Source organism: Morus notabilis, unplaced genomic scaffold (genome assembly GCF_000414095.1).
Source record: "Morus notabilis unplaced genomic scaffold, ASM41409v2 Scaffold612, whole genome shotgun sequence".
Classification (NCBI taxonomy): domain Eukaryota; kingdom Viridiplantae; phylum Streptophyta; class Magnoliopsida; order Rosales; family Moraceae; genus Morus; species Morus notabilis.
In genome coordinates this window covers 2,463-62,984 of record NW_010361301.1, presented here as the reverse complement: position 1 = coordinate 62,984, position 60,522 = coordinate 2,463, and the positions used below count along the sequence as shown (strand labels likewise).

Genomic DNA, 60,522 nt, shown 5'->3' with positions numbered 1-60,522 from the left:
TTTTTTTTGTGTTTTTTTCTTTTTTTTAGGATTCTCTTTGATCTCTTTATTCTTAGTGTGAGTTTGTAATCGTTAGATATGATCAAAATAAAAAGAGTCTTTTCTATCTAATCTAATATAATCTAACAAGAATAATGCTAAGGACAACAACTTAAAACCTAAATTTTGAATACCAACCTACATAACATGTGATCGTGTCATTCTACCTTATAGGACAATGACCACTTTTAATTTAACTGTTATTTTGCTAATTAATCCCTAAATTAAATATGACTTTGCAAATTCAAACAAATTAATTTACATTCTCTTCCCAACACGACCTTTCAATTCTACTATATTTCTAAACAGAGACGCAACAAATAAATGAGAAAAACCTGTCTCTAAATGCTAATGATGCGTTCGTCTCTACATGATGATTGTGATGCAGCGCACCAGAACTTGATTGTTGTTCTCTCGTGAATTCCAACAATTGAAACATATTGGAACTGTCTGATATAGTCTTTATTTTGATTATTTTGAGGATTTGATAGTTAATCACTTTCTTATTGCCTATTTTATGTTGGTTTTGTTTGGCAAGCTTCAAGTTGAATAGTTTTATCGTCAGTTTGAATTAAGGTTTAGAAACATCTCTTTATTTCATTGAAACATCTGATGTCTTGTATTTTTAATTGATAAATTTCAATTTGTTATTCCTTATTTTTTATTGAGGCTTAGAAACATTTAAGTGGATTTTCTGAGTTGACCATCCATTTGAGTTGCTATTGCCGCATACACTTTCTCAGAGTTGCCACTGTTCACGGGATTTTTTTAAAAAAAAAAAAGAAAAAAAGAATGAAAAGAAAATATAAATACATGTGACTTCCATAAAGAAGATTGGATAAAGACAAAAACTAAAAAAAAAAAAAAATTGATGCACATAGATTCAACAAATACATATGCACATCGTCTTCGTTCATTGTAACTCGTGTCCAGAAAGAGTAGAATTGAAAGGTCATGTTTTGTTTGAATTTAAAAAGTCATGTTTGGTTTAGGGACTAATTAGCAAAATAAGAGTTAAATAAACAATTAATTACAAAAATTTGTCTCAATTATATTCCTTATACACTTTGTCCACCAATCTTTAAAATGTAACATCCACTCATTTGAATAATGAAATGTTAACAAAAAACTCTATCTATTAGATTTTTAATTGAAATTGACATTTAATTTACTATTTTGAGGGTATTTTAAAAATTTCATGGTTTAAAATTTAATTTGTATTTTAACTAACTTAAATATTAAAAAAAACATCATAATTTTTTTTGACTCTACCAAAAAAGATTAAATTTTTTTTAACTTATATTCAATCAATAATGAATGTTTATAACTAAAAGTTTAAATTTAAATTAGTTTTAATTTCAAAGTCAATTTTAAACCATATAGTTACTAAAACACTCCAAAATAATAAATTAAATGTAAATTTTTGTTAAAAAAAACCTAACGAATGGGACTTTTTCGTGAACATTTCATTGTTCAGGGGAAAATGTTACGTTTTAAAGATTGAGAGACAAAGTGTTACAATGGCTATAGTTCAGGAGGATTTTTTGTAATTAATCCTTAAATAAAAGCGATGAGTTGACATATAAGGTGGAATAACACATCACATGTCATGTAGGTTGGTACTCAAAAATTGAGTTTTGAGTTAATGTCCCTAGCATTATTCAATCTAACAAACATAAAAGAACTTATCTTCTCTTATGTTATCACGTGGCGGTATGCGATAATAGCACCTTTGGCATTCTTTTTTGTGTTTTCCTTTTCTTAAGGGTTTGTTTGTTTGCCGTGTTTAAACTCATGGTTTTGATTCTACTACAGTGTTTTTTTTTTCACAAAAAATTTAAATTTCAAATATCAAAATCAACCAAACGGGCCTTAAGACTTTCTCTAGTAGGACCTCTTTATCTTTGGGCCAGTGTCAATTTCTAACTGCTGGATATACTCCTTTTTTTATTTCTTTTTTGCTTCTTATTTTTTTAAATCTTTATTTGGCTTTTTGTTATGTTTCTTTTTTTTTTTAAAAACTTTTTCTGATAAGACCTCTTTATCGTTAGGACCATTTTTTAACCGTTAAATATGGTTAAAATAAAGAGGACATTTTCTATCTAATATAATATAATCTAACAAACATAAAATGACAAAGTTCTTATCTATATGACAGCCCCTCCTTTTATCTCTCTTTTTCTTTTTTTTAAAAAACTTTTTTATCTTTATTTTTATTAAATTGTTTTTTATTTTTTGAATTTTTTTTTACATTTTATTTTGTGTGTGTTTTTTATCATTGGTTAAAATAATTTTCTTCAACTGTGTTCTTACTTAATTGTTTTTATTGTAATTTCTATCATTTTAAAAGTAATCTTTACACGTATTCTTCTTTTTAAAAAAATCTAAAAAAATTCTTAAATGATTTTGTAAATGAATTTTTCATTATTTAATAAATAATAAAATTTTTAGGTGTTTCTAACACGACAATATATGCAGAGCATATTAAAAAATAATAATCATATAAAATTTAAGAGAAATTGACGGTTATAATTTGGGACCATGTGGTGAATGGTTATAGGAGAATTCATCCTATTCCCGCTTAACAGATTGAATAGATGATGTTGTTGTATTTTGTTTTTATTCTTCTTTTCATGGGGCTTTTTGTGATGTAGTCCCTTACTTTTTTAGACGACATATCTGTATGTAAATCTATTCATTTTCTATACTTTTTAATCTGATGTGATTTTGATTAGATTCAATAATAAAACAATTAAGGAGACATTTGGTTCATGAATTATAATAATGAGATTAAAATCATTTTCGATTTACGTGTATTTTTTTGAGAGAAAACACTGTAGCGAACCATGAACCATAATTCAAATCATGGTATGAATCCCCTTACCAAACGTCTCCTAAGACTACTAGTAGGGCAGATTACCAAATAAACTCAGCTTTAAAAGAAATAAAACACTTAAACAAGAAAATTAGAAACGGCAGCTAGATAGCTTAGTTAGAGTAAGAAACGACATCTAATTTCGGTTAGTTGACATAATTATGTAGCTTTGTAGTATGCTTCTACTCTACTAAGTACGAAGAGATGTTGTTCCAAGATATTTACTCATCCTGCAATATATCACAATACACTAAGGGTGCGTTTGGAACCCATTCTAAAATGATTTTGGTTTTTTTTATAAAAATAGAAATGAAAACGTTTTCAATCTCAAGCAGAAATCATTTCTGAAAATGCGTTTGGTAGTTTTATTCTGAGATTGTTTTCAATATAAGAAAAAATAGAAATACCGTTCGGTACTTCATTTATACTGATCTCAACTATTCATAAATTATAACAACAATGTAAAGATCTAACATAAACAGAATTCAATCAATTCCTAAAAAAAAAAGATTTGGATGGTTGCTTAAATCTCTCCTTGTTTCCCACTTTGTTCTATCACTGTCAAATTACTGCAAAAAGCTCTGATGACGATCTTCATACTCATATTTGGCAATTCTCAGTGCAAGAACAATACCCAGGACAAGAAGACTCGCAAACCCAAAATTGACCACGATCATGAATTTGTTTTAGGCTATGGTGATCAAAATACCACCACCAGAAGGATTTTTCTTAACAAAATAATAAAAAAATAAAACTAAAAACTAGAACCTAGATCTGCACCACTATTTTCCTCTGTCAGATCCGTGCTACCCATACTAGATCCGCACCCAACGAAGTCCATAGATAGCCGCCGCATTGGGCCCAGAAATCGCGACCGTCACTATTGTCGTCGGTTGCAACCGTCCTATCGAGCCCATAACTTTGGCTATAAAATTCACTCCTCAATTTTCCAGAACAAAGCGAAAGAAATCAAAATCAAATTAGCTGAACATGAAATTCATTGTAGAGTTTCTGGTTGTTCTTGAACAAGATCAACAAGATCTTAGGGAGAGAGATCAGGGGGTCCAGATCGAGTATAGGAAAGGGAAAACGGAGAAGCGGGCGAGAAGAGAACAGAGAAGAGAAAGAGAAGAGAACGACGAAAGAAGTGAAGGTAAGAAAAAATTTCAGAGACCGGAGACGGAGAGAAAATGGAAACGGAGAAAATGAAAATGACTTTAATTCGATTTCATAAATGCATCAATTTTTGGGAAAAATAATAAAACATTTTTATTTTTAATTTTGGTACAGTGCTGCCCCAAACACGTTATTCCTTCCATTTTCATTTCTTTCTCCTCAGAAAACATGAAAAATGTTTTCAAAAACGGAAACAAACACGCCCTAAAACTTCTCTTGACTTTCATTTTCATTTTCTTGCATTTTCTTGCAGATCATTTTCTTTCCTGCATAGCCTTGCAAACCAAGATGCAATTGATCTCCCAGAGCGAGATCGGAGATCACTAATCGAACACCTAAAAATAAAGGGGAAAGACATTTGAGTTTCTTCAATAAGGATAAAAAAGGAAAAGAAGCAAATAGTAACATTTAGAATCCCAACTTCTTAATACCAATGGACGTAGAAGGTAAATTGTAATTTTGTGCCGCATCAATTAATATTAAGTGATTATATCTACTAGTAAAAATATGACAATTACCCGTTATAAAGATTGAAATAGAAATGAGAATCTCTCAGATAAATTCACTTTTGACTCAAATTCTCAATTCAAATCAACAAAACGAACATGAAGATTCTTTTGCGCAACAGAAGCTCTTCAAATCTTTTGTCAGCATCGGACTTGGCTAAAGAGAGGCAGCTCTGAAGCTGTTCCACTTCCAAGAGGACTTTGTCACGCTCAAGCTCGAGGCTTCTGTTCCTCTGCTGAAGTTTAAAAGTTGATTAGTGGAGATTGTGACCGTGGGTACTGTTTAATCAGTCAATTTCTTTAGCAATTCATCTAAAAGTGTAGGCCAGAAAGAACTAAATTCTTGGCGAACTGCAAAGTGAACCCAATAAAAAATGCCGAGGTAAAATAAGAAAGCCAATTGATACCGAAACAAATATTGCTGCAACAAATCAGCTGGGATATATTTCCAGCACTTCAGCACTTCCAAATGTTAGTTTACTGCACATAATTGGGTCATGAAAAAAAAAATTTGAAACCCACATAGAAATAAAGGCTTTGGGTTTACTATAAATGCGTTTATTCATAACCAGGTTGACACGATTAATATGATTAATAAACGGGTCAAGTTAGTTTGGTTGTTTAATATGAAGTGACGCGATTATGTTCGTTTACAACCCATGCATGATATAATATATAAGTTTATAAGATTTATCAAATAGACACAATATGAATTTTAAATTTAGTGATTAATTTAAAAAAAAAGATAAATTGGTCAATACATTTGTTAAACGTGTCATAATCATGTCAAAACATGTCTTAATCATGTCAAAATGTACCAATTATGTTTAGCATACTAATTTAAATAAGTTATGTAGGTTGTCGTGGCATACTAATTTAAATAAGTTATGAAGGTTGTCGTGTCAACCTGTGTAATATTTGTCGTGTTCACATGTTTTGACACGTTTAATAAGTGTTTAGGTTGATGTTTTCTTGTACTATTATTAAATGAGTTGACAAGAATGCAACTTGTGCATATGAATTGTTTGCTAGATTTAAAATGATCTAAACAAGATCATAATAACTAATCTAGCCCAAAATCTGAAAATGCCACAAAATTCTTATTTGGGATTTAGACATACCTCATATTCCGGTGGGCAGCAGAAAAGCGTCGTCAACAGTCGCTGGAATCCGCCAATGGCCGGCCGAAACCCATAGAGAACCTGCAAAAGGAAGAAGAAGTTGGCAAGAGGAGCCATTGAGCTCCTCTCTGTCTCTCCCTCTCTGTCCCTTTCACGTTGGTAGCACACACCCCAAAATACCCCACAAGCTCAAGCCCCCTTCTCTAAAGAAAGGACAGTGCCTATATAAACCAAATAGGCCTAAGGGCTTTTAGCAATATTCATTCAGCGAGAGTATTTGGTCTAATGGGCTGACAAAATGTAATGAAATAGAGGGAGTTTAAATGCCTCAAGCGAGTTAATAAAATAAGTGTCCATCCCATTATGGACCGATATTTAACATACACACACGTGTTAATTCACATTAACACTGTTGTCCATAAGATGCTTTAATTAATTACAGAGTGAATTATTATGATTATGGAAGTCCACATAAAAATATTCCAACAGTCTTCCACTTGGACAACATAATCATACAACAAACATTCACTCATCACAGCTTAAGCATCAACTAAGAATCTCACATAATAAACACAAGCCCAAAACAATCATGCATAATAACGTATTGACAGGATACAATCATTATACATAATCAGGCGCTAGAGATTCATCCAAGCATGACAACAACTTTAATATATGGATAAAAAAAATGATAGAGACTAACAACCAGATGTCTCTTTTCAACTTGTCACTTTGTCAACTAAAAAAGTGTGTCAACACAACATCACACATAAAGTGATAGATCCATGAATATATATGTATTATTTGAGGCATAAGCAATCCTTATCAATAACAACATGTCACACATAAATGGCAGTAAACTCTCACTAACTTAATACAACGACATGCTCCTTACAGTCCCGAGTGGGATGCGTGTTCTTAAAACACCTAATATGTAAGTCTTTAGTGGAACTGCCAACATGTTGTTTATAGGCGTGTTTTCAATAATGATGAGGCATTTTACAATTTCTCTTTAGAAAATAGAACACACCATCATTATGCTTGAGCGAACAATGCTCCTCGTGTTCTAAGAGAAATATACTATTATGGAACTTTTACAACACAGTTTCAGCAAGTCCAGAAATGAAGTGAACTACTACCAGTGCTAAAACAAGGTTTCACAATCACATCACACAAATAGCCTCACGATACGCCACATACTCCACATCACATTCAAGGACGCTACAAGTGTCTATTTGACACTTTTCAACAAAGTAGCTCTTCCTTTTGTCATTTATGCAGCCTGCATAATCGGCATCATGAGATCCAACCACAATAAAAGTGTTGGTTCACCGACACACAACTTTCTGGTATTTCATTCCCAGTTAATTTAGTAATAATAACAACAATCACTTAAGTACCGAATCTACACGTGAACAACAAATACAATAATGAGACGTGTGCATACTTGAGCATACATCAGGCTGCTAAACACATAAGCATAAGAGACAAACAATGCTTACTAGGAGAACAAGAATGCATACTGAACCTGTTCAAAACAAGAATAATATAGGTTCTCTGAGACGATCAGAAAATGCACTTATCCTTGTCACGGAGAATCTACATGCCTAGAACACAAGAGGCTTTTTCAAGATTATCAAACCAAAGTGACTAGGTGACATGCTATTCGTCTTAACCAGCAGGTCAGAATCATTAGGCGTGAGCAAGTTGTCACCGACATAAAAACATAAACATGCAACTGCTCCCACTGACCTTACGCATATGCATTTATCAACAACGTTCTCCATAAAGCTAATTTTAGTGACTGTCTCATCCTAAAATTGAGACGCTACTACCTCGGTGTTATCCATACAATCCCACTCATCATTCAGTTTCTCAACACATTAGTGGAGCTAGAAAACACATCCACTCTCAAGGCTATGTCCATTTCATCATTAACAGATCCATAGAGAGATTCATACCATATATAATGACTTGTCCCATTTAACGTCAAGATAGCAGAGATGCAATGATTGCTCAAGGCTAAAGAAAATAACATAGGCAACCAACAATAGGCATGTAAAACTAGATCATGCAATTTGTCCTTTACTTAGCCTTCCCAATGATCCAAGCCAATATGATCATTGCGTCCTAGAATCCGTTGACCAAGAATAGAACTCTTTCGCAGGTAAGGACAATTCATCAAATATCACAACTAAATGCATCAATCTACCACCGATAGGGTAGTAAAGATCATGCGGTTCATGACATCCAACAAACTTCCTTCACCGGTCTAAGCATCCTACCAAACAATTAATTATCGATAGGATACTTTAATTGCCTGTATGGATCTTAGCAATATGGTAAATACATACCTTTATCCTTAACACTCCAATATATTATTTGACCATAATATGAGTTTAGAGATTATGCAAGTCTATATATAATCATTCACAATATTCTCCCACTTAGACTGCATAATCAATGACGACAATACTCATATAATACAAAATGTCAACTAATAATATGTAAATAAAAACATGGATAAAGATAACAAGCTTAAGCTCTAACAAGACTCAAGCGTCCTACCAAGCAATAAAACTATCGATAGGATAATTCCATTACCCGTATGGACTTTCAGAACATAATCAACAAATTAATTTTATCCATATAATCCCACAATTTATTATTTGATAATAGTATGTGAGTTAGTGATTATGCTAATCCACAAAAAAATATTTTTAATTTTCTTCCACTTGGATAGCATAATCAAAAAACATGATACTCACATAAAATAAGATATCAAATAATAATGATAGCAATAATAAATAAATTATGGATAAACTTATAGCTTAAGCTTTATAATATCACATGAGCTTCTAATTAAAATTTTAATTCTCACTTTAACACAAAAGAGACTATGTATGCCTATACAAATAATTAGGCATTAAAACGTTGAACACAAAATGGGCATTTCAAAATTTGAACAAACATTTATATTATATGTTTAAATTTTATTTACCAAAATATCAAATTATGAGGGAGAACAAATCAAATATGACCATATAATATGGAGTAACAAACATGCCCTAAAATTTTAGGTCTCAAAATAGTGATAATTAAAACTACTCAAAAAATATATGAAAATTATTAAAATAAACAAATATTTAAATAAAAATATTTTCTAGTAGCTCATGTGCATCCTTGCATCCATGTAAGGAGTGTGTATCCCAATACCTTTTTTTTTAAAAAGAAATGTTAAATTTTATGGGAGAGCTCCGTAACATACGCAGACAATTTGACATGTTTAGACTCACGACATGCGAGTACATAAACATTCATTATTGTCGAATTCTCATAATTACATATGCCATATAATAATAACAACATAATATAAATTTTATGGCTTCAATCATCAAACAAATTATATGCGAAATGCCCAGAAAAAATTTGTTTGAAACTTGTGAGAATTAGCCACCCATAAAAATATACAATCAATAATATAAAAATATTAAAAATATAATTTTATGGTGGCCCAAACCCAAAATAAATCATTAATTGGGGAGAAAATGAAAAATGGAGCACAACGGTGAAAACGACGGTCAAAACGGACTTCAGATGTGTTCGTACGGACCGGTCAAACTTTGGTCAAAACCTTTTTTTTTATTTTAAAAACGACATGTAGTTTTGGGGGCATAACTAAAAATGACAAGTCGTTTAGAAAAATGACTGCAAACTCTAAAACTCAAAACGACACGTCATTTTTGGTACAAAATTAAACAGCATGTCGTTTATGTCGTCTTCAACCTCTAGCTGGGTCAAAAGGACCCGGTTCGTGCCCGTAATCCGACCCGGTAGAATCTTGGCCTCTGTAACTCCGTTTTTGACGATTCAAAAGGAGTTTTTCTCCAAATTTCACCCTATTTTGATCCATAAAAAATGACGTAAAATCCTCAAAATCATGGCAAAAATTAAAACCCAAAATCGACCATTTTCAAACTTTGAAACATAATGAATCTGGCCAAATCGACCCACGAAACTCAAGGAAATCATCACCCATAAGCTATACTCGAAGTGGGTAACCTCAAAACAACGTTTCCTTGAGCTAAAATATGGATTTAAATTTTGGTTTTTTCTTCCACCAAAAATGGAAAAATCAGAAAAAAAAAAACATAGCTCTAAACCCAAATAAGTTGGCTCTGATACCAATTGCTAGATTTAAAATGATCTAAAGATAATCTAAATAAGATCATAATAACTAATCTAGCCTAAAATCTGAAAATGCCACAAAATTCTTATTTGGGATTTAGGCATACCTCATATTCCAGTGAGCAGCGGAAAAATGTCGTCAACAGTCGCCGGAATCCGCCAATGGCCAGCCGGAATTCATGGAGAACCTGCAAAAGGAAGAAGAAGTTGGCAAGATGAGCCATTGAGCTCCTCCCTATCTGTCCCTCTCTGTCCCTTTCACGTTGGCAGCACACACCCCAAAATACCCCACAAGCTCAATCCTCCATTCTCTAAAGAAATGGTGGTGCCTATATAAACCAAATAGGCCTAAGGACTTTTAACCAGTATTCATTCAGAGAGGGGGTATTTTGTCTAATAAGCTGACCAAATATTATGAGATAGAGAGAATTTAAAGGCCTCAAACGAGTTAATAAAATAAGTGTCCATCCTATTATGGACTGATATTTAACATGCATGCATGTGTTAATTCACATTAACACAGTTGTCCATAAGATGCTTTAATTAATTACAGAGTGAATTATTATAATTATGGAAGTCCACATAAAAATATTCCAACATTGTTACCCCATAGATTTACAAGAGGCCGGACGTTCACTGATTGGAATCCATGGATTAGGGGTCAAGCTACAATTTTTTTTTAAAACCTTCAGATTAGAAAAATCTCAATCTGTGTCCGATCTAAAAATCCAAAATTTAACCTTTTTGGATCCGATCTAATCCAATCCAAAACCTATCGGATTTTGCAGATTGGATTCCCGAACTCTACGGATTACAACCTTTAAAATTAATAAATTATTAAACATCCATACACAATAAAACAAACAAGAAATCTTCATCATTTATCAATAACATTTTAAAGTTCAAAATTTTCAACATCCAACCCAAATAAAGATAGCATAACATAGAATCCTTCAACAAATTCTAAAATGTTACAACCCAAATTAATTGCTATAAAATATGAATAATCAAATAATATTACATTTACATATAAAAACAAATTTTTTTTCAAAAAAAAAAATGTATTATATATATAATATATTTCGGACTCGTGAATTTTGCAGATTGAAAAAACCATTCTAAAACCTTTAGATGGACAAAATCTCAATCTATATTTAATTCAAATCTTTTTTTAATTCAATTCAAAATCTCGTATTAAATTAGATTTGACCGATCAATCCGATTGACGGATTTTGTGAACACCCCAGCATACCCAAAAGATTTTATTCAGCAAACAAACTTTCCAATAATAAGAAAGGCAAAAGAATTAAAACGTCGAAGAATGGAATATCCAACACACGACAACCTTTATTTCAAGATATTTCTTAATCTTCAGTTTTTCATTGAAGAAAATTGGCATATATATTATCCCAATTATTTGATAATTTAATTGCCAATGGAGGAGGAGGAGAAATTTGTTTCTTCTATCTATGAGTGTATCTCCAAATCCAATTGGTCTGTTTAGTTTAATTGCAATATCACACCATTTATTCCTGAAGCAATACGTAATTGCTATTGGAGAGAGGATTAAAAAAAAAAAAAAGGAGAAGAATTGTAAAGTGATAGCGAATTGTATAATCTCATAACTCATTTGAAAATAAATTATAATATTTGAGGCATTTCTAAAAATGATTTGCATACTTTATAGTGCACTTATTTTCCCACGCTATTACAAAACGAGAATGGGTAAATACCTGCCATAAAAGTAAAAATTGATATTTTCAAACCATGTCATACACAAATTTGTGTCTTGAACTATCAATTTAATAATACCATGGCATTAACTAAATAACTATTAAATTTTAATTGCAACTGATTATAAAGTTTATGATGCATTTTGTCAAAGGATCTATTATGTAAAAAATGATAATTTGAGATACAACAATGCAATTTGCTCTATTGGTAAAGTAATAAGTTCAGGTGGTGACACACATCAGCTTAAGTTTCATGTATTCAGAATTATGATTCAGAATCATTATCGTTTTATGTGTGTTTTTTTGAGAGAAAAATACTTTAAAAAACCATGAATTATAATTTAAAATTAGAGATGAATATAAGAAACAAACATCCCATTAGAAGTTCAAATTCAAAGTCAATAGGGTCCGTTCACTTCGCTGATTCGAGTTTATAATTCGAGTTGAGATGTGATTTTATGTGAGAGCTTTTTACTGTAGCAAAAAAGTTAGATGTGATTGTTTGTGAGAACTTTTTACTGTAGCAAAACTCGAATTGGTGAAGTGAACGGGGCCATAATATTCTCACCTGACATGTCTTTCAACCTCTGACATGGGTACATCTTCAAGTTGCCTCTCCAAACTAGCTAACTCCTCTTTGATTTTGGTGATCTGAACCTTTAGAGAAGCTCTCTTCGACTGAATGATGTTTTTCCTAAGCATAGCCGCAACTACTCTCTTAAAGATTGGAGCAAGAAAAGTTATTTTGAAACCCACCGAAGTGAGATCCCAGTAAGCATCCCTCAATGCGAGAGGTCCTCCTCGGAAATCTCCTCAACATAGAAGCGCTTAAGGAACAAGAGGACCAACCCAAGTCGTGCGGGAAAGCAGGAAAGACTTAAATGTCGGAGAAAGAAAACACGCTGGTAAGATGTTCTCGAAGCGAGCAAAGAAGCTCTCTACAGCAGGGACCATCTCTGAAGAAACCTTTATGCCGCTGAATATGGACTTCTCTCCACTGACCTCCGAAACATCCTCTACTTGGTACGGTGCAGGCTCTTTCGACTGAAATTTGCCAATAAAAGCTCAGAGCTGCTCTTGGAATGTGGTTTCAAGATCAGCGTTTGCCCTACTGTCGCTGGAATCCTGCTCAGCGGTAGCATCGTCTTTGCCACTGGAAATCACCCTGTGGGGATGATAATTGACTTTGAATTTAAACGACGTTGTTCGAAGACTCAGCGAGAACGACAACGTGTCATGAAAGAAAAAGAGAGTTAATGTTATGCGGAAGATTTTACTCTTAAGAAGGTTAAACCGCACAAAAGAATTATGCATCGTTCGCTTCGCGGATTTGAGTTTTTAATTTGAGTTGAGATGTGACATTTTTGAGAGTTTTTAACTGTAGTAAAAAAAGTTAGATGTGACATTTTCTAAGAACTTTTAACTGTAAAAATTTAAAACTAAAAACTCAAATCGGTAAAATGAACGGGGCTTAAAAGAACTCCATACCAGAAAAAGAAGCTGACGTGGATAAGAATCCCAAAGAATAAGTTCCCAAAGGAGGAATGAAAATCGATAAATACCTATACCCCAATGGTAAAGGGATCCTTTTCGCCATTTTTGAGAATTTCTTACTAGAATTTAGAGAGAGAAAGTTCTAGTGAGAGAGAGATCAATTCTTGAGAAATCAGAGAGAATATTTTTTGAGAATCCAGAGACTCTTGTGGTTTTTAGAGTTAAAGGTAGAATTTGACTCCAACAACTTGGCGCCGTTTGTGGGAATCCTTCGATCAAAAAGCCTGATCGTGAAGCTCTAAAGGCAGGAAGAGGTCGTGGAAAGAGTTTGACCGAAGGATAGGGAAATGAATCGGCATCACAGCCTGGAATGTCAGCTACTAGAATGCCGGAGAACTGGATGCAAGCCGTCCAGACTTTAGTAGATAATCATGAACAAACAAAGAAAATGTTCAAGATGATAGTTGAGCACCAGAAATTGATGGAATAGCAACTGGAGGATGCTAAGAAAGAGAATGAAAGATTAAAAGATCAAGTTCAGGAGATCAGTAGACAACCTGGACAAGTGGAAGATCAAGAAGCAGATTTGAGGAAGAAAGGATTCGTGCTGAAAATTGCGTAAGGAGGAAGAGAAATCTCGCAAAAGGTTTCTGGAGGAAATCTTGGAATCAACGTCGCAAAAGGTTCCGACTTTGCAAATATTTCCAACAAAAAGTCCAAATGTGAAGCCAGCCGCACCAGATGAAGAAGATTTGATGAAAAGCTACAATATCATATAGAAAGACAACTGCAAGAAATAAAAAACTGGACTCCGGTCGAGAGTTCATGCAGGGTAACGGGTAACGGGCGTCGAGAACCCCGCCTGCGTCGAGAATCGGTCGCCGGCGTCGAGGGGACGATCGTACTTAAGGTGCCCTGTCTACGTCGAGAGTTCATGCAAGGTAACGGGCGTCGAGAACCCCGCCTGAGTTGTGGGGGTCACGACGTCGAGGTAGCAGCCCGGTCTAATCCAAAGATAGTCATGTCAACTCAAGAGAAGATGCACTGTACCAACTACTACTGTCGGAGTCAGAAAATCAGGTAGCCGGTAATGGTGGTTAGCCTAACCTGGAAGCCGTAATCATGAAAATACAACTGTCAAATCCCAAAATTAAGGGATAGAGGATGATCTCCTCGGGAAATATAGAGGGGGTCTTTCATATGTAGAAAGCCTATAAATAGAGCCATGGGAATTCATTAAGTTTTTTTACGCACTATTCTACTACTCCAGAGATATTGTAATCAACAAAGTATTAGTGCATCCACAAGTGGACTAGGCCAAGAAATCTTACCGAACCACTATAAATTCTCGTCTTCTCTATATTATTTTGCAACATTAACCCTTAATTAAGCGGTGAGAGGTTGCTGTGAGTGTTCATGGAGAGTTAATCCTTAGTTGACAGAAATCCACTGTCAACAATTGGCGCTAGAAGGAGGGTTTAAAACCCAAAGATCAATCCAGCAGTAAGCAGTGAATATGGCTCCTCCGAGAAAAACCTGCATTATGACGGTAACTCAGAAAAGCCAGGAAGGCCAGAATCCTGCTGTCGGAGGAAGGAATCCGACGAATCTGCCCAACGGCGACGAATCTGCCCAACGGCGACGAATCTGCCCAACGGCGGTCAAGAACCAACGGGGGCACGGCCGACCCGCAGGGTGCAACCACCGGCTGCTGGGAACCCCCCAGACCGCCTTGACTAGATCTAAAGGCAGGTCGAAACACTTGCTGTGGCCGTAGAGAGGATGGCCACAGCCCTCGCCGGATGGGAGCAAAGGCCAGATTCGATGCCGCCGTTAGAGGATGCACCGATGAACCCGGTGAACGCCGCCATCGAGAACCAAGTGATTGGTGACCGATGTGATGATGCTGAGGGAGTCGGTGACAGTGGGGCCAACAACCCCCGCCCAGCCAAGTCAAATAGATCTGTGGGGAGCAAGCAACGAGCTGCCAGAAGGAGAGCCCATGAGAAAGCCGCGGCCCAAACAGCAAATGACCGAGAGTTACCTCCTCGACCGTAGGAGAACGCGAACTGGAGGAACGTGGTTCCGGTAGAATCTTCATCCGTACGCGGAGGAGACCTGAGGGAGCAGCTGAACGCTCGACGCGACCGACACGTGCAACGGACCAGGGAGGAAGAGCTCGCGGCTGAGAATAAAACCCTGGCCGAGAAGATGGCCAGGCTAGAAAAGTAAACAAGGAGTCGGCTAAACAACTTTGAGCAAGTTGTGGGAAAGGTGGCTGAGGCTGTAAATGTCGACGCCAAGATGTATACATCTCACGACCACCCATTCACAGAGAACATCATCGAGGTACCATTGCTCGATAAGTATAAGCCGCCACCAATTCTACTATATGATGGAAGGAGTGATCCAGACGACCACTTGGAAGTCTACATGGGGCATATGGTCCTACATGGATACCCCGAGGAGGTCATGTGCCGGGCGTTTAGAAATCATCTTTCTGACTCCGCCAGGAGATGGTTTAGGTCCTTAAAACCAAACTCCATAACCAGCTGGGATGACTTGAAGAACGCCTTCCTAACTCAGTTCATAGGTGTCAAAAAGTACATCCCACTGAAGCAAAACCTTTCGAGGGTGTATCAGGGACCAAAGGAGTCCCTAAAAGATTGGATAGCCCGATTCGGAGAACATGTGGCTGCCACTGAGGGGATATCCGACGAGGTAGCTCTGATGGGGGCCATATCGAGCATGAAGAAGGACATTCCGTATAGTACAGACCTCGACTGGAGGCCACCCCAGACCTACGAAGAATTCCTAGTAAGGGCCCAGGGATTCATTAACGCAGAGGCGGCCAAAAATGCCTTAAAGAGCAAGGTGGTGGCCCTCACCAAAGAAGAAGCAAGACAGCCAAGCCACCAAAACAACAATAAGAAGCGCCGAGGTAATCCTCAGGTGCAAATGGAGCAAAGGTATAACTCGACCCCAAACAACAAGGGTGGCAACGTCTTGGCGAGGCAAGAGGATACCAAGCGAGCCAAACCGTAAAAGTATGACACCTACACCCCTTTAACCATGAGGATCGAGGACGTCTATCACGAGATCAGTCACCTCCAGGTACTGCGTCGCCCACTGCCGCTGAAGTTCGACCCAGCGTGGAGAAACCAAAATAAGTATTGCAGGTTTCACGGTGAGAGAGGACATATGACCACCGAATGTTTTGACCTAAGGGATGAGGTCAAGAGGTTGATCCGGGAAGGGAGGCTCGGTGTGTACCGAGCCAACCAACGGGGCAACAACAATCGGAGGAACAACGACCGACGGGAGGACCAAAGGCAAGACCATCCCCCCGAACATGTTGACGTGACAAGGACGATCTTCGGAGGGCCGTATCTTGGCAGTACCTCTCGCTGTACACAGACAGAGTACGCAAGGGAGGCAAAGGAAAAGTTCAACCAGAGGATCATGAGTGTGTCTGGCAGAGAGGCGAAGGCCGCAAGATATGAAGAGGCCGAGATAACGTTCTCGGAGGCGGACGCAAATGGGGTGCATTTCCCCCTAAGTGACGCCCTAGTAGTGGAGGCCATGATAGGTAACCACACGGTCTGCCGCATCCTAGTGGATAATAGCAGCTCGGTAGATATTATGTATGCCGATTACCTCGACAAGATGGGGATCCCTCGAGCGAGACTGCAGAACAACACGCAACCCCTGTATGGCTTCACCGAGGATTGCGTCATTCCTGAGGGAATGATAGAACTACCCATGACAATTGGTGACCAGCCACACACCTTGACCATTATGTCACGGTTCTTGGTGGTGAGGGGAGGTGACCAATACAACGCTGTCATAGGGTGCCCGACACTGAGGGCATTGAAAGCAGTCATATCAATCTATTATCAAATGATGAAATTTTTGAAACCCAGCAAAATCAGAAGAGTCAGGAGAAACCAGTAAGAGTCGAGGCTCACATACTCAGAGACAGTCCATCACTACGCCGAGCCAGGGCAGGCGAGAAGAGAGATGAGGATGGTAGTGACCAAAGTAGAGGAGGTCGACCTCGATCCAAGACTCTCAGATGAAGAGACGAGAATAGGGCCGGTCGAGGAGTTGATTGAGGTCCCAATTGACGAAAAGGAGCCGACAAGAAAACTGAGGGTAAGCTTGGAACTTGAAGAACATAGTCGGGAAGGGCTGATAGCATTCCTCAGGAGCAACCCTAACGTGTTTGCCTAGACCCACGAGGACATGGAGGGGATAAGCCCAGACATAATGAGTCACATGCTTAACATAGATGAGAAGTATCCCCCCAAGAGGCAAAAGCGTCGACCAATGAATGCCGAAAGGTATGAAGCTCTACGGGAGGAGGTCGACAAGTTAATAAGAAACGACTTCATTCGGGAGGTTCTGTACCCCGAGTGGGTTTCAAACCCTGTACTAGTATTAAAGCCCAGCGGACAGTGGCGGACCTGTGTCGACTTCAACGACCTAAACAAAGCCTGTTCAAATGACAACTTTCTGTTCCTGAGGATAGATCAGCTGGTCGACGCCATAGCAGGGCATGAACTCCTGAGTTTTATGGACGCCTATTCTGGCTACAACCAGATTCTGATGTTTCACCGCGATGAAGAGCACACATCTTTCATCACTGACAGGGGCCTGTATTGCTACAAGGTCATGCCCTTTGGCCTAAAAAATGCATGAGCAACATATCAACGCCCGGTCAACAGGATGTTCACAGACCATATAGGTAAAACGATAGAGGTATATGTGGATGATATGCTGATAAAGAGCAAGAAATCCGAGGATCATGTAGAAGACCTTAAGGGAATGTTCGACGTCCTGTGGAAGTGTAGGATGAAGCTGAATCCTCTTAAGTGCGCGTTCGGGGTTAAATCGGGAAAATTCTTAGGTTTTATGGTGAGCAGTCGAGGAATCAAGGCTAATCCAGAAAAGGTGTAGACGCTCCTCAACATGAAATCACCATGGAAACCGAAAGAAGTCCATAAGCTAACGGGTTGTATTGCCGCACTCAACAGGTTCATTTCAAAATCTACAGATAAGTGCATACCATTCTTTGACACCTTGAGAGGAAGCAAGGCGTTTCAATAGACAGAGGAGTGCGAACACGCGTTCTAACAATTGAAGGGGCACCTTGGGAAGCCACCTCTACTGTCCAAGCCTACGGCCGGAGAGGTGCTGAGCCTATATCTGGTGGTCTCTGAAAACGCCATTAGCTCAGTGTTGGTCCACGAAGAGAAGAATGTGCAGCTGTTGGTCTATTACACTAGCAAGCGCCTCCTCGACACAAAGATGAGGTATCCACAGATGGAAAAGCTTGCCCTCGCGCTAGTAGTGACGTCGAGAAAGCTACGCCACTATTTCCAGGCCCATAGCATTCAGGTTTTGACAAACCATCCTCTTAGGTAGGTATTGTAAAAGCCCGACGCTTCTGGAATGCTCATTAAGTGGTCCATAAAGCTCAGCCAGTTCGACATTGATTACAAACTGCGGATAGCCATCAAGAGCCAAGCCCTAGCCGACTTCGTTGCTGAGTTCACGGGGTTATCGGATGAAGTAGAGGTTGTTGGCGGGCCACTCAGATGGAAACTCTATGTCGACGGAAGCTCCAATGACAACGTTGGCGGAGCAGGGTTGATATTACATACCCCAGAGCGTCACAAAATAACCTCAGCCGTCAAGTTTGAATTCCCCGCATCCAACAATGAAGCAGAATATGAAGCGTTACTGGCCAGACTCCGGTTGGCAGAACACCTAAAAGTTGAGGCTATAGACATTTTCAATGATTCACAGCTAGTCATGAACCAAGTGAAAGGCCAATATCAAACCAGGGATGAAAAGATGGCAGGCTACCTTACAAAGGTTAAAGAAACCTTAGACAAACTCACGGCCTACGACATACAACAAGTGCCAAAGGCAAAAAATAACAACGTTTACGCCCTAGCCAGGCTAGCCACCTCAAAGGATGCCGAGCTGTTGAAGCTAGTACCTGTGGAGGTCTTAAAAGCTCTTTCCACCGAGGGAAAGCTTGAAGTCATGTCAATGAGTCACCAGCCGAGCTGGAAGGACCCAATCATCAAATATTTGGTCGACGGCGAACTCCCAGAGGACAAACATCAAGCGAAAAAGTTGAAGTACCAGGCGTCGAGATTCACCATGCACGACGATACTCTCTATCGAAGGGGATTCTCGACACCCCTGCTCCGGTGCCTTGATGAAGAAGAAGCGAAGAGGGTGCTCTCAGAAGTACATGACGGGATATGTGGAAACCACGCAGGGGGGCAATCCCTAGCTTATAAGGTGCTGAGGCAGGGGTATTACTAGCCTAACCTCAAGAAGGAAGCAGCCGAATATACAAAGAAATGTGAAGGCTACCAAAGGTACGCCCTCATCCCTCGGTAGCATTCAGAAGATCTAACGTCGATAGTCTCTCTTTGGCCTTTTGCTAAATGGGGGATTGATCTCATTGGCACATTACACAAGACCCCTGGGGGATACAAGTATGCCATTGTAGCTGTCGACTACTTTACGAAGTGGGTTGAAGCCGAGCCACTGACGATGATATCGGAGGAGAAATGTACAAACTTTATATGGAACAACATAGTCTGCTGGTTCGGTGTACCACATTCTCTCGTATCAGATAACATGAGATAGTTTAACAATGATAACACCAACCAGTTTTGCGAATTGCTAGGTATCCATAAGAACTTTTCCTCTGTTGTATATCCCCAGTCCAACGGACAGGTCGAGGCGGTCAACAAGATGATCAAAGTTACGTTAAAGCGGCGGCTCGACAACTACAAAGGAAAGTGGGCAGATGAGCTACCAAAGGTTTTGTGGGCTTACAGGACGACCATCAAGACTACCATGGGGGAAACTCCATTCTCAATGGCTTACGGGGTAGAAGCGGTCCTTCTAGTCAAGATATCCATTCCTACCAGCCGAGTAATATGGTATGAAGAATGTAGGAATGCCGATCGAATGGGCTTGGAGCTCGACCTTTTGGAGGAAAGGTGCACGGACGCACAGTTAAGGCTCACCGCGTACCAAACCAAAACTGATAGGTACTACAACAGAAAGGTCAAGCATAAGCGGTTCAAAGTAGGAGACCTCGTCTTACGAGTGGTAACCCCAAATACTAAGCCCAAGAACTCTAGGGCTCTAGGCCTAACTCGGGAATGACCTTACAGGATAAAGGAGGTTATGGCTAATGGATCCTATCGACTCGCAGAAATAAATGGTCGAGACATCAAGCACACATGGAATGCAGACCAATTGAAGACCTACTACCAATAACGGCGAGAAAGGTCGATCTAAAGGTTACACTTAGCATTTTTGTTATGTTGTCTATTTTATTTTTGCAGGCTAAAAAGTCGACATGTAAACTCTACATAAATAAAAGTCCGATCGAATTTTCTACTTGTCTGATCTATGCAAAATACTACACCACGCTCGACTTGGCTCTACATACCCAAAGATCTACTATCTACGTCGATTGATAAACATCGACCAATGTTGCGTCAAAGACAAGTCAATGACTATCTTTGACGAGGGGGTAATAAGGCCACCTTAAGGTCTGTAAAAGTGGTAAAGCCCTGGCTTAACCATACTTAACCAAAATTTTTTAGTACGTCGACAACATTCATACGTGAAATAAGCATTTGTATGTATATGCAAAAAAAATATATATAAATAAATAATAACAAGTCTCAACCATATGGCTATTACAAAATTAAAAAAAAAATTATGTCTTGGCCTGACGGCCCTCTAATAATTACATATATGAATAAATAAAGAGAAGAGTCCTCATGGTGCTGCCCCATCCCCTGGCTCCTGCTCAGCGTCCTCAGTACCTGGCACTGTCTCGACCACCTCTACCTCCTCGTCGTCGGACTCGTCGAGGAAAGACAAGTCGACTTATGGGCGTTTCCTTCGGAAGCGGTAAAAAATCTGGTCCCCAGTAGACTTCATCAAGGAAAGTTGAAGTTCCTCAAACTCAGCAGAGTCTTGGTAAGCATCGAGCCTCTGAGTAAGAAGATCCTCAAAAGCTTATGAGGATTTAAACTATTCCACCCGCTCCTCGACTTTGTCCCTGAACTCTTGGGACGACTTAAAAACCTCTAGCCGAGTGTCGACCGAACGAGGGAACACCTCAGAACCCAGGAATTCCTCGACAACTTCATTTTTCTTCTGCTGGAAGACGGGAGATGCAAGGTACGCCTCGACCGCCTGGGAGCACCCCTCCCTGAAGCCCTTCTCAAAGCTTTCGCCTTTCTCCTTGGTGATCGCGTCCTCAAGAGATTTGACCTTGGCTTTCTCGATCGTTAAATCCGAGGAAAGCTCCTCCTGAGTGGTGCACAGAGCTTTAATCTCCTCCTCCACAGCCCTCGACGGGACGCCCTGCCTTAGCAAAGCCTCGAGCTCCACATAATTCAGGAGCATGGCTTCAAGTGCCTGGACAATGAAAAAGAAAGGGCATGAACAAGATGCAAAGGTCAACTTTGTGAGAATGGAGGTCGAGAAGTGAGCAAGCAAAACCTACCGAGATTTGGCGGATCACTGCTATACGCAGGTGCTCTAGAAGGTCTATCCCTGCAAACTTGCCCTAAGAGTTTGGGTGAAAGTGCGTGTAGATGGCCTAGATGGGAAGGCTAAAGTGAGAGGGGGGGCGTAGAGCCCGGTTCAGGTCATGGTTGACCGCGTCCGAAACGAGGAATTGGGGGTCATTGATCTTCGACCCCAGCATCACAAGGGGTCCCTCAGGTGCATGAGGGACGTCCAGGTTGGCGGCGACCTCGGCGCCCTTTCCTTTGTCCAGACGTCGAGACGCCCGAGAAGACCTCTCGACTAACGAAGGGCCTTGTGGCTCCTCCGTCCTCGGCCTCTTGGGAGCAAGGGTGATGGCAAACTTTTCCCGGACGGGGACCTCAGTGGCACTGGGGCTGGAGTAACTTGGGTCTCCGGTTGACTCACCGACCTGGAAGAGGCCCCTCCGTCTCTCTTCCTCGGCTTTGGTGGGACAACGTACCTCACGGTGGACGACACGGCTGCACAATAAAGAAAATGTCAGATCCAAGAATTCCTCGACCACTTCTGCTGAGAGATGAGGGGACGTAAGTTCCACCTTACCGCTGAGGAGATCTGCAGGGGCTTCAATAGGCTAGCGCGGAGGGTCGAGGGTAACTACCATATCGTACAGTTGACGGTTCTCTGGGGTATTGAGAATGCTAGAGCTACGGCTGGAGTCAGAAAGGGACAGAATCTGCTCGACTCGTTCTAGGACGGCTGAAGAAAGCTTCAGTCAGGTGCACACTTCACCTATAGAAAAGAGCAATGCATGTAAGATAGCTTGACAAATGGAGGGATGTCATGAAAACTCAAAGAAAATGACACCCACAATATTTGTTGAATATTGTCTGCGTCCCCAGGGGACGCTCACCGTCGAGCAGGTGAGAGTTAAAGTTGCCACCCAGGAAAAAGAACTGAGGTTTCCACCCGTGACAACTAGAAGTGTTATCGACCACGACAGGCAGGACGGGGGGTTTGGATTTGGAGTGTGAGCCCAAGTAAAAAAAACCCCCTCTAGCCTGGGGAGCTCCTAAAGGCATACTAGTATAAGAATTCCTCGACGGTTATGTCGAGCTTTAAAAACTTTCTCCACAAGATAATCATGGAGTTTATTGTCACCCAACAATTGGGTGACAGCTGTACAGGGGAGATCCTGTGAAGGCCACAAAGGGCCTTCACAAAAGGGTGAAAAGGCAGAGTCTGCCCAAAACTAAGGGAGCGCATGTATATGGTCATGTGATTGGCAGGGGGGTTGTGAGCCCTATAGTTGGGGGTCGAGATAATCAAATAAAAATTGTTGGCGTCGATCCCCGCATCGTTGAATGCCCTCATGGCAACCCGGGGCTTGATCTTCGATGGGTTGACATATGTCACCATCCTCGAAACGCCACTGGTCGACGCCACCCCATAACCACGCCCCTCAGCAAGGCCGACCCTTAGGCCATCTTCCTAATCATCGAGGAGAATTAGCTCATCCGGCTGAGAGGTCGAGACCGACCCCTCGGCGTACTCATCCACCCGGTGAAGCAGAGAGTCCTCGATGTCGCCTGAAGACGTACTCATCGATGCGGCATCTTCAGGGTCATCCCTAACCCTGGAAGTGAAGACCTCTCGACCTCTAACCTGTTTGGGTGACATGTTATGGAAATAAGCAAGAAAGGGCTAAGTTAGAGCCTAAAGGTCGAGAGGTCAAAAACAAAGTTTGAAAAGAGAGAAGTATGCTTGGATCAAAATGATCCAAGAACCTGGGACTTCAATACCAGATTCACACAACCCAGAAATGGGTTTGGAACCCATAAATGAGGAAAAACTCATAAGGGTCTCCAATACCCAGAAGTGAGTTTGAGAACCCCGACGTGGATGACTAAACCCAAGCAGGTGCTACCACAAAGAGATTTAACCCAGATTCATGAGCAACAACATTGTTCGGGTAAGTTCATTTTATGGTTATATTGTTCTCTTCGAAATGTTAGTTTCTGCAGGAATCAAGTTTAGAATCACATTGAGAAGTAAAAGAGAGCCAAAACAACTTACTAGTTCTTGAAAAGTGGTCTGAAAGCCTGAAGATTGAGAGGGAGGACCACGGACAGAAAATACACACAGAAGTTGAAGTCGAAGACAGTAACCTCTGGGAGAAATCCGGCAGAGTAACGGCGTTCTGAAAGATGGACGACCGTGGAGCTATTTCAAAGGGAATATATATACCCCAGGGGGAAGCCCAGGAGCCTTAGAGAAGTCTAAATGACACCGGATCTCGACCGTCAAATTCAAACCGACCTCATCCAACGGTGAATCTGAAGAGACGTGATCCAACGGCTATGATAAGAACGGGAGAAATGAATCTGATTGGACAGCTGCAACTTCCCCCTCGACTGCCACGTGTCACCAGGGTACGGGGGATGTGACCGTTGACATGATCGACGAGACTGCTCCACTGCCTGAAAAACTCGTTGTAATGATGGCACTATACTTACAAGCAGCCGCCATAATCTGCAGGAGAGAAGTTGCCCCGTGGAACTCTCGACGCTGCATAGCCTGAAACATCACAATGTGATATTCCAGTCTAGGGGTAATTGTTATACCACAGTCGAGGAATCGATCGTTCCTTTGGACGACAAGCGCCGAGGCTTCCATGTCAAGAATCGGTCGCAGGCGTCGAGGGGACGATCATACTTAAGGCGCCCTGTATATGTCGAGAGTTCATGCAGGGTAACGGGCGTTGAGAACCCCGCCTGAGTTGTGGGGGTCATGACGTCGAGGTAGCAGCCTGGTCCAATCCAAAGATAGTCTTGTCAAATCAAGGGAAGATGCACTGTACCAACTACTACTGTCGAAGTCAGGAAATCAGGTAGCCGGTAAGGGTGGTTAGCCTGACCTGGAAGTCGTAATCATGAAAATACAACTGCCAAATCCCAGAATTAAGGGATAGAGGATGATCTCCTCAGGAAATATAGAGGGGGTCTCTCATGTGTAGAAGGCCTATAAATAGAACCATGGGAATTCATTAAGTTTTTTTACGCACTATTCTACTACTCCAGAGAGATTGTAATCAACAAAGTATTAATGCATCCACAAGTGGACTAGGCCAAGAAATCTTACCGAACCACTATAAATTCTTGTCCTCTCTATATTATTTTGCAACATTAACCCTTAATTAAGCGGTGAGAGGTTACTGTGAGTGTTCTTGGAGAGTTAATCCTTAGTTGATAGAAATCCACCATCAACATTGATGATAAGCTTGTGCCATTGATGTTTCGAGATGGACTACTAAAAGAGCACGATCTATATGAGATCTTAACGAGAAAAAGGCCTAACAACATGGTAGACATCATATTTGAGGCCGAAAGGAGCATAAGAGCAAAACAGGCTGGGTACAAAAAACACAAAACGAAGGCCGCATCGTCGAACTTTGATTCAGGAGAAAATAGGCAACGAGAAAGATTTGCTCCAGCAAGAAGGCCATGGGACAACAGCCAAAATCCTCGGCCAAATTAGAATGACAATTTTGAAGACATGCATTTAAGAGTATTTCAGATTGAGGAAGAGAGGCTGGGGAGAAGATTGAAGCCTCACACAATTAAAAATGAAGTTCCGCTTAATATAACTCCAGAACAAATATTTCGAGAAAAGAAGTACATGGGAATTTTCAGGCCACCGAAACCGATTCAATCTGATTCTCAAAAAAGAGATCAGACAAAAATGTGTGAGCTGCATAATGATCATGGACATACAACAACAGAATGTGGAAGTCTAAGAGGACAGATTCAAGCGATGATCCATCAAGGACAATTGCTGCAATATGTTAGGAGCCAACTGTTGGGTGAATCCACAAGTGCACAGATCGTACAAGTAATAAAGTGTACCGAAGTACAAATATCGTCCCACAGAGATTGAATCACCAAAATTATGTTGTGGAAGTTATGCAATCAACAAATCAAGTAAAGAAGAAGTTGAACAAAAATTCACTAAAATGTTGTAAAGAAGATGGGTACATAATAAATGCAATCAAAAGTGACTAAAAATAGCAAAATCGTAATTATGGTTTGTAAATCAATGATGAAAATGAGCTAGGTCTCCTAACTTCCCCTCAATTGCAAGTCTAATGGAAAATGTTACCGAAATGCTACAGCATTTACCACCCTTGTTAACAGAAACTCTTTTATTGCATAAAATTCTTCCGAATTAATTATGACTAAGGTTCTTTAAACCATTTCCAACATATTCCTATGTGAATTCAGTTCTTAGAATGCAGATCTAAGCTCAGGTTTCTTCAAGTTATGCATGGTGAATAATATATTCCTATACCATCCACTAATCAACAACTAAGCAAGGTTACTGAACAAACATCATTCATGTTAGATCCGATTAAAACTAACATTTCCAGTATTAATCTTAATCTTGTATCCTATAATTGATGGCCAGTCAAGAATAGAAATAGGCATTAACACATATGAATGAACAGGAATATTAACTCAATAGCATTTCAGAAACAAATTGTCATTCTTACAACATTGGTTCCATTAGTAGGCTTAGCTAAAATAAATTAGTTCATACTGAGATTTACAAGAACCGGATTTTTAAAATATTTCATGTCTTAATCAATATCAAAATAACAGAAGAATCAAGCTAACAGAGAGAAGAAAGAATGATAAGCTAGAACTTGGATCTTCTAAAATTTCTCCTTGTCCTTCTCTTCGAGTCTTCCTCTCAGCTGCTCTCTCTCTTCTTCTTTCTCACGTCTCTGGTATTCTATTTTTTGGAGGAGGTACTGTGTGTTTTCCATTTCCTTCTATTTTTTCCTTTTACCCTTGGCGGCTGCTTACCTTTCTCAGAAAACACTTCCTCCTTAGGGCAACAAAAAGGCTGATGTGTCATTTGATAAGGGTTACAGTGGTCCACACTATTGTACAGCTCAATCAGCTCACATGGGTTTTTGTCCTTTTCCTCCAGATAGTGCGCTGATGTCATCCCACTTGCCAGCTGTACCCAGAATGCTACAGCAGAATGCTACTGCTTTCACCTTGTAATTTGCAAAACCAAAACTTAGACATTTTAACCTCTTTTTGACTCAATTTACTCCTTAACTCGAGGGCAACACAAGTATAGAATTTAGCAAGATAAAATGCAAACCTAGAAAATCTAAGTTAAAACACAGAAAAAATAATGAAATATACTCTTGGCTAAGCAAACTTTAAGCTAAAAATGCATAAGATAACTCTAATTTCTTAGGGCCCGTTCAGTTCGCTGATTCGAGTTTTTAATTTGAGTTAAAATGTGACTTTATGTGAGAGCTTTTTACTGTAGCAAAAAAGTTAGATGTGACTGATTCTTAGAGCTTTTTACTGTAGCAAAACTCAAATTTTAAACTCGAATCAGTGAAATGAACGGGGCCTTAGAGTTATCACACTCTAAAACTTAAAGTATTGCTCGCCCTCGAGCAAGACACGACACAACAAAACATAAACAAAAGTTAAGAATAGAAATGAATCAAAAGAAAGAACGCGAGTTTTGTGGATGAATTCTCAAAAGGTTACCCTCAAAAGCTGGATTAGGAACATACCTTAAAGAAAAACACAATTTCTAACCAAGTGTTGATCCTAAATTAAAAAGATTGCTTCTTCTCCAATTAGACCTTTCTTGTGTGTGTGTGAACGACCAAGTGTTATGTCATCAGTGTCAAACTAGATGGGATCATGCACACATGCTCTAAACCAAAAGTTTCTAATTATGAATTCAAAGTCCATAGGCTTACTTTTCAAAACTCTCTCCACTAATGTAAATCAACATACAACCAAGGATCAATAGGACTTAATTAAGCTTATAATGCTAGCATGCTCTAAACCAAAAGTTTCTAATTATGAATTCAAAGTCCATAGGCTTGCTTTTCAAAACTCTCTCCACTAATGTAAATCAACACACAACCAAGGATCAATAGGACTTAATTAAGCTTATAATGCTAAGCTAGGGTGAAGGTAGGATATGAGGTAATATTTTAGCTCAATTCACCCTAAAACACATCACACTCTAGGACCTTGTAAGCACAAATAATATTCCCAAGTAACACCCTCAAACTTAAGTTTTGCTTTCTCTTGTCCACCATGTCAGTTTTCATTTTTATTTTTGTATTCTTTTTGAACTACCAAGAGATGCCACACTTGTCTTTTTACGCGAGTGCCAATATTGGTGATGAGGACACCCGGTTATTCAACAATATGCAATTCAAGGCGCTTTTTCTCTCTGTTTTTTTATTTTTATTTTTTTTGCTTGCTCTTGCTTTGATCTACCGTTTGACGTAAAAGTGAAGATGGGGCTCATGCTAACTCCTGGTTACTAAGCATTCCAAAACAGCAGAGCAAAGGTTTTTTTTTTTGTTTTTACAAGAATAGTATCCTCGGTATTAGAAAGCAAATCATCCAGAGGCGGATCTGCGCATAATTTCTGCTATACATAGAAGAGAAGAATCAGAGGAAAAATACGGGTTCGAATTAAATGCTAAGAAACATAAAGGCAAATCCTTAAAAGAAGTGTGCATGATTGACATTACACGCATCAGACAGAAGAAAGTTGCAGAAATCAAATTCGGGACCGAAGATCTGGCTAGAATTCGACCTCCGTATGATGATCCATTGGTCGTAACACTAAAAATTCATGATTGCGATGTTGAAAGGGTGTTAATTGATGGAGAAAGTAGTGCGGATGTGCTGTTTTATCTCACGTTTAAGAGAATGTGGTTAGGGATCAAATGCTAAAGCCAAGTTGAATCCCATTAGTCGGATTTGAAGGAAGCAGAATAAAGGCAAAAGGCTCAGTAACTCTGGAAGTTCATGCTGCTAATAAAGTTCTGAATGTAAAATTCTTGGTGGTAGATATTAAATCTGGATACAACACGATAATGGGGAAAGGATGGATTCATAGGATAGAAGGAGTGGCGTCAACCCTACACTAAGTAATGAGATGTCTTTCAGCTGATGGAACAAGAACCGTGGACATCAGTGGAGACCATACAATGGCACAATTTTGCTACAATATCTCCATGGTGGAAGAGGAAGAGAAAAAAGAAATTAAAGAACTAAAAAGTACAGCATGACAATTAAAGGAGGGTCCACATGGAGAAACCAGGAAAGAAAAAGAAGAGGAAAAGAAAGTGGTTACCATTAAGCAGCTAGATCAAGAAATTCTAAATACAGTAGAGCCAGAAAAAACTGTGCTGGTGGGTAACCTCCTGACTGGAAAAGATAGAGAAGAATTAATAGAATTTCTTAGGAAGAATAAAGATTGTTCCGCTTGGTCACATGAACAAATGTGGGATAGATCCAAAGGAATCAGTCGATTGCTTAAATGTGAAGTCAACAATAAAACCCGTAAAACAAAAACAGCGAAGGTTTGCCACAGAAAGGAATGAAATAATAGCCAAGAAGGTTCAAAATTTGCTCCGACCAGGGATGATAAGTGTTGCATGATTTTTATGCTCGTAAGTGCACGTGCAACAATCAAGTAATAAAGAGTGAATAAAAGTGTCGATCACACGAGAATTGAGTAAAAGTCACCTCAAACACCAAATTTGATAAAAGAATCAACTAACTACAATTCAATAAACTAATTAGACAGAAAGGAAACAATGTAAATGCAGCAACAAGTAGTAAAGATAACGAGAATGCAGCTATAGATCTTAATTCAATGATTAAATGAGTTAGGACTATTGATTTCACCTTAGTTGTAAGTCAGGCTTTAAAATGCTTCATGAATGCTACAACATTTTTATTCTAGTTAACTGAAACTCAATTTTTGCATAAAATTCTTTTGAATTAATTATGATTTAAATTCTTCAAACTATTTTCAGCATATTCTTATGTGAATCTAGTTCTCAGATTACAGATCTCAGCACTGGTTCCATTTAGTTATGTAAGATAAATAATATATTCATATACCATTCACAAATCAACAAACTTAAACGAGCATATTGAACTTGTATCATCTATGTTAGATCCAACTCAAATTAACCTTTTCAATATTAATCTAAGTCTTGTATCCTATAGTTGATGGCCAGTCAAAAATAAAAATAAGCATTAAACATACATAGATAAACATGAATAAAAACTCAAACAGCTTAGAAATTAACCATCATCCTTACGACCTTAGTTCCATTAACAATCCTAACTAAGAACAACTTATCTCATGGCTGAATTTGTAAAAATTAAATTCTTAGTATAATTTATTATTTAATAAAATTGCTGCATAAAATTCTTTTGAATTAATTATGATTTAAATTCTTCAAACTATTTCCAGCATATTCTTATGTGAATCTAGTTCTCAGATTATAGATCTCAGCACTGGTTCCATTTAGTTATGTAAGATGAATAATATATTTATATACCATTCACAAATCAACAAACTTAAACGAGCATATTGAACTTGTATCATCTATGTTAGATCCAACTCAAATTAACCTTTTCAATATTAATCTAAGTCTTGTATCCTATAGTTGATGGCCAATCAAAAATAAAAATAAGCATTAAACATACATAGATAAACATGAATAAAAACTCAAACAGCTTAGAAATTAACCATCATCCTTACAACCTTAGTTCCATTAACAATCCTAACTAAGAACAACTTATCTCATGGCTGAATTTGTAAAAATTAAATTCTTAGTATAATTTATTATTCAATAAAATTGTAAACCCAGAAAGAAATTAAATACAACAGAGAAATAAAAAAGAGTTCAACTGATTTGGAGTTTCAATCTTTTTCTCATCCTTTTCCTTCTTCAAGCGAGCTTCCACTGGGTGAAGAAAGCTGAAATAATCATTCTCTGAGTATTAGTCCCCTTTTCTTCTTCGTCTCTGTTCTGCACTGATATAGCTCTCTATTTTTTTTCTTTTTTTTCACAAAAATGGCATAAACCCTTATTAACGCGTCTCCTTATTTTTTTTCTTTTGATTTTCTCAGGCTCTGTGCTCTAAGCTTAGGGAGCAAGATGGCTTCCCTTCCTCTGGCGGCTGCAAAAGGATGGAATATTAATCCCTCATGTTCCTCTGCGTTAGTGAAGCAAGAGAGAGGCTCAAGGGTTTTTGATGTCAACTGGACATGTGGTGAGTTAGGAGTGGTGAAGGAGCTAGTGGGATCCATGTGGCAGAAGTGGAGAGGGTGAGAGCAAGGGTACACGCAGAATAGGTAGAGTGCGAAGTAGAGAATTTCACTCGCCAGCTGATGAGTGCTGACGCGTGGATATGACCTGGTTTGAATTTTCTCTAAAATTTTGACCCTATGTCAAGCTTTATCTTTTCAATTTGGCTCTTTTTTCTTTGTACTTTTGACCCCACTATATTTCAAACTTTTCACTTAAGTCCCACTGTTACACAAATAAAAACATTAATTATTTTAGAAGGAAAACTAAAATAAAAATTACTAAAACTAAAGTAAATAAACTAAAATAAATTAAAATAAATCTAAAATGAAAAGTAAATTCATTTACATTTAAAATAAAATAAAGTCAAATAAAAAAATCTAAAAATCTAGCCACTTTAAATGCACAAAAATAGTGAATAGAGTTATCAATAAGGGAAGTCCAATATCCAGACTGGATTTCGAATGTCGTTTTGGTGCAGAAGAAAAATGAGAAGCGGAGGGTGTGCATTGATTTCACTAATCTTAATCAAACATGCCCAAAGGACATTGACCATTATCAAAAATAGACCAGAAGACAGACGCTACAACTGAGTATGAATGGTTGACTTTCCCAGATGCATATGTGGGCTATAATCAAATAAAGATAAATGTGGAAGACCAAGAAAAAACAGCTTTTGTGACAGAACAAGGGTTATTCTGAGTCATTTGAATTAAAGAATACAAGGGCAACTTATCAACGCTTAGTGAATAAAATGTTCAAAGAAAATATCAGAAAACCCATAGAAGTATACATCGATAACATGGTGGTAAAGACTAAGAAGAAAGAAGGTCACGATCTGGGGGACACGTTTGACATTTTAAGAAAATTAAGGATGAAATTAAGTCCAACAAAGTGTTCATTCGGAATTTCTTCAGGACAGTTCTTAGGCCATGTGGTTAGCAGACGAGGGATTGAAGCAAGCCCATTGCAGATTAAGAAAGTAATGGACACAAAACGGCCGAATCAATGAAGGACGTACAGTCGTTGGTAGGAAATGTGGTGTCATTAGGAAGATTTATCTTGAAAATTTCAGATAAATGCAAACCACTCCTGCAAGCAATGAAGAAGGCCAAAGAGGTGGATTGGGGACAAGAACAAGATGAAGCCTTAAATAAAACAAAGGAATATTTGACGTCTCCACTAGTTTTATCAGCTCCACAAGATGGAAAAGAATTGTTCCTGTATTTATCAAATTCCGATGTGGCAACTGGTGGAGTATTATTTAGGGAAGAGGAAGGACAATAAAAATCGGTATTTTATGTCAGTCAGATGATGACAGAGGCGAAGCGAAGATATGGGACAATGGAGAAAATTGTGCTGTCATTAATCAATGCTAAAAGGAAATTGAGACATTATTTTGAGGTACATCATATTACAGTATTGACAAATCAACCTTTGAAAGCTGTGTTAGCAAAGCCATATTTATCAGGGAGAATGACAAAATAGGCAGTAGAACTGAGAGTTTATGATATCAAAATAAAGCTAAGAATGGTTAAGAAAGGTCAGGTAGTGGCGGATTTCATTTCGGAATGCATGTCAATTGGAGAATAATTCAGAAGAAAGAGGAACTCCAGAAGAAGAAGATTCAGAATGGGTTTTGAAGGTGGATGGTTCGAGTAACCAATTTGGGACAGGAATTGGGATGATTTTGAAAAATGGAGACTTGAAACTAGAATATGCTGTGAAGTTGAACTTTGAACCAACAAATAATGTAGCAGAATACGAGGCTCTATTGCTTGCATTAGGATTAGCGAAGCAGGTGCAAATGAAAAAGATCAAGATAAAAAGTGACTCACAGCCGGTGGTAAATCAAGTCCAAGGATTATATGATGTGAAAGCAGAAAATATCAGAAAATACTTTGAGAAAGTAAAGGAGTTAATAGAAAAACTTGAAAACTTCAGTATAGAGCAAGTTCCGAGAGAACAAAATCAGACTACAGATGGACTGGCGAAGGCTGCTGCATTTGTAGAAGAAAATCAAGCCTTTCGAGTAGTGTCAATCCTAGAGATTAAAAAGCCGAGTTGGTAGGAAGAAGAGCCGACCGGAACATTACAAGTCCAGCAAATAGAGCATCAGAAAAGTTGGAAAACTCCAATAATGGAATATCTAGAAGAAGAAAAACTTCTGGAAAATCCAAAAGAGGCCAGGAAAGTGAAGATCTGAGCTGCTAGATTTATAATGATAAGCGGAGAATTATATAGAAAATAATTTACTGTTCCTTATAAAAAATGTTTAACACCTAAGGAAGGGCAAGAAGTACTCTTCCAAATCCACGAGAGAATGTGCGGAAATCATTCATGAGGAAGAAGTCTACTTCATAAAGTCATGACGCAAGGATACTTTTGGCCAAGAATGGCGCAGAATGCAAAAGATTATGTGAAGAAAGGCGAAGACTGCCAGTATTTCGCTCATCAAACGCATCTTCCGTCGAAAAAACTTCACTATGTGGCAAATGCTTGGCCATTTATGCATTGGGGAATTGATATAGTGGGAATACTACCAATGGCCCCAGGACAAAAGCTTTATGCACTTGTGGCGACAAATTATTTTACTAAATGGGTTGAGGCGGAGGCATAATCCAAAATTAGGCAGGTGGATGTAATAAAGTTCATTTGGAATAATATTATTTGTAGACTCGGAAGTCCATATAAAATTACAGCGAATAGTGGAGCACAATTCACTGGAGCAAAGACCAAGAAATTTTGCGAGCAGCAAGGGATTAAGTTGAGTTTTGCTTCAAGAATTTATCCGCAAGGAAATGGGCAGGCGGAATCTTCGAATAAAACAATATTTTAATGTATAAAGAAAAAGTTGAAGGAAAAGAAAGAAGCATGGGCAGCGGAACTTCCGAATGTATTATGGGCTTACAGAACTACGAAAAGAAGATCAACATATGAAACTTCGTTCGCAATGGTTTATGGACTTGGGGCTGTGATTCCTTCTGAAGTAGGATTCCCAACAATAAGATCGGAAGTAGCAGAGATTAGAAAATGAGGAAATGTTAAAGGAAAGTTTAGATTTATTGAAGAACGAAGAGAAAGAGCAGCTATAAAGCTTCAAGCTTACTAGTAGGAAGCATCAAAATTCTACAATAACAAAGTCAGAGAAAAGAAATTCAAAGTTGGAGACTTGGTTTTGAGAAAAGTAACAGAAAACACAAAAGATTCGAATGATGGAAAGGTTGATCCAACATGGGAAGGGCCTTTGAAGTTGTTGCAGTTTATGGAAAAGGATCTTATGAGCTGAAATCATTCAAAGATCTGGATCAGAAGATCAAAAGTTCTTGGAATGCTCAACATCTCAAGAATTTTTATCTGTATACGCATAAATGTAACTATATGAATGTACAAGAATAAAAAAGGCAGCAAAGATCTTGTAGAGTGAAAAGAAGAGGAATATCAATAAAATAAACAGTGGATGTAGGGCTATTTTATGATCCGAACCACTATAAATCTAGTGTGTCATATTTCTTATGATTTAGCAAAACTAGCACATGATATAAAGAGAAAAGTAAAACTTGAACGAAAATAATTCATAGAATTGGATGGAATACAAATACATCAAAATAAATACATTCTCCTACAAATGTGGAACTCTTGCAGAATAGAGGACCAAAATCTTCGAATACTCAGGAGGATCGTCAAAAGACAAACCAATCTCACCAAAGACACCACATGCGAAAAAATATAAGATCGCGAGCAAAGATCTTCCGACGTCTAAGAAGAGAAGGTATGCTTATCTCTCTCTTGAGAAGTCACCAAAATCCAACACATTCCAGGAAGGTAAGGCCATTCTACCAAAGAATCCCTCGGTTAGATCTAACCCATCTTGAACCAGACGTATTTGGAAGATGGGATCTCTCTAACCTTAACCATCAATGACAAACTTAAGGAAGAAAGTCCTGGACAAGGATAAGCATCAAACCCTAGATTGGGACTTCTGGCGAGGTCAATCAGCCAACAAAGGCCATTCATCGTCACCAAGTATGGCCGATGCCATCCTGCAAAGGCTGGAGGTTGATGGAGAGGCAACCTAAATCGTAATAGAAGAAATCACCATCATAATTACCACACGGTAAATCAGAGGAACCCAAACAAGCAACACATATCAGAAAATGCATTACCTATGACGAATACCGACGCTTTGAAAATGCTTACACATTCTCTCGTCGTATAGTAGTCCCACTCGTCTATTCTCGTTCTTAGAGCTCTTCTGGTTCGCCATTTTCGACGTCTCTCTTGTTCAGAGATTTTTTAGGATTCTCTCTCTCTAAGGGGAGACTTCTAATGCAAAACTCAGATCATTAGTCACCATAGAAATGGCGTTCCGGATTCTGAGCATTACGTGTCTGTCTGGTCCTTTCGCTGTCAATCGGGTGTTCAAAAAATTCACCACACCGCGAAAACCAACTGATCCAAATCGAAACGAATCAAATGGTTAATTATTTTTGAATTATTAAGCGGTTTAGTCAAATTTTTAACTAATTTTTTAGGCGGTTTAATTTATAGCTTGGACTCCCCAAACCACACAATAATTCATCTAAAAAAATATACATATATAATTTTTTAATTTTTAAAATATTTTTTTAAATTTATTTCAATTTTTGTTCATCATAATAAAGGTTCTACAGTTATGAAATACATTTTATCATATTTTTGTTGGTTTGTATTAAAACTTTAAATGGTTAACTCTTAGACATTTGCTATTTTTAAGTTATATTGTACTTTAATCTTATTTTTATTTTTATTATTAACGATTTTATAATTGTTATGAATTATTGAAAACAATTTAGTCTTAAGCTTAAACCGTCAAAACCGCTTATGAGTGATTTGGTTCAATTTAGTTTTTGTTAAAAATATCAAACCGCCCAAACTGTCCAAAAGAAAAAATTATTTTTAGTTTTGTTGGTAGTTTCTAAAAACAAGCCACCCAAACCGACGAGAAACACCCCTAGCTGTCATTTCCCGCTTTCTCTCTCTCTCTCAACTCTCACTCTCTTTGGTAATGATTATTTTTCAACAAAATTACATCGAACCCCTGTTCTTTTTGTCAATATGGCACTCACATCCTCATCGATAGGACTCAAATTTTTACTACAGTGTTTCTTTCAAAAAATTCAAATTCAATTTTTTATACTACAATATTTTCTTTTACATAAATTCATTTTTCAATTCAAGTTCTCAACTCAAATTAATGAAACAAACGGAGTCTAAGTTTATGATTTTTTTAGTTTGAATTTTAAAAGTTAGGATTATCGTTATGTTTTGTTCTCTAGATTCTCTTTGTTGTGGTTAAGATTTATTCTTTAAGTTCTCTAGATCATCTCTTTATTTTGTTTTGTTCCCTAGATTCTCTTTGTTATGGTTAAGATTTGTTCTTTAAGATCTCTAGATTATCTCTTTATTTTAGTTAGGATTTGTTATTTAAATTCTCTAGATTATCTCTCTTTATTATAGTTAAGATTTGTTATTTGTTATTTGGTTAGGATTTGTTGCAGCCTATATATGTATTTAAAGGTCTGATCACGTTGTAATTTGGTTAGTCTTACATTAGCAATAAAATCGTGAGATTTTTTCTCCAACTTGCTGCATCACATCCTTACCTTTCCACCTTTTCTAGATTGAACTCCTTCGACACTACCAACTACATCTACATATTTTTTAAGGGGTGGGACTAGTAATTGGTAAATATGTCTTTCCCTCTTTTGGATGGGAATTAGGATACTTGATAAAGCTAATTAAGGACGTGTTAGGGAGAACCATTTTATCTTTTTGTTATAATACTCAAAACATTCCTGTGTTTTATCAAAATACTATCACCCTTTTAATTATGTAAATACTCAATGTATCTTATGTGTTCATAAAATTAGTAGACCCAAAACACTCCTTGAAGCAATCAAATTTTTTAAAATATCAAGATTGCCCTTCTTAGTCTTTATTAAATACAATTTAAAACATTATTGAAATAAAATGTTAAATAAAATGAAGGGATGTTTATATTTTTATATGGCTTTATTCAAAAACTATCGTGGTTATTCACATATGATTTAGTTCGAATACTCTTATACTCCGTGATTATTCATGTCTGATTTAGAGTCAAATGTCTAATTTAGTGTTAAATACTTTTATACTAGTTATTCACGTGTGTTTAGTGCATGTGGTTATTCATGTAGATTTAGTATCGAATACCCTCGTACACTGTGCTTATTTGCATATGTTCACCTCTATTATGCACTTGTGATAAGTTTGTGGTAAAAAGGTGATTTTCCCTTCGTTTAGACAAGTCTGCTTCCTTTTTATCTGAAATCTTTTAATAGGGCATCTTTTATTTGCAATGACGGAGCCAGGAATTTATATCAGTGGGGGCTAATAATTAAGTTAAAAAATTAATGGGGACTATAAAATTATTTTTTAAAATTTTAGTGGGGGTTTATTATAACACACTTCTTATTTATGTATAAATTTTTAAGGAAACAAAATAGTTGAGTGGGGGCTTAAGCCCCCACTGGGTTATACCTAGCTCTCTTAAAATGAATTTTACAAATCTTCCCATGCTTAAGAAATGATTTACTCGTATATTAACCCCGCAAAAGTTTAATTCCTTTTAATTCACACTGATCTCAAAATAACAACAGATTGACAATAAATTGGATTAATCTCCAACAATAAGTGACAATCGATTGAACGAATCTCCTGATTTTGAACATCAAAAGTAATTTTTGGAACAGCAAGTCTATATCTAATTCACAAATCCTGGTAACTTTTCTCCACAATATTTAAGCCAAGAAATTTCATAATTCACAAAGTAAAAGAATTTTAAATTCAGAACAAAACAAGGATAAGAGCAACAGAACATTTTTTTTTCTTTTTGATAATTGCAACAGAACATATGTTATTGGTACATGATGAGTTACTTATACAGAATACTGTGACTTGACCCAACTGCTCGAGGAAGAAGGAACAAAAACAAACAAAAATATACAATACACAAACAAACAACAAATATTATTCTTTCCATCACTCATCATCATCATCATCATCCACAAATTCTTCCTCTTCTTCATCGTCACCGTTCGTTTCTTCCTCATGGCCCACATCCTCATCACCAACAACAAACCCCCAAGCATTTCATCCTCCTCCTCATCATCAGCAATATAAACTTTCTTTTGTGAAGACTTCTTACTGCCTTGAGAATTATCCTTGTGAGGCTTGTCACGGTCCTTTGATCTTGTAGAATACTTTGGCCTATTATTTGCTTTTCTCACAAGCTCTTTGTCATCTTCACTCTCACCGGTCCACTCTTCATCATCATCATCCTCGTTATCTTTACCTCTTTTCCTCTTTTTGCTCACACCCCTCTTCTCTATCTTCTCGAACTTCTCCTCATCTTTGCTTTCTTTCACGACTTCAAGAAACCGGTCCCACCTCTTCACATCACGAATCATATGCTTGGGATAGTGCTCAAACTCATGCCTCATTACCACAAAACCAAACTCTGCATTCCCAAAAGAAATAAAATGATACATAATAATATAATATCAGTAACTCTGCAGTCCCAAAACTGATTGCTGAAAATGCAATTCACCGAGAAAAAACTATCCTATACTAGATTATCAATGAGCAACCAAAAAAGTAGCAATCTTTTGGATTGGAATGTTCAAGCGTCAGAAGCAAAACCCAAAAGCCAAATATATGATTATGGGAGACTTTCTAGTATCATGTAGAAGTGAGAAACATAATATAATATATATTCAATGTAACATTGATGTAAGAATATAACACCATGAAATTTAGGACATGTTCTTTTAACTAACTCAAATCACAACTCAAACTTTTAGCAACAGTATTTTTTCTCACAAAAATTCAAATGCAACTTTTTTACTACAATATTTTCTCTCACATACTTGTTGGAAAAATACGACATCGAGTGCGCATCGGCATTTTAAAATTTTAAATCAATGTCAAAGCCAATCAAGAACATGTCGGATGATAACTTGAATTCTTTGACCTCGAACAATCCTTGCTCCAAGCTTTGTGTTTAGAAAACCAAAGTCTTCCACATTAATTTCTTGATTCCACGTAGACGTGTGTGTGGGCACACGTGAGACAAAAACGGGTTTAATTAAACACTCAAATTTTCCACAAACACCAACGCATGCACGATGTGAAATATTTTGGGAAAAAAAATTTTCCTCTTCTTTCTATAACAGCGAATTCGGCCAGCCCTCAAAGTCTAGGTTAAAAAATTCGTCTCGCGCAGTTTTTCATCATCCCTTATTTATAGAGTAGAAGTCCAACTTCTAGAATGAATCAAATCTCTCTCTCCTGTTTCAATTTTGAACAAAAATTCTCCTCTATCCTTCTCACTTGTGGCCGGCCATCCCTTAGGGTTTTTACCCTGTGTGTGGCGCCAATCCCAAATAGGAAAGGAAGAAAAAATCATCCTTTATCCTGTAGTCCAATTTTAATTCAAATTCAAATTCGAATTTAAGTCAAACTTAAATTAATTTGAATTTTAAATTGAACAACTTATCAAATAAGTTTAAAAGGATAAATTTAAATTATGTTCATGATTCAAATTCAAATTTAAATAATCACATTATTTAAATAATAATTAATTCTCAATTAATTATTTTTCGAGTATTTAATTTTAGAATTCTGTAATTCTAAAATTCCCATTTTGTCCTTTGTGTCTGGTAGAATTTTTTTTATTAATTACTTCTAAACTGCGAAGTGTCCATTTGATATAGTCATTACATATAGATCAATCCTCCATAAATAATTCATAATTAGTGTCAGGTAGAATCCGTTAACCTCTCTAATTACATCTTTATCCTTGAGTACCATTGATTCTCTAATGGATAGTGATTTATAAAACACATTCATGAACCAGCGCGCTCTTACTAATCCAAGTACCGAATCAACACTCAAGAGAATTATTTATCTACTTCTTTCTCAAGAAGGAATGGATTCCATCTCGTATAATAACATTCCCAACTACCTACTTCATCATGTCTCAAAAATACAAAGAATACGATTCAGGATCTCAGAATCCGTACCGAGTAAATCAAAAGACACAAATCCATAAATAGGAGTTTGTTAAGAACTCAGGATTAAGATCATTCTATATATGACCATCGGTAGACTCAATTAGAATTTCCATGCTTAATGGAAATTATTAAAAATTCATATTGTGTCTGTGTCCCTGTTCCACACAATCTCATTATGCGAAATACACTCATTTAATATCTCACCATATTAACAGTGCGGATAGCACCGTTCCATTCTAAATGGGAATGACATGTATTAATAATGTTTTAATTAAAGATTCTAAACTTTAATTAAATTCATTATGAACAACGTTTTTTATTATTATCCTTAAACATTATCCTCTCGTATATAACACTTATATACAATGTTTAAAGTTACATAAATAATCACGGAATTTTCATTTGATATTCATAAAATATTCATAAATATATGCACATAAAATGATGAATAAACTCTTTTATTAATTAAATAATAAATATCCTATTACATCTCATGCTTCGAGGACACTATTCCCAACAATAAACGCTAACAATCTTTCACTTGCACTTTAGTGAGTAAATGTGACATGCTACGCATCCCCATAGCCTCGACATGCTTCTTGAAGGCCTTAGCCGGCAGGGCCTTCGTGAATGGGTCAGCCATATTATCCTCTGACGCGATATTGCATATTTCCACATGCCCTTCTTCAATAAAACTCCTTATCACATGATACTTCTCTTCTATGTGCTTACTCATTTTCTGATATCTTGGTTCTTTGGTGTTAGCTATTGCGGTATTGTTATCACAATACAGTTTCAATGGCTTATCCACACCAAGAACTACTTCAAGATCCATCAGAAATTTACGGAGCCACACTGCTTCTTTTGAAGCATCACTAGCTGCCACATACTCGGCTTCCATCGTTGAGTTAGAAGTGCAAGTTTGCTTGACACTCCTCCAAACAACGGAACCACCTCCCAGAGTAAAGACAGAACCTGAAGTCGATTTCTAAGAATCCAAACAGGATTGAAAATTCGAATCTGTATATCCTAGAGGTGTCAAATCCTCCCCAGAATATATCAGCATATAATTTCTAGTCCTCCGAAGATACTTGAATTAAGCTTGACCGCTACCCAGTGGTTAGGTCTTGGATTTGACTAATATCGACTTATAATCCCGACCGCATGGTAAATGTCCAGTCGAGTGCAAAGCATTGCATACATGAGGCTCCCAACCGCCGAAGCATAGGGTACCTTTGCCATGTATTCTCTTTCCTCAAATGTCTTAGGACAATCACTGTTCGAAAGAGTAATTCCAGACCTAGATGGTTGCCCACCTTTCTTGGAATTCTGCATTGCATACTTCTCAAGAATTTTATCTATGTATGAAGCCTAAGAGAGAGCTATCATTTTGTTCTTTCGATCTCTTAAGATCCGAATGCCCAGAACATAATTAGCCTCTCTTAAGTCCTTCATGTCAAACTGTTTGGTAAGCCAAACTTTGATTGATGACAAAGCCCCTACATCATGGCCAATGAGTAGAATGTCATCAACATATAATAGTAGAAAAACCACTTTCTCATCTTGAATATGCTTATAAATGAAAGGTTCATCCATATTCTGTTGGAATCCAAAAGTCTTGACCACCTAGTCAAATCTTTTGTTCCAAGAACGGGAAGCTTGCTTGAATCCATAAATGAATTTTAGCAACTTGCAGACTTTCCTCTCTTGACCCTTAGACCCAAAGCCTTCTGGTTGTACCATATAGATATTTTCCTCAAGATGGCTGTTTAAGAACACCGTCTTGACATCCATTTGTCAAATCGCGTAGTCGAGAGCAGTCACAATGGATAAGAGAATGCATATGGACTTAAGCATGGCTACAGGCGAAAAGGTTTCCTAGTAGTCGATTCCCTCCTTTTGCGTGTATCCCTTAGCTACCAGTCTAGCCTTATAGGTTTTGACCTTTCCTTCTGCATTTATCTTTCTCTTGTAAACCCATTTACACCTAATGGGCTTAATCCCATCAGGAAGATCTACAAGTTCCCATACTTAATTAAAATCCATAGATTCCATCTCAGCTTTCATGGCTCCTGTCCAGAGATTTGCATCAATATCCTCCATAGCTTCTTTGTAAGTATAAAGATCTCTGTCATGTTCTAAAGATTCTGCCAAAAAGGTCTCCTCATTAGCCATGAATCTCTCAGGTTCATGTCTGATCCTCCCACTACGCCGAAGCCCCTTAGGTTGTTGTTGGGTTTCCTTTTCTACTCTGATTCGATCGGTTTCTAAAGGAACTATCGGTATGACCAAGTCACTCAACATTTCCTCAAGCACCACTTTGCTACGAGGCTTAAAGTCGTTCATGTAACTTTCCTCAAAAAATGTTGCATTTGTTGAAACCACGACTTTATTTTCCTTAGGCTTATAAAAATAACCTCATTTCATCCCTCTCGGATAACCTACAAAAATACACACTTCTAAACATGCTTCCAACTTGTTCACTTCCTTGTCCAGCACATGTGCAAGACATCCCCATATGTGAATATGTTTCAAGGATGTCTTCCTGCCCGTCCACAACTCATGAGGAGTTTTAAGAACCGACTTTGTTGACACGTTGTTCAAAAGATAACATGTAGTTTGTAAAGCATATCCTCACAAAGATATAGGCAATGTCAAATAACTCATCATGGACCGTACCATGTCCAACAAGATCATATTTCTTCTCTTAGCTACACCATTTTGCTGTGGAGTGCCAGGTGCAGTCAAATGGGATAGAATCGCATTCTCTAATAAGTATCCAGTGAACTCATCAGATAGGTATTCTCCACCTTGATTGGATTGAAGTGCCTTTATGGGTTTACCCAATCGCTTTTCCACTTCAGCCCAAAACTCCCTGAATTTCTCAAAAGCTTCACTTTTGTGGTGCATCAGGTACACATAACCATATCTAGAGTAATCATCAATAAAAGTGACATAATACTCATACCCTCCTCTTGCCTTGATGTTCATGAGACCACAAACATCACTATGCACAAGTTCAAGAACCTCTTCAACCCTATTGCCCTTAGACCCAAATGGTCTTTTGGTCATTTTGCCCTCCAAATAAGACTCACATTGAGGTAAGGACCCAACCTTTAAAGAACTTAAAGGTTCGTCCTTTACCAACCTCTATATCCTGTTAAGGCTAATGTGACCAAATAGCAAATGCCAAAGATATGTCTCATTAGAGTGAGAAGTTTTAAGCCTTTTAGAGTTATTAATAACTTCAGTGTTTAGCAGTAAGTCCATCTTAGGTTTGATAAAATATAGATTATTTTGCATCCATCCATCACAGATAAAAGACTTATTTTTATGAATCACAACTTTATTATTAAAAAAAACTGAATAAGAATCCTTAAATAAACAAACAACATAAATAAGATTCCTCTTAAATTGAGGAATATAAAAACAGTCTCGCAAAAATAAATTCCTATAACTATCAAAGTAAAGATGGATATCTCCCACTGCTTCAGCCAACACTAGAGTTCCATCACCAATCCTTAACGTGAAGCTCTCACTTAGAAGACTTCTCATTTGCTTGAACCCCTGCAGAGAGACACGCACATGATTAGTTGCTCCAGAATCTACGACCTAGTTGTCACTGGCTTCCTCAACCAGACATGCTTCCACAATCAAAAGATCATACTCACCTCCTTTGCCTTTAGAGGTTAGGTAGTCATTGCAATTCTTCTTCATGTGCCCACCTTCCCGCAATGAAAGCACTTAAGCTTGTTCAGGCTCTTCTTCTTCTTCTTGTTCTTGCCCTTATTTGGCGGAACTGAAGAACTCTCTTTCTTGGTCCCTTGCTTCTTCTTTCCATTCCCTGGATAGAGTTTGGAGGAAGATGCCTTGGCCAACATCCCTCGAACTTTTAGAGTTCTTGCATCAACTCTGTCAGGGTTATATTCTGTTTAGCGCTCAAATTGAACGTTGCCCTAAACGGAATATACTCCTTTAACAAAGTCTCAAAGATCATATTCAATTAAGACTCAGCATCGATGTCGGCCCCATTGGTCTGAGCGTCAGCCAAATAGCCCATCACCTTCAGCATATGTTCCTTTATGGAATACCCAACCTTTTGTCTGCAATTAATGAGGTTACTTAGGGCTTCCTGACTCAGCGGCTTGGCCGCCGAACATGTCCTCAAGATTATCCATAATCTGACGAACAGTTATGTAATCTTCATGTTGTGCTTGTAGCACAGTGGACATCCTCGCCATCATATAACAGCGAGCCATATCGTCAGAGTCCTTACAGCGTTGATACGCTAGGAAAACCTCATTAGGAGCATCAATAGGTGGCTCCGGAGGGCAATGTGTGTTCAGTATGAAATTTAGTTTCTCAAAGGTTAGATCTTTAGGTTCCTTTTCCAATCAATAAAATTCTTGCCAGTTAAAGTGTGTTTATTAAGTACTGATGATAATGCGCTAGTAGACATTTTGATCGACAATAAACATTCATACATCTAGTATATGCAAACTTGCATAAATATTTAGTAATCAAACATATATACATATTCTAATGCAAACAATATGTTTGTGTGTCAAAACCTTAAAAAAATCACAACCTTACAACGATAATTCCCAACTCAAAATTTTGTAAGTCTCCTAGGGGAGATCATGCAAAATTTAATTAGGAACACGGATCCCTTCCGATCAATATATACCATCCGGATCAATCTCTGTCTAGCATATATTAATAATCATTTTCTTTGACCATTAATTTAATTAATAGAGCTCCTAGGGGAGATCAATAATTAAATTAATCTTGAGTGTATAACCATCGTTTCAACTATTTGATCCATATTTTATAATTGTCACCTAAGGGTGTACAACCATAAAATATGTTCAAATAAATTATCCTCTCGGAGATCCACACCGGTACATAATGAATCCCTTCCTAGGAGTCGATATCACCATGTGTTACCTGCGGACCAACGATGGAGACCATGGGTCTTTTCTTCAAAAACCCTCACCTACTCAATCTTTTGGAAAACAAGGTTTTATGTTAAAAATATGCATGAACAATTTTAATGACCAGCACTCTCTATTCTACATGACATATTATCACATATATAGCACATCATATTATATGCAATCATAAAAAGCAATTAAGCTAGGCAACAAGCATAATAATAATTTAGCGGAGTAAGAAGAATGAATATTAGCGGAGTAAGAAGAATGGAAAACAAGGTTTTTTTTTTGTCCTTAAAATTTCCCATAATTAAAGTTGTACCACATATGTCGCACCGCGAACTTTTCGAGCCGAGCCAAACTAAATTCGGGTCACCATAACACATACCATAATGAATATTAGCGGAAATCTCATGCTTATAAGTCTTCCAAGTGTTATATCTATTTAGCTAATATGTTTTTTGTACGTTGTCGGGTAGCATTAGATTAGTTTGTTTAATTATCTGGGTGTGCTTTGTTGTCTCTATTTTATGAATATCTATGGGGGATTATAAGTATGATAGGTTTTCTGAGAATAACACATGTAGAAAGAAGATATTAGGATCAAGGAAACATGGGCTGGGTTTCGGACGATCTAATGTGGTTGGAAATTCCAATAGAAGTCTCGCCCTTGTTGGTTTCATAGGGATCCAACTTTTACCTTGAAGATTGGTGGGAAAGGTTAAGGCTTATAACTTGTTAGAATATAATTGCATTGAACTTTTGGCTTCCTTGAAGACAAACAGCTGAGATTAAATGTTACTAATTTGGTTTTTTTATTGTAGGATAATGGCTCATTTAATCTTTAGCAAAAGTGAAACTTTGAGAAAGAGGAGGATAGTTGCTTTGCTTTTACATTGGTTGAATGTTATGCATATTGTGCAATGGTTCTTTCAATTGATTGAAAGAGTAGTGATGGAGGATATAGAATCAAACTTTGTACGGAGACAACTCTATGTCCTTGACGTGTTTGTTCATAGGCAATATGTTCATCAACTAGCTTACGCAAGTGATGTCATATGTAGAGATCAATTAAGGATGAATAGAAATGCCTTCACTAATTTGTGCACATTGCTAGAAACTAGGGGTGGTTTGAAAGCGTCTAAGTATTTGCAAGTAGATGAGCAAGTGGCTATGTTTTTACATACCATTGCTCACCATGAGAAAAATAGAGTTATAAAATTCCATTTCATGAGATCTGAAAAAACAGCTAGTCTTGCATTCAATCATTCAACTTCATGGAGTGTTATTCGTTAAACCCGAGCCGGTTGCAGACAACTCAACTGACGAGAGGTGGAAATGGTTTAAGATACTTACCTATTTATGTATTATGTTTAAAGTGGGCAGCACCTATGGTGTAATTAATAATTATATCTTTTATTTATGGTAGAATTGCCTAGGTGCACTAGATGGAACCTATATTAGGGTAAGTGTGCCTATGACAGAGAGACCCAAATACGGTAATCGACATGAAGCTGTAGCAACAAACGTCTTAGGAGTATGCACACGAGATATGAAATTTATATATGTGTTGCCTGAATGGGAAGGATCTGCAGCTGATGGTAGAGTATTACGCGATGGGCAAATGGTTTCCGTGTTCCAAATGGTAAGTTTGTTAGTTACTAGTAAAGTAGATTACTCGTTCTTTGTTATATCGTTCTTTGTTACATCTACAAAATGTTAAATCTATATTTATCAATTCTTTTAACAGGATGTTACTATCTTGTTGATGTTGAATACACCAATTGTAAAGGATTCCTTGCTCCATTTCGTGGCCAACGATACCATCTAAAGGAATGGGAAGATGGACCACAACCTAGGAATGCACATGAGTATTTTAATATGAGACATTCACATGCTAGGAATGTGATTGAGAGATGTTTTGGTGTACTTAAGAGTCGTTGGGCGATTCTTCGTAGTCCATAGTTCTATCCAATTAAAACTCAAAATCGCATTATCTTGGCATATTGTTTGTTTTATTAGGCGCGAAATTCCTAATGACGTTCTAGATCCAATACCAGAAAATGAGTGTGAGAATGACGAAGAAGATGAAGAAGAAGATAATGATGATTTGCTAACGGCCGTTGAGCCTTCAGAAGAATGGACTGAGTGGCTATAGCACAAGATATGTTTAATGATTGGAGGCATCGTAGGAATACATGACAATTGTATTTGTGTTTTTCCTTAGGAGTTGTAACATGACTTGTGTTGTTTGCTTGTATTAGGACAAACTTATGTTGCATTGTTATGTTTTTTCCTCGAATAATATGTGTCGCTTTGTTATGTTTTTATTTATAGTATTTGAAAGTTATTAATTATATGTCATGGAGGATGCTGATTCTTGATTGTATGCATGTTTGTTCTTTGTTATTGTTAGGATGGACACTTCCAAATCCAGAGGTCTAGGTCAAAATAAAAGGTTTTAGAATGAATATGAGGATAAATTCTTAATTGAAGCTTTAATGGAGTTACATAACGAGGGAACATATAAAGCGGAAGGTAATTTTAAGGCTGGACATCTACAAGCTCTTGAGAGAAAGTTACATAACAAGTTGTCAGGATGTGACTTACTAGCTAAGCCACACATAGAGTCAAGGATGAAAACTTTGAAGACTCATTTTTAAATTATTGATGAAATGCTAACCGGGCCTAACTGTAGCGGTTTCGGATGAGATCCAGATAGGAAAACGGTTACTGCTAAGAAGCCAGTGTGGGAAGCATATCTCAAGGTACTTATAATTCTAATTCAGTAATATGGTTGATAGTAATAGAAGTTGGTCATCTAGTTACATTGTTTTTTGTATTAAATTCAGAGTCATAAGGAAGCATTACCGTTTAAGACCAAGGCTTTTCCCTATTATGATGACTTGTGTATGGTTTTCGGCAAAGATCGTGCAACTAGTAAGGGTATCGAGGCTGCTGTTGATGTTGTTGAGGAACTTGAAAAAGAAACAGCTGACGACATTAATATTGACGATGACTATTTCAATGACATTCACAATACGACTTATATTGATGAAGCGCAATCAATGTCTTTCTCACAAGCATCGACTATTTCTCAAACTCAAGCTCAATCTCAAGGGTCGTCTAAGAAAAAAAAAAGAAGAGTACAAACAATGCAGAGGCTTATGAAGCCATTGAAAGATCATCTAGTTTACTTGCTGGTGTTATTGACAAGGCAAGTGAACGTTTAAGTCGGGCTATCGATGAAGACATGATGGAAAAACATAGCCGAATTAGAGATGAGCTACAAAGGACCACAACCATTAACACAATGTAACGACATAAGGTAGCTCGGATGATGATAAAAGATGATACTTTAGTTTATTACTTTTTTAGTATCCCTGATGATGAAAAAGATGAGTGGGCTAGAGCTTTGCTTGCTGGTAATATTTAGGAGTGTTTATTTAGTTTCAGTGGAAAAACATAACCGGATTATCTTTTGATATACTGGTGTATGTGCTATGCATTTCTCTTTTGATATTGTAACTAATTAGAATTATGCTTCACTTTGTTAAATTGTATTAACTAGGAACTTGCTTGACTTGGCATATGACTATATTTTGGGATTATATATGTAGTTAAATGATATAGTCATTTTTATTATTGACAGGAGCCAAAGTTATATTTTTCAAAGAACATATCATGGTAGATGCCAAAAGTGATCATATTTGAGCTTGTGATAATTTATTATTACATAAAAATATCAAATATTATTTTTTTTACAATTGAAATATAGTTTTTAAATTATTATCCTTCAAATAAAAAGTTTTTTTCAATAATTAAATTATTTTTGTACTATTTTAATTAATTAAAATATTAAATTATTTAGGATTATTAATCAATGGTATTTTTTGTCAAAATATAGTTTATTTTCATTTCATTTCGTTGTCAACCAAACAGCATAATCCTCATTCAGGTATTGATTCTATAACTCTAATCAAACTAAAGAATCAGTTTATGATTCTAGCACATTCCAATTACATTCCATTACCATTCTTATTACTATTCCAAATGCACCCTTAGGGCGTGTTTACTAAACCGTAAAGGAATGTAATTGGAAAGATAATGGGATTAGAAAGGAAAGGAAAGTAATAGGATATAAGGGTCATTCATTCACTTTCATGTGTTTACTTAACTATTAGATGATGTAATGGAAAACAACCTCATTCCCTTTCTTATGTTTACTAAAATTAGGAATAGTAATATTATGAATGTAATCACTAAAATGTCATTTTACACAATTAATTAATCATTGATTGTATAGTAATTCATTAAAGGTAGATAAGTAAATTTAGCATTCATTCACTTTGACAAGAAATCAATACTAAGGGGGGTGCAAAGATTGGTATTCCCTTTCCTCACTCCCCATATTGTTTGGAGCCCACTAAATCTCAATTACTAATTTTATAAGTAAACACATTATTAGATGGGAAAAGGAATCAATCCTTACTTCTCCTTTCCCTTTGATGCAAAGTAAACATGCCCTTAGTGTATGTTTGGTATATGGCTTATGCTACAGTGCAAACCCGTGATTTTGGTTCTGCTACAGTATTTTTCTCTTATAAAAAATTTAAATTTCAATAGTTATAATCAAGAACCGTAGTTTAAACCCTGGTTTGAACCCATATACCAAGCAGGCCCTTTACTTTCTTCCTCTCACAAAAGGGTCGTAGACGGCACTTAAAACAGATAGAATGACAGAGGTAGAAAAAAATGGACTAACGGTCTGTTACATATACTCATCCCACTATTTGGAATAAAAAATTCATGGACTATGTCACTACGTCTCGTACCTTTGGCCTTTCTACGGCTTTGAAGGAATGGAAAGATGGAGTTTCAAAATTTGGAGGCTTCAGCACAGCATATGCCCCTTCATTGTTATACTTTGGTTCACCGAACTGCAATCACAACAAATGGCAAGACAAAATTACATCTATCACTAATTCAACAAAAATAATATAAAACAAAATACATCTTTAACATTATTAACAACACGCACCAAAATTTTCAACATTCTCCCAATAATCAATGATCCGCTGATATACATACAAATATATAGAGTGAAAATATATGTTGAACAAACACCTTAAAGATGTAAGTGAGAGTATGGAACCAAAACCTGCGGGTAATCTGGCACACTAAACAAAGTGTACATTTTCCCTGATTCGCCATCATGATCCAAGCTGTACCCATTTAACATGTCTCCAAACTCATCCTGACCAGCCCTCGCATCAGGGCCTTGATGTGATCTTATGATCAACTGTTAACAGCAGATAGAGAGAAACCAATATTCCGTCATGACACTTTAAGCTAGTGTTTAAGTGAGAGTGAACTATTTCACATACAACCAATGACAAAGAACTAGAGTACAAATTTGAAAGCAAAAGCACAAAGCTTTTGGATAGGCAACAAAAGTAATAACGTCCTCTTGACTTACTTAGATATCCACATGTACATAGCATCCAGAGATGAAGTTTATGTCTCACATTTTATATACTCAAACGAAAGCATGCAAACAAGAATTGCAGCAAATAAGTGTTATATTACATATTTTACCTTTAATTTGGATTCTTTTAAAAAAGTCTCAGTGCAATCAGGACCCCATGACAGGCCCATTCTTCTATCAGCATTTTCAAATAGACCATCTTCCTTTGATGGATCTGACCATAGGATATCAGTCAAAATACTCGAATCTTCTAACGAAGCACCTATAAGAAACCTATTCATGTTAGACAAGTCTTCTAGAGAACCTAACTCCAGAATCTGTGCTCTCTTTCTCTTAGACCTTCGCAACTGCGTGCTTCTGAAAAGCCCTCCGTGAGTGGTATATACACAACCTGCTATAATTGAGGCCAGAGGAAGCTCTTTGAAGCATTCCGAGCATTTATTAAAGACCATTTCACCTTGATCACCATATTTGGCCTTCACTTCTTGCTCAAAACCATACATCAATGTACAAAATTTGGTCTCATGATTTCCACGTAGGAGATAAACTCTATTAGGCATCAATACCTAAACATTAAAATGTGAAAGAACAATAGAATATGTCAAACAAAATCATTACAAAAGAGCAACTGCCAATCAAAATACCGGACTCTGCCCACCAATAAAATACTTCAGGTAACCAAGAAAACAATATTTGCTTAACTCTTTCCAAGAATCAAATAGTTGAAAGGTCCGATCAAATACAGATTGTTGGGAGGGAAAAGATCCAAGCGACATAAAAAGCATCAAGCCCAATATTTTGGAACTCACATAAACAGACAAAATATAATAGATATCACCATGCCAATTGGTTACAAATATAGGTAAATGAGTATATTAGGTGATATATGAATCATTCTAGACTATTGAAAAGTTTTATAAAAAAAAAAAAATAGAACACACTCTTAGTTGATGCAAAAGATAAAAACAACACAGGTAAATCAACTTAGGTAAACCAATATACTATCACTGCTTACCTTCCAAGCTAGCAAGGCCAAAAACACCTCCACGCCCCATGCTCCCCTGTCTACATAGTTTCCATTGAACACATAAAATTGGTTCTCAGAGGGCAATCCGGCAAGGTTAAAAATGTTGAGTAAATCGTGGAAATGTCCCTCAACATCACCCACTACAACAACTTTTGAATCTTCTCCACGGCAGTCAACTTCTACACAATTTGGTTCCTTGGATAGGATACTTGAAGCAGCGTCAATTAAATTATCCACCACGGAAATCGGCATGAGAGACCAAAACACTGTTGGTGGGTACGTCTTTATAGATTGAACAAGTTTTTCCATCATAGTCTTTACCCACTCCAAGTTTATTTTCCCATCTGGAGGCCATATAAGAGAAACCCGAAGGGGTGACAGTAAAATTGATTTTATCACCTCATTCTGTCCAGACTGCACTGCGTGTGTTTCTCCATCAACAACTGTGATACCTTGTTCTGCTCCAACTTGGACATTCACATCACCATTGCCCGAGTGCGACAGCCCGTCTATAGTGTTGTCCTGATTCTCATTTCGACCCTCTACATTTCTGGTGTCTGCTTTGGCTTCTGGCCCCTCATTTTCAAATAATCTCCTTTGAAGCCTTTTAATATCCGTATCCTTGTTGCTTGTAGCCGTGGCCCCACCCACTTTGCCCTCCACAGTCTCTGCATCAACTCTATCCACCTGTAATATGCAAAAAACAATGGAAATTAAAATCACCATGGTTAAAGAAGAGCTGGAAGAATAACATTCTGAATTATTGCCATACTGATTCAACAAGTTCACGATGCCGATAGGTTGTAATTTTAGCACGTCTAGTAACAATTGTTGATGCAATCTCTTTCATACGTGAAACTGACCGTGTCTGCTCATCATCCATACCTTCACAAGGTATCTTACTCAAAATGCTGTTAACATCCTTGCACGAACCCACCTGCTCAACAACGGTAGAGTAAGCCAAACAACATAATAAATGCAAAATAACCTACTTACCAATAAAAATGGACACTTACCATCTTCTCAATACTTGAGGATAGTGCCTTGTTCACATCATTCTTGGAAACCTATGAAAATCAACAATAGAATCAACAAAGCTAATAATCCATATCATGAAGAATATAATATATGCATATACATATATAATAAATCTCTTTCTGTCTTACCTTTTCAACTCTGTTACAAAGAATCCCACGTGCTATTTCTCTCATCATCATGAGTGAATGCACTTGTTGGTCATCTAAATTTGTAAACGACATGGCGTTTACGTTGTCCACAACCTTTCTAGCTGCACTTAAGATTCTCTCTTTGCGAGACCTCACATCTGCAGCCAAAACAGCATGACCCCATATAAGTTCAAATTCAGGGCAATCACTATTACCACTATTATTCACTTATTATCAATATTAACAATCACACTTGAACCTTAATTACTCATAAAGCTTCATATTGCATCAAATTTAAACTGAAACTTATTATAAATAAATAAATAAATTCCTTTTTACGTCCTAAAAGAAAAAAAAAACCCAAAAAAATTGTTTCCCCTAAATTTTTAAAAAAAAAAAAAAAAAAAAAAAAAAAAAACCAAAAAAATTGTTTCTCTTCCCAATGAAATTCACAGACCCAGTAGAGGAAAAACGAAATCATATAATCGAAGAATTGGACGTTAAAATTCGAGCCTTTTCTTTGGCAATGCAAAACAGAAAGCGGTGAAATACGGTGCTGAGCAGAGATCACTGACCTTCGACCGACATGGTTGGACTGCAAACGACAACAAAAATCCGAAGGGAAGTTCGAATCGGCTCTGTTTTGAAGGAGATTCGTCGCGGCAGAGAGCGAGAGGGAGAGACCCAAACGACTTCGAGCCCTAGATCGTTTTGAGGATTCTTTTTTTTTTTTTTTGACAATTTTGAGGATTCTTTTTTGATGATGAATAAAAAGTAAAATCTTCGACTGAAGGATTAAGAGGAAGGACACATATGGCAGGTTTCCTAATCCGTAATCGGATAGGACAGGAATTTGAGTATAATAAATTATTTACTTGAGTTTTAAGAATTAAAGTAGAATCAATTTTAATCTCATTCATATATTTATTTATATTTATAATTTATAATTATTATTAGGTTTGAAAGTATCAATTCAATAAAAATGAGAAGGGTATCATTCTTTAATTTTAAATTAATATGAGATTCACATATTTTTACTCTTATTTTAAAATAAAAATAAATAAATAAATATGAGATTAATTTTGATTTTTAATTGGCATTCTACATTCTTATAAGTAAACCGGACAATAATGAGGGGGAAGAGTTCGGTATGTATTGAAACGGCGTCGTTTCAATACTGATAATTAATAACAATTAACTATTTGAGATAGAAGTTCAGAGTCGCGCCATTCAGTTTGTGCACATGTGGGCAAAAATTACTCAAACATATATCCATGTGTCCTTTTTAAAAAAAAAAATTTGATGTGAATGAAATTATAAGAAAACCATTTATCAAAAAGAAGAAAGTATAAAAAAAACACAACACTTCTAAATTTAGAAATAGTAGTGAAATATTGTAGGCTTAGAGTCAATTTTTTATATGAAAAAGTGCAAAAAATATATATATTTTTTGGATATATACAAATATCATGTTAAAAATTATTAATAAAATTTTATTTAAGATAGCATTCTCCAGTTTATTCTTGAGAAAAAAAATCAACCTAATATTTATTTTATAATTTAATTAAAATTTCAACTAGATTTGAAAGACTTGAAAAGAAAATTATTTGACAAAGACTTAATAAACAGATCAAATTAATAAATGTAAAGTTAATACATATACCAAAAATTTGTATACGTATAAACAGATTAAATTAATAAATATATATATTAATTCAATTTAGTCATTTAAAAATTTCATACCAATGAAGCTAAATCAACTAGAGAGGTAAGTTTAAGTCAAACTAAAAGAGTCGGTCAGGAACTTGTCATTGTTTTTCTAGTCACGGTCCTAATCCGTCCTGAATTCTCGAACCAGGTTAGGCCAATACTTTTAGACTTGAAACAGTTTTCAACTCAGCCCCGAATATCCCCTTCGAGTTGCCGGGATCGAGTTGGGATGGGCGGCTCATACTTTCACCTTTAATATTTGTTTAATCAATTTCTTAAAAAAATTAACATATATTTTTTGTTTTGTATAGCTTGACGTAAAGGTGTCATTTATGTTTTTTTCCGTTTTCTTTCTTTTATTGAAAGGAGGTCATACGACCTTAAAACGAGTGTCAATCTAAATTAGACAAGATCACCATTGTCGTCGTTGCAGGGGGAGTCTCCTGATCTTTGATCGTGTAGAGAAGGTCGTCGACGTCCTGGTACTTTCCCATCATTGTCATTTCTGCACAAGACTTTCTCAATTAACCGGTAATTTTAGTTTATTATGATAGAGTTCTAAGTTCCCATTTCGTTTCGTTTCCGGCGATATCATTCTATGGTGTCTACTTGGGTGTCTAGAAAACTTAAAAATAGAAAATTTCAAGACACACACGGAGTGGTTCTTCCAACCAATTTTTTCCTGTTTTGGGCTAAAGGAACAACTTCATTTTCTTTTAGAAATTCGTATTGATTGAGTAACTTAATGGGAGATTAATCCTGGTGACACAATTTTCACAATTTGAACCAAAATTCAAAACTTTCTACTCTAGTGTTATCCTTCATAAAAATTAGAATTAAAATTTATGTTCAAACTTACAAAACAGGCGGGGTCATATATCTATTCTCGTTTGTAGTATTGAATAGTGCATACGGCACATTAGAACTTACAACGCATCACAGCAGCAGCTACAGCCTAGTAGTTAGCCTGCCAATTGTGCCCTAAAACACTAACAAAAGTATTCACATCTAGAAATGCACGTACTGTGACTAAGCTAAGTCTGATCTTTACAAAAACAACGTTAAGGGTATAAAGACATAAGAATCTCCAGATACGGTTAGCAATGAATGTCTAGCTAGTCTTGGCATGTTATGCTGATGTATTCTCCCTGGGCTTCAAGTTGACCAAACGGTTTTGCTTTTGCCCTTCGTTTTCATTTTGTCCTCTTCCTTTTTCGGCCGACCCTTGGGACTTGCTCTCAATCACACCTGCATTGCCAGTATCAACATCTTAAATGACACAAATGCAAAGGAACGAAGTGAGCAACTTGTTGAAAGCATATGCTTCAGCGCAGCAACAAGCTCAAAGTGATACTCGAACGCAGCCTTGTGAGGCTCCTGCATATTAAACCGTGATTTTTCAATGCCCGATAACAAATATTGAACGTGGCGAGCAGCCATAAAAGGTTTCCTTACTGGCAAGTCTGAAGGTCGAGGCCGTCCTTCTGCTGTTGGGACTCTAGAAACTTGGACATCTTTGGTGCCGCCTGCATTATCGGCCAATTGGCCACTAATTAGATTCATGGATTTTCATGAATTTTTATTTTTTAAGATTGAGTGTTCATCACCGTTCTTAATATTTATAATTAATTGGCCACTAATGGTTAATCATAATAGAACTGGAAGGGGAATTATGTGTTGAGTTCATTGTGTTGAATTGCGTAATTTTAATTAAGTACCGAAATTGATTAACTCTAAAATTATTTGAACAGTCTAAAATAAAATAGAAAAATAATAGAAGCAAAATACAAATAAAAACTCAAATAAATAAAAACTAAAATAAATAAAAAAACTCAAACAAATTGAAAATTAGGGCAACTGAGGCGTAGCGGTGGCGATAATTGGATGGTTCGTTGAAGTTTTTTTCTTAGTATTTTTCAATTTTTTAGGTGATTGAGGAAAGGTTTTGTCTAATGTGTGCACGTCTGGTTTTGTTACCATGAGAATGCGATCTGAGACCATAAGTTTAAATCGGACGTTTATATTGATATTTCATTATATATTTGCTGCTTACAGTATTGTAGTGTCACCCTTATTATAAAAAAAGGTTACACGGAGAGAGGTAATTTAACGCAGTTCGGCATTGTGTCTATATGTTACATCCATTCCACAAGCTAGGAAAAAAAAAAAAAAAAAAAAAAAGGATAATTCACTGGTAAGGAGGATTATGAATGAATTGCATATAAACTTAAATTATAATCACAAAATCAGGTAAATTACCTAAACGATCAAAAATTCTAAAGTCAAAAGATTTCATGATTTGAAAATAAATACAAATAAATTCAAAACTACTAATAAATATAATTATGTAATATGTTAATTCTCTATAATATCAACGACAACCCAAACTCAATTGGCCTGATGTAGTAGGGGTTCACTCACACCTAAGACTTCGTACGAGGTAAACGGCCTAAACTACCCATATGAAGCACGTTGGCTTGCTAGAGAGGTAAATTCAAATACTGTTGTCCGATCAGTGCCCACTCCACGCTCCATTTTCAAAATTTATTGGAACCACTTGTAGAATAGAAAGGGGACCAACCCCCAAAAGATCAAAAAAAAAAACAAAAAACGAGCTTCTAATGGACGGGAGGGATAGTCTTGTGGTGATCGCTCCTTGTCCCCATGTCGCCGCCACTACTGTTTTGTAATTCGCAGAGTACTTACTACTCCAATGAATGTGTCAAGACTAAGGTCGGGAAATTTTGATAGCCTCGTCTCGCCTCTGTCACTACAAGTGTATCGTTGCTATCCATAGTATAATGCCATCAAGGGAGATATTTCATAAGAGAATTCCTCTGTCACTACAAGTGTATCGTTGCTATCCATAGTATAATGCCATCAAGAGAGACATTTCATAAGAGAATTTATATCATGATTTGAATCATAGTTCATAATTTATTATAGTATTTTCTCTCATAAAAAATACACGTAAATTAAAAATAATTTTAATTTCATAATTTTAATTCATGAACTAAATGTTTAGTTCTCTACCTTTTTAAAGAAGAAAATTTTTAAAAAGGACACTAGTGACGATTATTGATGTGACAAAACAATAAAATTACATCGTGGTTAGTGTTAGTGGTGCCCTGCATATTACAATTTACATTTGTATTTTTGAGAAATTTTTTTAAGCCCTTAGTGTTTTGTATTTTCCTTTTAAATGCTTATAATTTTTTTAATTCTTTTCATATTTACCCCCCCCCCCCCCCAAAAAAAAAAAATACAACTTTTTTTTAATAAGACCTATCAGAATAACTATTCTCAAATGTATTCCTATTTAAGAATCTTTTTCACACAACTATCTCACTTCTTATTTCATGAATATTTTTTCTCTAGTTTGCCCTTATTAAACTAATATTTATTTCAAATATGTCTCTACTTAAACTTTTTTTTTTTCAGCAACTCTTTCGTATGTGCTATCTTAATATTATTCTATCTAATTTGCCCACTAAAATCTTTATTACTTAAGTTGGTTTTTATGTCTATACACATATTTTATTGAATCGAAACACATTTTGATTGAAAACGTTACTAAACACTTTTTTCCAACTAAACACTTAGAAAATGATAAATAAAAAAAAATTAAACTGTTCAATATAATATATACATGTGGATAACACATACTTATTACTAGTTAATACTATAAAAAGTTTTTTTTAGGATTCTTAATATTTTTCACGTTCAGAAACTCTATTTCATATAGAAGGAAAAGATAAAGTATAGATTACTAGGGATCGATCGAATCAATGACTATTCATAATTCCATAATGGAATTAATTACATACTGGTTCTTGATTTACGCCCTTAAAATAAAGTCATGACTCTGCAACTAATTCGTATGTTCAAAATGTTGTTGTTACGTTCGAGTGACAATCACTAGTGTTGGAACTTTGGGCCGGCGGGCTAGCCCGAGGCCCAAATTCTTCGGGCTCGGCGGGCAGACCCATTTACCGGCCCGTCCAACTTAAATTTTCGGGCTCGGGCTCGGGCAGCCTGAAAATGATTAAGTCGCCGGAGCCCGCCATCGTGTTATTGCCATCAACCGCAATCTGCCGAAATTTTTTAAAATTTTTCCGGTCAAGCCCGATTTGCCCGAACTGCCTGAAACCCGACCTGAAGATCGAAAAGTCTGACCCCAACGGCTAGTTTTTTGACCGTTGCATGATTTTCTATTCGAACCCGACCTGCCGAAAACAAAACTAGCCGTTGGATCCGAATTTGGGGGAAAAATTAATTTTTTAACCCTAAAATTTCCCTATAAATACCCCTCAGCCCCCACACATTTTCCTCACTCAAACTCTCTCAATCCCTCTCAATTTCTCTCAATCTCTCTCAATTTCTCTCAATCTCTCTCAATCTCAATCTCTCTCAATTTCTCTCAATCTCTCTCAATCTCTCAAATTTCTCTCACAATTTTTCTAAAAATTATCACATTATACTAAAGCTCTCTCTCTCTCACAAATCGCTCTTATTTTTTTATAATGGATTCTTTTACTTATAGTGGTATTCCCGTTGATATCCAACACACCGTGGAAGAAGGACAATTTCCCACTAATGAATTTGTTACGCAGGAATCTACTAATATGAGTCCTGGTGGACGTACTGGAGGTCGTGGTCGCAATGGTGGTGGGCGTGGAGAAGCGGCGAGTGCAAGTGCAACTGCATCTGCAAGTGTTGCAACCTCCAGGAGGAAATGCAAGCGCACCTTGACAGTTTGGGATCACTTCGACACAATTAAGGAGATCGACAATGAAGGTAACACTAAATATATAGCTCAGTGTAAATATTGTTTATCTAAATTAAAAGGTGACACTATTCACGGCACCACACACTTGAGAAGTCACTCCTAAAAGTATCTTCAAAAGCTTAGCCAGTCCGGCAGACCTGAACTCCGCCAAACACAATTATCTTTTGATCGCGCAACCGGTGGTCTAACCACTTGGAAATATGATCCGCAAGTAGATCGTATGAAAATTGCGCGAATGATAGCTACATTAAATCAACCACTTAGTTTTGTAGAGCATCCTAAATGGCAATGATATATTAAAATTGTACATAATCCTAATGCACAGTTCACTACAAAAACTACTCTTGGAAGATTTATTAAAACTATTTAAAAAAGAAAAGAAGCATTAATAAACTTTTTAAACTCGACTAGCGAGTGCGTTGCGTTAACGGCGGCGGCGGCTTCAACGAGCTTATCACGTACCTCAGTGAGAGCTTAGTAGTCGACAGTACTAGAGAATCGTTTGACTTAGTATAATGGTGGAGGACACGAGCATTAACTTGGCCAATCCTAACTCGATTGGCAATGGATATATTTTCGATCCCAGACTCCATGGTTTCATCTGAACAAGCCTTCAGTACGACAGGATGAATACTTGAAGAACACCGAAACGCATTGCAAAGGGACATTGTTGAAGCCTTGGTCTGCATTAAGGATTGGGATCATGCAGATCAACATCTACAGGATGCAATTTCGCCGGCAAGTCAAGAATGAATCGATGAATTTAATAGATTAACATTTAATTTTGAAGACGATCCTTCAGCTTCAAATTAAATTGTAAATTTGTAATTTGTAAATATGTATTTGCTTTTGACATTGTAATTGTATAACTTTATAAGTTTGTAAAATTTATAATTCGTCACAAAATGATTGCGTTCCTTTTTCCTTATTAAGTTTTTATCTCAATTAGGTTTTTCTTAGTAAGGTTTTTAACGAGACAATCATAAATTATGAATTTAAAAATTAATATACAAAATAAATTTATTAAATTGTGTTAATAATGTGTGTTGAATGTTGATTTTAGTTTTTATAAAATTTTAACACAAAATAACTTAATAATTATAAAATTAAAAAATATAAAAAAAAATTCAGGCATTTCGGGCGGGCTCGGGCTGTCCGGCCGGGCTCAGGCAACCAAATACTGGCCCGCGGCCCGTTCACGGGCCTTCTCGGGCTCGGGCGGGTCAAGTTGGACATCAGATAAAAACTTGGTATTTTTAGACGATCACAGGTGACCCGTCTAAAATTCCAAGAGAGCATCGATCTAACGGCTGATGCACCCCATTACGACACCAAAAGTTATCGTCGTTCCCGTGCCATTCGTAGATCGCGAAGAGAGCTTCTTTAATCTAACGGTTGATGGGCCCCGTTACGACACCAACATTTGTCGCCCTTCCCGGGGCGGTTGTAGAGCGCAAAGAGAGCTTCGATC

General features: G+C 37.0%; 5 protein-coding genes across 5 annotated transcripts; 2 read left to right on the top strand and 3 right to left on the bottom strand.

Annotated features, from left to right (window-relative positions):
* Nucleotides 1-15,436: 15,436 nt before the first annotated feature.
* LOC112091828 lies at nt 15,437-16,177 on the top strand. The gene has a single exon (XM_024166379.1). It carries the CDS (start codon nt 15,437-15,439, stop codon nt 16,175-16,177), a length of 741 nt encoding a protein of 246 aa, XP_024022147.1.
* Nucleotides 16,178-16,204: 27 nt separating this feature from the next.
* Nucleotides 16,205-17,086, top strand: LOC112091827. The gene has a single exon (XM_024166378.1). The coding sequence runs from the start codon at nt 16,205-16,207 to the stop codon at nt 17,084-17,086; it is 882 nt and encodes a 293-aa protein (XP_024022146.1).
* Nucleotides 17,087-34,427: 17,341 nt separating this feature from the next.
* LOC21385406 lies at nt 34,428-35,187 on the bottom strand. Its single transcript, XM_010099247.2, has 2 exons — nt 35,012-35,187; nt 34,428-34,920 (listed from the first exon to the last, which is right to left on the bottom strand). Exons 1-2 carry the CDS (start codon nt 35,110-35,112, stop codon nt 34,707-34,709), a joined length of 315 nt encoding a protein of 104 aa, XP_010097549.1. The 5' UTR covers nt 35,113-35,187; the 3' UTR covers nt 34,428-34,706.
* Nucleotides 35,188-37,801: 2,614 nt separating this feature from the next.
* LOC112091826 lies at nt 37,802-38,365 on the bottom strand. The gene is made up of 2 exons (XM_024166377.1): nt 37,932-38,365; nt 37,802-37,829 (listed from the first exon to the last, which is right to left on the bottom strand). The coding sequence occupies exons 1-2, from the start codon at nt 38,363-38,365 to the stop codon at nt 37,802-37,804; spliced, it is 462 nt and encodes a 153-aa protein (XP_024022145.1).
* On the bottom strand, nt 38,308-53,329 carry LOC21385403 (serine/threonine-protein phosphatase 7). Its single transcript, XM_010099244.2, has 9 exons — nt 53,128-53,329; nt 52,553-52,710; nt 52,403-52,453; nt 52,159-52,323; nt 51,375-52,073; nt 50,470-50,925; nt 50,033-50,173; nt 49,707-49,811; nt 38,308-38,382 (listed from the first exon to the last, which is right to left on the bottom strand). The coding sequence occupies exons 1-9, from the start codon at nt 53,138-53,140 to the stop codon at nt 38,365-38,367; spliced, it is 1,806 nt and encodes a 601-aa protein (XP_010097546.2). The 5' UTR covers nt 53,141-53,329; the 3' UTR covers nt 38,308-38,364.
* Nucleotides 53,330-60,522: the final 7,193 nt, after the last annotated feature.

Bases quoted from the DNA above. Each gene is read 5' to 3' on its own strand.
- LOC112091828 (XM_024166379.1), top strand. From the start codon at position 15,437: ATGTATACATCTCACGACCACCCATTCACAGAGAACATCATCGAGGTA.
- LOC112091827 (XM_024166378.1), top strand. From the start codon at position 16,205: ATGAGGATCGAGGACGTCTATCACGAGATCAGTCACCTCCAGGTACTG.
- LOC21385406 (XM_010099247.2), bottom strand. From the start codon at position 35,112: ATGGCGAACCAGAAGAGCTCTAAGAACGAGAATAGACGAGTGGGACTA. The intron at 34,921-35,011 runs GTAATGCATTTT...ATTACGATTTAG, and splicing joins AGCGTCGGTATTCGTCATAG to GTTGCCTCTCCATCAACCTC.
- LOC112091826 (XM_024166377.1), bottom strand. From the start codon at position 38,365: ATGAGGCATGAGTTTGAGCACTATCCCAAGCATATGATTCGTGATGTG. The intron at 37,830-37,931 runs GTGGATGATGAT...TTCCTCGAGCAG, and splicing joins ATGAAGAAGAGGAAGAATTT to TTGGGTCAAGTCACAGTATT.
- LOC21385403 (XM_010099244.2), bottom strand. The intron at 50,174-50,469 runs GTAAAATATGTA...TGCTGTTAACAG, and splicing joins TAAAAGAATCCAAATTAAAG to TTGATCATAAGATCACATCA. The intron at 49,812-50,032 runs GTTTTGGTTCCA...TTGTGATTGCAG, and splicing joins GTGTGCCAGATTACCCGCAG to TTCGGTGAACCAAAGTATAA.